The 72,089-nt window shown below is 37.7% G+C and overlaps 1 protein-coding gene across 2 annotated transcripts; it reads right to left on the bottom strand.

Moving 5' to 3' along the window:
* Positions 1 to 18,221: 18,221 nt before the first annotated feature.
* On the bottom strand, positions 18,222 to 57,638 carry LOC121511009 (polycomb group RING finger protein 5-B-like). Of its 2 annotated transcripts, none has more exons than XM_041789475.1 (9): positions 57,390 to 57,638; positions 49,793 to 50,568; positions 47,849 to 47,945; positions 47,369 to 47,424; positions 44,192 to 44,251; positions 43,450 to 43,631; positions 43,074 to 43,172; positions 40,794 to 40,883; positions 18,222 to 18,671 (listed from the first exon to the last, which is right to left on the bottom strand). In XM_041789475.1, exons 2-9 carry the CDS (start codon positions 49,905 to 49,907, stop codon positions 18,624 to 18,626), a joined length of 747 nt encoding a protein of 248 aa, XP_041645409.1. In that variant the 5' UTR covers positions 49,908 to 50,568; positions 57,390 to 57,638; the 3' UTR covers positions 18,222 to 18,623. The 2 variants fall into 2 exon arrangements, with proteins under 2 accessions (XP_041645409.1, XP_041645410.1); XM_041789476.1 differs by having other exon boundaries at positions 43,450 to 43,628.
* Between the last annotated feature and the right edge of the window lie 14,451 nt (positions 57,639 to 72,089).

The raw sequence follows: 72,089 nt of genomic DNA, 5'->3' as shown, positions 1-72,089 counted from the left end.
GCACACAACAGTATCAAAAATCACACACATGGCAGGCTCACTAACAGGCTGCATGCCCCACCTCCTGAACCACCCTGTTCAATGTGAATGACCTCTGACCTGAAGCCCAACTGAGACGATGCAATCACTCCTCTGGCATCCTCGTGTGTCGCCAGCTTCAAGTAGCTGACTGGGGACACGAACATGACATTCCCACAAATGGTCGCTATCACTGAACCATGTGCTGAGTCGAACGCCTTCAACCCTGGTTGACGCCCTACTAGTCATCACCATTATTATTTTCTCTTCTCTAATATGTCCAACAATGTCCTCATACATGGGAAGTGATGACCCATGGAAACAGCCCAAGTAGCTTGAGCCTATTCTGTTGCATAATGTACAGCAAGCGTTGCAATTTTCACACAGTTTGTCTGTTTAGCACTCCGCCTGCGTAGCACACTGAAGAGCAAATCACGGCCTTTGTAGTCAGTCTTTGGGTTTCACCGAGAATTCAGTCAATTTCAAAATAAAACACCACACACTGACTGCTTGTAGACTATATCAACATTGCATCAAAACAGGAAATAAATGACATCAGCACCAGAGGTAACTTTGAAAAACATTTGAACAACCTGAGAGACAAGGCAGGAAGGGCTTTTTACTCCATTAAAAGGAGAATCAAATTAGAAATCCCAATTCAGATCTGGCTTAAATATTGACTTAGGTGTAGAGCTTATTGCTCTCTGGTTGCGATGTCTGGTGTTCACTCGCTACCCAAGACTTAACAGAATGGGACAAAAATCAGATTGAGGCTCTGCATGCAGAATTCTGTACATCCATCCTCCAAATGTTGTGTTGTCCAACAGAAAACACCAAAATAATGCATGCAGAGCAGAACTAGGATGATATCCTTTATTCATCAAAATACGAAAGAGAGCATCTCAATTTTATACTCATCTAAAAGAAAGTGGGTCTGACACACTCCATAGCAAAGCCCTGACCTCCCGAGCAGAGGAAATGTTTGACTACTGACTTAATGGACGCAACCTCGCCATTGAGACTGGATGCCATCGACAAAGCTGGGTCCAAAAACAGGGAAGACTATGCACCCACTGCAGCCAACAGGAGGTGGAAACAGAGCTGTACTTTCTAACCACCTGCCCATTGTGGACAATGAACAGAAGCTCCCACATCTGCTGGGTGAAGGTCCACATAGTGCAAATGTTGCAGCACATTGTGTGAGCTATTGTTACCAAAGACGATCCTCAATCTCCACACCACCATAAAACTGACTATGTGCAAGAGATCAGGGGTTCGAATCCCAGTCAGGGAAATCTAGGTGGAGCCTTGGGAAAGGTCCTAAATGCTTTAAGCCATGCCTCAGGATGAGTGATTCAACTTATGATAGAGCCATACCAGCTCAGACGTCACCCAGGTCAACAAGGTCTGTGTCAGGTGTTAGGGAACCAGGGCACTCTGATGAAAAGTAGGCTACTTGAACAAGACATACATGGAGTAGTGTGGAGAACAGGGTACTACTAAAGTGTTACTACACTATCAACCCTAGTGAGAGGGGATACGTATATGCAGAGAATGTGGAAGAATGGATTCTTTGAAATCCCACATCTACCCTGACTAAGAAACGCTGATAAAAAGATGACAGATAGTTCTCTCATTCTAGCAACTGTGGTTCGACTTTCCCCTAAAGAACTATAGATGTCAACTACTTTTATAAAAGTAACTTGTCTTTACATTTCTGTTGTAAAGTAAGTAATGAACCATCATAAACCGTGAACAATGCTTCTTAGATTCATTGAAAGAAAGTATTTATGTTATGTGCAATAAAGAAAATAACTGTGCTTTGTACATGGGTCACAAAGCTTGCAGAAAGCAGCAGTGAGAAACATGTGACTACGGATGAGGTGACAGAATCTGCAGGTTGGGCTGCTACTGTATATTACTACACACATGTTCACACATGACATGTCTGTGGGGTGTAAACTCATGTTGATGACATGTCACATGAACTCACAGTCACAAAGGGTTCACCTCACACTGACTGCAGCACTGTTTGAAAGACACATGATCACAAACACACCCATTCACACTGACACACAAACTCTCACACACATCACTACAGCATATACTACAACATAAGTCTGCCTGTAATAAAGTCAGTTTAAAGATGTGAAAAATGTTTTACTTACAGGAAATTACACGTCAAAGTTGTAGAAAGCGATCCTAATAAGCACACATACACAGAGGGAACATGTGTTCAGTGAATTATATAAATAACTCACTTTATAAATAACCCATACATCACCCAGTCAGTTATAGTTGTCTCTTCTTTGTTTGACCTCCACTGTAATCCACTTAACAGATGAATATATATGACATCTGTGGTGACATCATCTGTCTGTGTGTAACATTCACATACTAGGATCCTTAATCAAGTGACTACATAAGACTGACCACAAAACACCAGAAAACCTGTCAGCAACAACAACAACATGATGTCCATTTTTACAAGAGAAAGAAAAAAGTATCAAAAGTTGAAGTATTAAGAATAGGGCTGTCAATAGATTAAAATTTTTAATCACAATTAATCTCACAAATTTCATAGTTAAGTCGTGATTAATTGGCAAATTAATCACACTTATTTATCTCTTCTGAATGTACCATACAGGACTATTTCTCAAGATTTAAACACCCTTATCAACACAAGTGGACAAAAATGCTTTCTTTATGCAAATGTTTGTTCATGTCAACAACCCAAAACAACAACAGATAATGCCGAAAAATTCTCAAGACTAAGCTCAAAGATACTGAATGCTCCAAAAATCTGCTGAGATCATAACATGGTAAACTCAAGCCCAACAAGGACAACAGATGGAGATACTGACCTTAATGTAACATTACTGAGTAATACCACGATGTAGTGTCTAACTTCAGACTTCTAGAAGTCAGAGGTGGGGGACTCGAGTCATGTGACTTGACTCGAGTCAGACTCGAGTCGCAAATTTGAGGACTTGAGACTTGCTTGACAAACACTGATAAAATACTCGACTTGCTTGTGACTTGGTCTTCATGACTTGAGACTTGACTTAAACTTGCGACAGATGACTTGAAAGGACTTGACTTTTTTAATTTAAATATTTGCATTTTTTTTAAGTTAGATTACAGTAGAAATTATGTTTTATTTTGAAACATGATCGGCATGATCGTGATTTAACAGTGCAATACACACAGCATGGACTAACAACGGTCAACACGAGCAGCAGTCAAAGAGGCAGCTAGACCAAAAATAATTCAATTTGGGTTCAAGGATTATGTTGTCAATGAGGGTATGAAGAAGAGAACAGTGGTATGCAGGGTCTGCAGCTCAAAAATCAGTGACATGACCACCACAACATCCAACTTCATCCGTCACTACAAAACCCACAAAGAAAGGTAAGCTACATGAATGTGTCTTTTAGCTTGCTGTTACAGCTGTTAGAAGGCTAACCTTTGCCAACACTAACCAGGGCTTGACATTTACGCCCGCCAACAAGCCAAATGCGGTTGGATTTCTGCCGTGGCGGGTAGCAGCGTGAACTAGCCACCATGGCAGGTTGAATTTATCAGTGTCACAACTTATGCTTCACTTTGAAAGTGCTTGTCAGTTAGCCCTTATGATTTAGACTTGTTACAAAGAGGCTGTTCGGCACATAAAAGCTCAAATTTCCCTCCAAAATAACAGAAAAGTGGCTGGTCTCTTCATCCATTCGTGCATTTTTATGCAGCGCCAAGGGCTTTGATGATACACATAAACGTGACACTCACAGACATGTTGGTTAGACTGAAGGCTTCTATCTGTTTGGGGAAAATGTTTCAGAATTTGCAGGATAAACTCAGACCTGAACTTTCTTTTTCTACTTTAAAGTGCTTCTCTGTCCATGGAGGATCAATGTGTCAGCGCCGTTTGTGTGTGTGTGTGTGTGTGTGTGTGCTCCAGCTGTGTGTCTCTGTCGCTCGTGCGAGCCAGAGTGGGCGGTGTGTCTAAATATTGTTTAATTGATACTCCATCTATATTCTTCGTTTGTTGAAGGCAATCTAAATTATAAAAACCTCCACAAAGGTGCACATACTTTAAATGTTACTGAAACTTTAAACATTTGTATATTTAAGGTTAATTATAAATTTTCCATAAATCAATAATTAATGGTTATAAAAGACGAGAGAAACTCTGAAACTTTAAATCAGTTCACTGAGGCAGAGAGAAACAGAGGGAGAAGGATAAAAGTCTGTAACTGATCACTAAGGAGTCCAAGAAAATTCAACTAAATGGCGATTTTTTTCTTCTGATATTATACATCGGTTGTTTAATGTTCTCCAAATGTGAGCTTCATGCACCAAATGTAAGTCATCTATTATTTAAAGAGATATTTTAATTATTAGACAGATGTATGAAAACATTTCCTTCATACAGTATAGAGCAGAGGACAGGAGAAGTTGGACACTTAATATTCTCTGGTGGAGATTTGTCAGAGTGAAAATTAGAGGTGTTCCTGTAATCTGCTGTAGTTTTTTCTAATGAACAGCCAGTTAACAGTATTTTAATTTTAGCATAAACTTGATACCTATTAAGAAAATAAAAATCTAAGAGTTTTGACTCTTAGATGACTGTCTCTAACAGCCTGACCCATATCTCAGGAGTGTGCTGTTTCATATGTACAGGTAGAAGCCCTTTATTAAGAAGAGAGCTGATATTGATCATATTGGTGAGGGAAAGTAGAGCACGTGTGTCATATCATATCCTTTGTACCAAATTTGGCATATAGCTCAGAGTTACCAAACACCAAAGTTGTGGCTAGTGGAAATACTGAGTGGCTAGTAAGTTTGCAGAACCACTAGCCACCGTGGCTGGTGAGCAAAAATATTTATGTCAAGCCCTGACACTAACATAGCTTAAACAAGCTAACTTATGTAGACGTCTTCTCAATAAGATGTGCAGTAAAATGTCTTTAACTAACTTACTGGCTTGTCAAATGGGTCACACATTAACTAGAAAGGATGTGTTTGCATATGTGTGTGTGATATGGATGTGTTTGTGTGTGTGTGTGTGATATAAAGTTTGTGTGGATTAGCTTTTCATAAGCAGTTTGATTCATATTTGATTCATATTTTTTGTCCAATGTGGACAGATTGACTGGCGCCTTTCTGTTTTTTTTTTAACATTGAGGCAGCACTGTCTGATGGTAATGTTTGCTAACATACCATCATGTTTGCTAACGTAGCTTATTAAACTAACATTAAGTTTAAGATGCACATAAAATTAACGTGATGGTATATGAAGTAATACTCATTTTCTGATGTGATGACCAGGTGGACAGCAGGGCACCAGACACCCAGGTGTATGGTGATTACATCCCAGGTGTTGATTTTATCATGGCAGATGTTGCTTCATTAATAATTACATAAGTCACATTATTTTCTGATGATCAAATTCATTGTAAGTTTTTTTTTCCTGAAAGTTTCTGAAAGCCGTGAAATGTAGGCCTTGTTGAGGGTCACTTAATAGTATACACATGCACAATAATAATCATCAGCTTTGTAAATGTTGAATATGTAATATAAACATATCAGGCTATTATAACATTATTACCTTACATTGTAAAGCAGCCTCAGAAAAAAGAGAAGTGAAGAAAACTGATTTTGTTAACATTATAAATTTATCCTAAAGTCAATATTTTCTGGGGTAGATCATCCGATTTTTGTATGACTTGACTTGTGACTTGCTTGACTTATAGCAGGGACTCCACTTGACTTTCTTGATTCTCACCACAGTGACTTGGGACATGCTTGAGACTTCAGGGTTATGACTTGAGACTTGCTTGTGACTTGCACATGAGTGACTTACTCCCACCTCTGCTAGAAGTTAAATCCTCTGTTGTTCTCAGCAGCTTAACACAGAATAACAGACCTAATCATCACACATGAACATAAAGAACATGGTCAGTGAAGTTTAAATCACTGAAAGATCATTTTTGATCCTTCACACTAAAGCAGAGCATTTCAGCCTCACATGAGGGAAATAAAGGCTCACAGATACATCCCTTTGCAACAAGAGGACTCACAACAGGATGATACAAAAAAGAGCCTAAATACAGTTAGAAAATTACACTACAGTGTGAGGGATTTCAGCATGGCCTGTCACTGAGTGTGAGTCAATCAGTGCAGTGCCAGGTGTGAGAGCTGATTGCCACTGATTATGGCCAGGTGTGGCAAACTGATATAAGCACCTGGGCTGCCGCACTCTGTGCTGTCTCATTATCTCACTATCAGAGATTAGGAGAGCATTTCTTCGGGTTTTCTGGGGTTCTCTAGTGTGAACAATGCACTTAAGAGTATTTTAAAGACCCTGTATAGTATAATCCCAAATTTCTGTCTTAACACTCTAGAAATGTTGGAATCTGGCTGCTGTAAACATGTGAAAACACTGAGATCTACATGTGACTGAATTTTGGACTTAGACCTTTAGAAAGTTTTTCACCTCTGTTCTGGTTTGGTTTGATGTGGGTGGGGCCAATATGTGGACTCATGATGTCACGAGCCCACAGTGGGGAATGACCCCGCCCCTCTGACACTACAATCTAAAATCACAGAGCAGTTCATCTCAGTCCACTCTGTTGTTAGCTGATGTCACTGCCTTTATTGAAAGTTAACAGTCAGTTAAATGCTGTTTTTTTTGTTTGTTGTGATGTAAATTTACCAAATCTATCAGCCACAGTGGTCTATGGATCATTTAAAGCATCATAACAGAGACAGAAAACAGACTTTGTTTCTTCTTCTAAGGTCAACTAAAGGTCAAGGGGCAGGCTAATGGCATGAGTGCTCTCCTCAGTTTAGATTGTCACATTCTTTTTATTTGATAGGATCATTTTTCTCCTGAGTGGGCGTGGCTTCCACTCATTCAACAGACACGCCCACTCCATCCATTCATAACACAGTGACGTCATACAACAAACCTGAATACAGATCTATTTTCACTTTACAGGGTCTTTAAAAAAATGTCTATTATTTATCATGTTTGTATTTTCAAATTTTAAAAAATGCCTAAATGTAAAATAAATGCTGACAGTAAGAAATTACTGTCATCAGTCCAGTAGATTTACTGGAATATTAATAAACATACATTTGAAGCTGCCTTTCAAAACTCATGAACTCACAAAGTAAAAGAAGTCTCAGTGGAGAACGTTTAAGGTGCAGTAAGAGGACTTAACATCTTTTCATTCTTGAGATCATAGAAGAGCTACAGATTATTTTTTTTTCTTCATAAATAAAGGGGTCCCACAGTCTAATAATGCTTTTTAGCTTATATTATGATACTCTACAGAGCTTCTTTACTGCTTCACTGTCAGGCTCACCTATAACACCTCTGCTCCTGTCACACACCAGCCTCTCCTGCTCTGTCCCCTCCTCCTTCCCCTTATGACAGCTGTACTAGTATATGCACCAGCAACAAATAATCTCATTATAAACATTACAGATAAGAAACATTTCATAAATGACATACAGTGAAAGGTTAGAGGTCATATCTGAGATTCAATAACCTACTTAACAAGAAGCCTAGTTATACAATCGGTGGTTCCCTTTAGCTATGTTAGCATTACCTAAAGCTAACATAGCTATGCTGGCAAAAAAAAAAAAATCAAAATCACTATATGAGCAAATGTAGCTAAGTTAGCTTTAGCAACATAAGCTCAAGCAAACGTAGCTAAAGCTAAATTAGCTACGTAGATAAATGGATACATAGCTTACATAGCTGCTTTGTGAGCTTAGCTTTAGCTTTGCTAGCTTAAGCTAAAACTAGCTATGCTGGCTACACAATTAATGTGACTACATAAGCCAAAGTTAGCTTCAGCAATGCGAGCTTAGATAATGTTGCTTAAGCTAACTTAGCTTGTAGATACGTATCTTGCATAGCTTCTTTGTGAGGTTAGCTTTAGCTACATAGCTCTGTTATTTGAGTAGTTTATGCGGCTAATGGAGCTACGTGAGTTATGCTTTTATAATGTTTTAAAGCAGCAAGCTTTAGAAACTGATATGGCATCCAAATGGCTGGCTGGAAGGCCTCAAAAGCAGCTGGGAAACAAACAGGTGAAGCCAAAGTTGATATGTCTGTTAATTTTGCAGGGTACGCTCCACTGAGTCATCCCTTTTCATTGCTGCAATGACACCATTGTGAAATTGGCTGGGGTGAAATAGAAGGCTCTAAGGGTCAGTGCTGGGTTAATTTTAACAGAACAGAAACATGGAGATTCAGGACTTGAACATTAGCCAGAATTCCTTACTTTTCAGAACAGACCCAAAGTTTAAAAAGAGAATTCAGACTCCATTCTGTTTAAAGGAGGAGAATGCTAAAAATAAAGTGGAAATATATATTTTTAATGAAAGTAATCTGTATTAAGAAATAAAAGTCCTCAACACAAGTACTCATGTTGAGGACTTTGGAAGTGTATTTATAGTTATTATACTGCTCTTTGCAGGGACCCAGTGAACACAGTGTGAACATGCGCTCATGATAACTCAGTGTCTCACATGCCGACCCTCTCAGCAGGATCCTGCCAGCTGCTGTTTGTCTAAGCAGACTCAGTGTCAGCTCCCCTCTGGCAGCAGGACGTCCCGTACCATCTGCTATTTAACTTGGCCCAACCTTTGACACGCTGATATCTGTGTCAAGTGTTGATACTGAGAGGCTGGATGGTATCAGGATGAGGTCGTGTCACAAAGCTGTAATCATGATTCATATTAAGAAGTGTCTTCAAAGATAGATGCTCAATGACCTGAGAGGATGAAAAGAGGAGCATCACCATCAGTCAACACAATCTCCTCTTTAGGAGTACAGTAACCACACCCCACCCCACCACTCCCAAACTGTACTAACCTCTGCCAAAGCAGGGGAGTTTGACAACAAGCACAGAGGCAATCAGAATACCTCCAAACAGTTCAGGCTGATGATGTACTACGTTAAAATAAATGCAACCTGGACCTCTGGTCATTTTCAGTAGAGAACACTGAAATTCTGAGTTCTGTGAGAAGTTAAGTCATACCTCTGATTTGGCATCTTTGACACACATTATACTGTCTGTTTAGTGGTTTTTCAAGATAACCTGAAACATCTGTTTGGTTCTTGTTTGTGATTCCCATGGTGCCATATTCATGGGTATGGTACACTGCTGTGAAAAAGTATTTTGGCCCTATGTGAAAAAAGTAATTGCCACCTGAACCTAATAACTTAGTACTTTTTAAAAATCATGTTGGTCAAAGGCTAAATTTGACCTTATGTTCATAACAAACTGAAAACTTTGCTGTCCTCTTGAGAACTTTTAACTCCAAAGAGTGTTTCCCTTTAATGGTCATTATACAGGGGCATCTAACAAATTAGAATATCATGTAAAAGTTATTTCCCCCCCCATGATTTGCCTAAAAAAAACTTTTTTAAATTCTTGATTTTCCTTAATCAAAGTGAAATATTTCAATTGATGGTAACAGCTTTGAAATATTAGAATATTGTGGAATAGTCAAATTTGCATATGTCATCTGAGCCTGTAATCGCTCACTCTGGTTGAGTTCACACAACCACAGTCATGAGGAAGACTGCTGACTTGACTATCATCCAGAGGGCAATCACTAACACCCTCCAAAAGGAGGGTAAGTCACAGAAGGTCATTGCTAAAAGGGCAGGCTGATCACAGAGGCTGTATCAAAGCATATTCATGGAAAGTTGACTGGAAGAAGAAAAGTCCAAGAAGGAAAGAAGACAAGGAGCACAGGCAGCAGGGCTGAGCTCAGCCTTCAGACGACTGTCAGACAAAGCAGATTCAAGAACACAAGGAGTGGACTGAGACTGGCATCAGGATATCAATAGCCACCACACATGGATGGCTAATGGGCAACAAGTGGTGGTCCAAATGTCAAGTTAATCCTAAACCACAGACAATGTTATAAGTGTCTCACTTGTGGGGATCCAAAGTGGTCCAAAGTCCTGCTTTCAGATGAAAGTAGGTTTTGCATTTCAATGGGAAATCAAGGTCTCAGAGTGTGGAGGAGGATCAGCGAATCCAAGGTTCGCCAAGCCCAGGGTTTTCAGTTTTCAGTCAGTGATGGTTTGAGGTACCATGTCATCTGCTTCTGTTGGTGCACTGTTCTTTATCAAGTCCAGAGTCAACGCTGTCAGCCATCTACTAGGAGATTTTAGAAACCTTCATGTTTCCATCTGCTGAGAAGCTTTATGGAAATACTGATTTTATTTTCCAGCAGGACTTGGCATCTGTCCAAAGTGAAGCCTAAAACAAGAGGCTGGTTTACTGACCATAGTGTTACTGTGTTTGACTGGCCAGCCAACTGGTCTGACCTGGACCTCATGGAGAATCTCTGGAGAAGTGTTAAGAGGAAGATGAGAGACACCAGGTTTAACAATACAGACGAGCTGAAGGCTGCCATCAGAGCAACCTGGACCTCATAACACCCTGGCAGTGCCACAGACTGACTGGCTCCATGCCATGTTGCATAGATGCAGTAAAATGTGCAAAAGGAGCTCTGATAAATCCTTTTCTTGCAATATTTTGAGACAGTGATTTTTTTAGCTTTGTGAACCTGCAGTAATCATCAGGGTTTTAAACAAAATTGTTCAGGAATATTTCACTTTTTATGAGATCAATCTAGAATATTTGGAAGTTTCACTTCTTGAATTAAATCACAGGAAAAAATGACCTTGTAAATGCACCTTTATGCCTTTCAATACATTACAATTTTGTATGAAGAAATGATGAAAATACTGACATAAAAGATTGAACATGCTTTTGTCTCTGTTAAATAGTGAAGTTAATAACATCAGCCTATCATCCTAACATCATTCATGATCATTTCTGACAGTCTGACACTGTTATCTGTATAAACACATTTCTCTTGCTGATGAAGCAATGTCAGCGGCTGTCTCGAAGGCCAGAAGTGAACTTTTCAATTTCACAGGCAGAAATGACATTCAGCCTCACAGCCTGCAGTGGACTCAGGCTGCCCACTAAGCAGTGCCCTTCCAGAATAATGTGATAAAAGGACATGGTTTGATGCAAGGTTAAAACTCAGATGTGGGTATGAACGAGCTGCAGGGATGAGACGTATCAGTATCTTGTGCCAGATGCAGTTTGCCTTCAATATCACTGGAGTCACAGCACAGTGTCTTTCTGTGCAGCTCTCTGGCAGGAGTCCAGAGTGAAGGGGCTCAGCGGAGGTTTCAGCCTACAGACTGATGTGTCAAAGGATGGCTTTAGACACCACAGTTCACTGACACTGAAACATTAGTTTTTCAATGCAGAGAAGATCAGAATCCACAGATTCAAAGATACAGTCCATCTTCATGTTTATAGAAGGTTTTCCTCTTGCTTCACTTAAACATTTTCAGTGCCACTGAAGAGCTAGAGCCCTACAGCCCTTTCTGTATAGCTGTTTTATTCTGTACTTGTGTAAGTGATATTCAAATCACACTGATGACCTTATTCTTTTAACTTTAATCATTACATTTGGAAAAAATTATACATGCTTTTAGTTTTTCTGACAGAATTGCCAACAAAATAGAACATTTCTGGCTTTTTGCCAGCTGCCTGTTGCATCTGTTAGTACATGTTGAACCTGAGTTAAACCTCTGCACTGGATCCAAATGTAGCATACACTGTAGGTCCATGCAACACTGACCCTGCACGGAATCTCCTTTGACTTCTCAGTGCATCTCCTCTCCTCCTACATAAGCCAGATTCATTGTAAATTCAACATTGAAGTATAAAGCAGGCATTATTAAATGTTTGGGAGATAACAGACTTCCCTTGCTTATACTTTGATAACATTTTACATATCTGAAATAAAATGCTAGGAGGGAGGGAAGGAGGATTTTCACAACCCTCGCTCTGGATGTCTTTGCATATTACCAAGGGGCATTGAAAAAATAATCTTTTGAAAACTAACAAAGTCCACACCTTTACAGAAGAGTAAGGGGTAAATGTGGCAAGTAAGCACGACCTAGGGTACTGTCTGGGTAGGTAGTAGGGTTGCCACGAGCCCCTTGTCATGCTGTCCCAAGGGCCCAAAAACTGGCGGCAGCAGGCCGGAGTATTACCAAGTGTGGAATGGCCTGGACAAAAGAGATGCCATCGAGCTTGACCTTGTTGCAGACTAACGTGTCGACATTTGTCAAGCCTCACTCTGGCTTTTGTTTTTTGTTTTTTTTTTTAATTTTCGACCTGAATATTTTACTACTTTCGGACAGAAAAGAAGCATAAGAGTTAAGAATGTTTATGTTTTCACCCTTCACACCCTTAAACACCCTTAAACAGCTCAAAACATGGCCCTTTTCTAGAGTTTCACTATGCAGAAATCACTACTTTCCCCTTAAGAAGAGTGACATAATCTGCAAAAAAACCCATACAAATAATGATTCTACTCTTAATCAACATAATGACAGCATCATCTTGCATAGAAATTAAAGAATAGTGTTCTGAGCAAGGTTAAAATAGTTTTGGATTCTTCATTAGTTTTTTATTTTTATTTCTTTTTTTAACTTTCTGTGTTCAATTTCAGTTTAGTTTTAATTCATTTTTACTGCTCCTTTGTAGTTTAGTTTAGTTTTTATTTTGCAAAAATGCTTTGTTTTAGTTTAGTTTTTATTAGTTTTAATCTTTTTTTTTTTTTTTTTTTTTTTTTTCCAGATACATGCCAGGGCTGAGTGAGCATCATACATTTTTAAAAACATATTCAAACAGGCTACTCTTCACTTATCATTTTATTTATTTAAAACTTATGTTTTAATATAACTTCAGACATAAAACTAACACTGTGTATAGTCTTAACCAACCAATTCAGGCAATTTTACACTCCCCTGGTTTGGGTTTAGATACCAGTCAGTATGGTTGTGTCAGAAACAAAATCTAAGAGTATTTGATCCATGTTTTTATTTTATTTTAGTTAGTTTTGTAAGTGAACTATACAGTTTTTGTTAGTATTCGATTTTTTGGTAAAGCTTGGTTTTTATTTAGTTTCAGTTAAAAAAATATTTTAGAATTTAATTTTTAGTTATTTAGTCAGTTTTAGTTAACTATAATAACCTTGGTTCTGAGGATACATTTATGGATTTTAGACCTAGCTGAAAATGAGAAAGATCATGGTTTTTGCATTAATTGGTTAATAACAACTGCTGTCTCTGCTCACACCAATTACTAAACTAATATGTATCTCAGATGGCTTTCTCTTTAGCTTTAACTCTGAGTTAAGCTGAGTTACAGATTTTTAAAAATCTTTTTGAAGCCAATGGAAATTCTCAAATGTACATTTTCTATGCGTCAGTTCCTCTGATTTGCTGCTCACCTTTTGCTGCTTTTGTATTTACATAATCCATGTCTAACTGGTGTGTTTCATGCTGGATGAAAAAGGAGGCCACTGAGGTCATTATGAGTAGTCACACTTTAGTACAGAAAGTATTTTTTGTTTCCATTTGATGGTGTGTGATAAATCAAACAGGAAGTGAAAGTCGTTTGTCTTCCTGCAGCTTCACTGAACCAGAGTGCAGGTTATGCTCTGGGTACATTTGCTCCGCTGGGGAAAAAAAACTTTTGTGTTCATGTTGTTACTTTCAGTATTGATAACACTCATTATCCTATTCTGCACCCACACAGATAACAAACCCCCATCAGGGAGAGATATGTGTTTACACACGCCCTGTAGAAGGTTGCCAAATTACATCTAGAGGACTGTAGGACTTGAGATAGAGAGAAGAACACATCCATAAAATGGGAAAGATTTGAATAATTAAAATGATCAGCTTTATCAGTTCAATTATTGAATAGATGAGTAAAATTGATTCATCAGGCACTTGTGAATGTTCTAGGCTGGGTTTAGGACTAGTGATGGGAAGTGTTTGTCCAAGTATTGTCTGTTAATTTAACTTAAACTTTTGGAGGTGGAATGGATGGATCAGCATGCAGAATGAACTGTTAATAACCCTTTATCAAGTTTTAAACAGCTCTTGGAACCTTTTTAATTGCTCCCATTCCTTGCTATATAAGTAAGTGACCGATCCATTAATTATCATTAAACAGTCATAATGTTGTTTTCATTTCCCTCTAGTGCCATCGAGGTTGGAAAAAATCACACCTGAGAAAAGAGTTCAATAACGGGGTTTAGGTCAAACTCTGGTGGGTCCAGAGACCTGCTACCCAGAAATCTTTGCAAATTTAGGTCAAGTTTTCAAGTCATCTTAAATATGAATGCATTCTTAACTTGCCAAGAAACCAAAACATCATCAAGGCAAAAATGATCCAGTTCCACTTGACAGAACATCCTTGAAGAAAACATCATTTCTAACACTAAATTGTTCTGAAAGTGTCCTTATCAGTGTGAAACATGTTAAAGAGAAAACATTGTCACTCCTGCTTTGAACAAATAAAACACAGAACCTAATGGTTATTCTGAACACACCCTGATATCGTCACTGCAGCCCTCCACCAATCTGAGCTTTATGGCAGAGTGGCTAGACGGAAGCCTCTCCTCAGTGCGAACACATGAAAGCCCGCTTGGAGTCTGCAAAGAAGCACCTGAAGGACTGTCAGACTGTGAGAAACAACACCATCCCAGCAGTGAGGCATGGTGGTGGCAGCATCATGTTGTGGGGGGGGGGGTTTCAGCAGCACCATGACTTGAATCCCAAGAGGCATCTCTAAGGAGACCTGGAAATGGTTGTCCACTGATAGTCCCAATCTGAGTTGACTGAACTTGAGAGGATTTGCAGAGAAGAATGGCAGAAAATCCCACAAAACTGCTCTACAATATGAAGATATTTAAAAGACTCGAGGCCATAACTGTTGCCAAAGATGCCTCCATGAAGATCTGGGTAAGGGGTCTGGATTCTTATGTCAATGTGATATTTTTGATACATTTGCAAAAATGTGGGAAATTCTGTTTTCTCTTTGTTGTCATGGGGTGCTGAGTGTAGATTAATGAGAGGAAAAATTTTTATTTATTATAGCTGTAGCAGCACACTGCAACATAACAAAAATAAAGAAAGTGAAAAGGTCTTAATACTTTCTGAATACACTGTATATGGACACGATGTGGATAGCTCTGACTCCTATTTGTGTTTACTATGGAGTTGAAAGGTCAGCGCCATCATTTTGAGTCAGAGAGAAACCCACAGGGACCTTTGGCCTACATAACTCTGACCTGAAAAAACAACTACAAGGACAAAACCAACAGTTTGAGGGACAAATATGGGTATGCTTAACTGAAATATGTGTATTTCCTTGTCAGTATGTGTATGTATGCATTCCCACAAAGCATGAGCATGTGTGTGTACTAAATGTCAGTGTGCCATCTGATACACCTGCTGCACTAACAGTGTTTATACTGTACCTACAGCCTCATGCCAGTGTGCATGTCATCATCACTGACATTCCTGCCTGTTTCTCATTCTTGCTGTTCTCTCCCTTCATTCAAAGATGTATTTCACCTGTTTTATGAAGAGACTCTCTCTGACCCTGAGAAACACAACACATAAAACATGCTGTGTGTGAGTGAGGGAGTGTGCATTTTTGGCTAAGTTATGACTAGAGACAATGGAAGTGCTTAAATCACTCAGCTCAAGGTGAAAACTATTTACAGTCTCTCTTTAAACACAATGACTGTTAGAAATAAGTGAGTGCTTGTTGTCATTGCTGATCAGCGTCTGTCACTTTTATGCTAATACCCAATCACAACACATTAAAGCAACTCAAGTCTAACAACCGTTCAACCTGAACCATCAGACACAGACTTTAACATGTCTAGATTTTTTTAAGAGACATTATTTTTAAGGATAATACTATAATCCCGAATCCAAAAAAGTTGGGACATTTCTATTAAGCATAATCCAGTGATTTGCAAATCATTTTCAACCTGCAGTACTGTGAAAAACCTTTAGGCATGTTTGGGGTAGAAACTGAGGCTGGTGTAAGGTATAGATGTAAGGCATACAGGTGGATGTGGTGAACAAGCATGGCCTGGAATACTGTCTGGGTGGGTGGTAGGTTGTCCATGAGACCCTGGTTGCACTGTGGATGTCCCAAGGGCCCAAAAAATGCTGGTGGTCTCAGGGCATATTACCATGTGTACCTGGACAGAAGAGATGCCATTGAGTTTGATTCTGGCTGCAGAGCAACACAGGTGTGTCACATGTTTTTTTGTTATTTTTTTTTCAGGGTTTTGATATTATTCATTTCTGAATACTTCTATGGCTGAAAACTCTGTACTTAACATGCAACATCATGTGGCAGCATTCTTCTTTGTCCTACATAGAGTACCATCCTTAAAACCCCTTGGATTGTTAATCCCTGTGCATTTTTAGTGAAAAGGAAAATAAGGAAAAAGTAACTGTAATATAAATCAAAGAGGGAATGATTCAAAAGCTGTTGAAAGAACAATGAATGGCATTTCTACCCAAAGTGCATTGTACCAAAATTGCAGCCTATGTGTGAAAATACATTTAAAATTTTCTCAAAATGTGGAAATCTAGTGTTGTACTTTGTATAAAATACAGGTGCATCTAAAAAAAAATGTGAATATTATGAAAAAGTGATTTCATACAAAAAGTTTAACTTCCATATTTTCTGGATCCATCATATCAAAGTGAAACATATGACTGTTTTTGTTGATTAGCAGCTTATGAAAATCAAAAATCCACTCTCTCAAAATATTAGAACAATACATCATTATTCAAAATAATTTAAAATACAGAAAAGCTGACCTCAGAAACTGTGTCAATTTATGCACACAGTACTTGGTCTGGTCTCCTTATGCATTAATTATTGCATCATTGCAACATGGCATTGTGGCAATCAGTCTGTGGCACTGCCGGGGTGTTAAGAAGCCCAGGTTGCTCTGATAGCAGCTTTCATCTCATCTGTATTGTTGAGTCTGGTGTCTCATCTTCTTGACATTTCCCCAGAGATTTTCTAGTACAGCATTTACTCAAGGGCCAGCTTTTTCTTGACAGATGCTCCTGGGGCTGAGCATTGGTATAATCTAAAATTAAATCAATGTTTTTGTCTAATCAACATATTCTTCTACACATATTATTTCCTTCCAAAATTAATCAAACTCTTAGCCTTTTATAGGGATCAGTCCCTATCACCTATACTGCAGCCAATCACAAAGGAGTAATTAATATATTTTAGCTACATATGTCTGGAGCCCTCAGGATGTATAACACTAAGTTTGATGCTAACATGCTCTGTTGTAATTGTCCAAAAACACGTGCAGGAAACAGATCTTATGTGTAGATTCTCAGAAACGGAAACTGCATTCTCAAAGAGCATTATGTGAAAAATTAATGCAAAAAAAAAAAAAAAAAGCCTAAATCAAGATAATTACCATGCCAACTTATAGAAATACTTTACTTATGTGCTTTTTGTTTGATAAGTTGCTCGGGTGAAGCTTTTATTTAAACTGCATTAGAAAAAAAGCTTCCTAATAATCCTTGAGGGGCTGGATGTGGGTGTGGGGATCCTGATGTGGCCCCTGTCCCAACAGTTCATGATCACTGCTCTTTAAGGTTCAGGTCTGGTCAGTTGGCTGGCCAATTAAGCACAGTTATACAGTGGTCAGCTAACGAGTTGCTGGTAGTTTTGGCTTCACTGTGGGCAGGTATCTCAATAAAGCTTTTCAGCAGATGAAAGCATGAAGGGCTCTAAAATCTCCTGGTAGATGGATGATAGCATTGACTCTGGACTTGATAAAGCACAGTGGACCAACAGTAGCAGATGACATGGACGTTTACAATGTTGTCTGTGTTTCAGTTAACTTTTCATAAATACTCTTTGACAGCCTCTGAGAACAGCCGGCCCTTTCAGCAGTGACCTTCTGTGGCTTACCCTTATTGTGGAGGGTGTCAGTGATTGTCTTCTGGGTGATAGTCAAGTCAGCAGTCTTCCCCATGATTACAGTTGTGTGTGCTGAACCAGAGTGAGAGAATGAAGGCTCAGAAAACCTTTGCAGATGTTTGAAGTTAATAAACTGATTAGAGTTCATTTCGGGACTGAAATAACTGACAAGAAATTGGATTTATTTTAGTATTCTAATACTTTGAGACAGGAGATTATAGTGAGCTGTAAACTGTAATTATCAAGATTAAAATAAAAAAGAGACAGCATTAATCTGGGTGAAAAAATGTAACCTCACAACAATTTAACAGTAGAAAATCAACATTTAATCTACAGAGTTAGACAGGCAAAGTAAAGATATGATCATACTTCATTTCTGATCTGAACAGGTTTTTAGGCACAGGGACATACATTTAAAAATATCATATATATTATAGCATATATTATTCTATGTAGCATAAAACCTCTTTACCATAACAACATAAGCACTTCATCATTGGCTGTACAAAAATACATTTAAATCTCTTTCTCTGCACGTTATGGGCACATGGATGGATGGATGAAAGGATGGTGTGTTTGTTTGTTTATGTTTTTTGTGTTTGTCTACAAGCAACTGTTTCTGCACTTGGCATGGATGTCTGCAGAGTGTGAGTGAAGTGAGTGTTTTTATGTGAGTGACTGCGGTTCTCCTCTTGCATCTGTGGTTCAGCCAAAGTCGATCCGTGGCCGGTACTCAAGAACCATGGGATACGTCTGAGGGAGACACATAAAAAAGAGGAAGTGTTTCAGAGAGGAGAAATCAATCTGTAGGCTATCGTACTGTAAACACAAACACAACACTGCTGCTGCTGCTGCTGCAACTCTGGGAGGAAGCCTTTGATTAAAACTGAGTCACTAAAGCTGGGAAGTCCTCTGTGCAGGTTTTAAACATGGTTTTTACACACACGCTGACACACAACCTGACACACACTCACAAAATTCAGGTACAATAGACCAAACCTAAATGAGCAAAAACCTGTCTTCTTAAGTCTAACATGTAAGAAATGAAAAAAGTTTATATGAATCAGTTATTAAATTCCCATTTAACCATTTGAATCCAAGATCAAATATGTAATTGATTTTATGAACTGACTTGTGGCAACTACAACCCAATTCTTAAAAAGTTGTGTTTATAAAAACAGAATGCAGTGATTTACAAATCTCATGAACCCATTTTTATTCACAGTAGAATATAAAATACATAACAGATGTCGACACTGAGACATAGGCTCATTTTGAGTTTGATGGCAGCCACACATCTCACAAAAAATAGGGACGGGTAACAAAAGGCTGGAAAAGTAAATGGTACTAATAAAAAACAGCTGGAGGAGCATTTTGCCTCAGGTCAGTCACATGACTGGGCACAAAAGTAGCATTTTAGAGACAGTAGCTGTGTTTCCATTAACCTTAGAAATGCGCAAATATGAACAGCACAATAAAATACTGATAATGGAAACACCTGAATTTCGAAAAGCCTCTCAAATATCGCTAAAAAGTTTTTACATTCTCATGAGGAGGGTTTTCAGATGTTTTGATACAGAAATATATCACAATAGTGCAATGGAAACACTTTTTCTGCATTTACACTTCACAGGATGTGACATACGGTGTCACATGACCAGTTCACTCTGAGACAACATGGAGCAGTACGTGTGGACAGAAGAGAAGACGAGACTTTTCTTAACATCATACTTATACCCTCATATGTGCCCTTTGCCATACATACAGACTTTGCCTCTGAACTACCATCCATTGCCTTCGTCTTTTGTTCAAGATTGTCAAGGTAACCACTGTAGATGTAATCATAACCGTACCAACACACAGCAGGTTTAGAGCGTCCACCTTCCTTGCAGAGTGGCTCGCGAGATGAGATTTTACAAGAATTACAAGGCTCATGCCCAAAACTTCCTTCAATGGAAACACATTCAAAGTGCAATTGTACCCAGTCAAAATTTAACAAATACCGCTTTATTTTGCGAAAAACTGTAATGGAAACGCAGCTAGAGTCTCTAAGAAGTAAAGCAGGGAAGAGGGTCACTAATCTCCCACAAACTGTCTAAAGATTGTGGAACTATAAAAAAGAAGTTCCTCAGTGTAAAATTGCCAAGTCTTTGAATATCCCACCATCTACAGTCTATAATACCATCAAGATACTGAGAGAATCAGGAGAAATCTCTGTGCAGCAAAGGCCAAATATCAGTATTGGATGCTTGTGATCCTCAGACCCTCAGGTGGCACTGCATGAAAAACAGGAATGATTCTGCACTGGAAATCCCATGGATTCAGGAATGCTTCCAGAAGCCATTATCTCTCAACACAGTTTGCCATGCCATCCACAAATCGCTGGCGTTGGACCAAAACCGCATATCTTAATTTTTTATTTTTTTCTCAAAAATCTGTGCTATTGTTCTACCTTTCCATCCATCAGTAGATTTTGCAAAATTTAAACCAATAAAAAGTGTCAAAAATATGCTCTTTATCACCATTCAGTGTTAAGATTACTTGAAAGATACCGCATTTTTCATTCCCTGCATCCGAAGTTATTAAACATTTTGTGGCACTTACTGATGTTGTTTCCTCTACTCTAGATCTTTGCTTGTGCTGTACTTACTCTCAGATGCATGTCGCTTTAGACAAAGCATCTGCTAATTGACACTGTTACACTGTAACATTGTCAATGTGGTGAATTTGGAGATAGGAGGCTTTGGCCTAATGCCAGTGACAGGCAAGTTTAAGCTGTATCATGCAAAGATGACGCCAGAAATAAAGACTTTTCTCTGGGCCAAAGCTTATTTTAAATAAACTGAGGCAAAATGGAAAACTGTTCCGTGGTGAGATTAATCAAAATTTGAAGTACTTTTTGCTTGTTCAAAGTTTAAGCGCCTGCATCTCTGATGGTATGCTGTTATGTTGGTGCCAATGGTGTGGGCAGCTAAAACATCTGGAAAGGAGCAATCAAAGCTGAATAGCACATACATAGAGGTTTTAGAGCTCATTCAGGGAAGGTCTTGCATATTCCAGTAAGATAATCCTAAACCACATACTGCATCAATCACAACTGCATGGCTACAGTATTAACATTCCTCTGATCCCATTGATCCTTTACTTCCTTTCCCTATCCGACATTTATCTGCAGCTAAAAATTATCCCTCAAATATGCACAAATGTGCACAAACACATATGACTGGAGGCTGAATTCATTAAGGTTTCGGAGGTCCAAAGTCATTATGAAATTACATATTGTGAGGTTGCAGTGACCTGCACCACTGTGGCTTCCATGGAGCTGCATCTTCTTTAAGGTAAAAACATCTAAGTAATTTCAGTCGTTTTTTTTTTCTTGCTAGACTGATGTAAACAGAAAGAGACATACAGCAGAACACTGACTACAGTCTGCAAGGTCACAGAGGTAAATAACTGCTGAGCCTTAGTTCTAGTTTAAATGCACTATGCTGTACAAGGTTCAGCCCCCTCCTATTAAATCTTGTTTTTAATCTCTAAATGGTCATAATGTACAGTTTTCAGGCTTGAAGCTTGTCAAACCTACTTTAAAAGGGGAGATAACTTATGCAGAGCCTCATTTATCAAGTAACATATTTACTTTTGAGGTGATAAGGAGAGAAATCACTGCAGTCTAAATATCGAGTCATCAAATTTTGAGCCAGATGTTTTTTAACCAGCTTGATAAAATGTGATATGGCCTTAATTTTTCCATCAGGGAGAAACACAAAAAGGTTGACATTTCTTTCATCTAATTCCAAACTACCAAGCCTCTGAATTCATATTCAAAGAAAATATAAAACTGTTTCCACTAAACAGGATCTACTTGGCTCTGCTCTGCAGGGACCAAGGCCAAGACCCTGATGCAGAAGAAATATAAAAGATGAGATGTGTAGCAGAAGTCTGACTGCTGCTGGCTCTGCTGAAGCAATATCAAAAAAATTCATTTTTAAAACAGTAGTTTGGAAAAGCACCCATGGTTTGAAATTTAACACCTGATATGAAATACAGAGAACTGAGTGTGGAGAAGTTAATAACTACATCAAGCCCCTCTGTGGGGTAAAATCTTTTCAAATCAAGTCCAGGTTTCTTGGGCCTGTTATACAGCATATTTCATCATCAAATCTAGAGCAGATACCCTGAACTCAAGCAGAGGCCGATGCATATAGGGCTATAGGGCTGAACTTCAGGGACCTGAAGTTCAGTGCTGCTCCAAAAAATTGTGACTACATGCCAAAAAATATGCAGATCTTGGGCCCTTTGATTGGCCTGCTGGGTATGCAGACTTGCAGAGGGTGAGAAAATCTCTGAGGATTGTCTAAGGCAAACTTAGTGTGCTTTGGGCCGAGATGAAAAACACCATCAAATCTGCTAACAAAATATCACAGAATGTATTTCCTCCTCCAAGTTTCCCAGAGGCTGAACGAGCCCAAACAATTCCCCTGTCCTCTGCCTCAGCTAATTCAGCAGACAGTCCATCTCCTCAGATGTCACCTCTCTTTTCCTCTTTGCAATATTTGCAGTAAAATTGCTGCTGCTGAATATTTATCAGCCACAACATAATATGCTCGGTTTCTGTTACAATGGTTTCCTATGCAAACATGAGAGAACGCGACAGAACTTGCTGTAATAGCAAAGAAATACCACTGCTTACCAGCTCCTTTATGGAGCATTACGGAGACACTGGACACTACAGCTTAGATTTTACATAGAAGTGGAAATCAGGCTTCAGGTCTACAGGAAAATTGATTATTTTCATCATAAATGCATACACTTCTTTCATGCACACTTCACATAAATGACTACACTTTGTTGATGTTTCTTTTTATGACAGAACTTAAAAAAAACAACAATGCCTAAACTATCTGGGGCAGCTTAGGGATGTGCCTGACACAGATGGAGCAAGCTGTGGACCAAAATCCTCAGCAGACCTTATTGGGACCACAGAGCACTCGAGCACTATATGGCACACAGAGCAGATAACTCAAGATGATCTTAAAAAGAACATTATGACATCAACTTTAGCACAGTAAAAGGAACTGGACTGCAAAAAACAAAACAGAACAGTAAAGAGGTAAATGTTTGATACAGCAAGGAATAGATGATGTTTGATGGGTCCACTGAGCTGTCTGTGAGTTCTTTAACTAAAATGACATTAAGAAGCAGAGGTTGACTTACAGTACGTACATCACCAAGACAGTCTAGCTGCAGTCTGTTCATCTGAGCAGGGCCCCTGTGAATGGGCCCTTCCCAGTTGAGATTTATTGATGACAATGCATTAATGCATTTGTGGTGGATCAGTACAATCAGTGCTAGCACCCTCGCTAACAGTTGCCTCATTTGGGAGCTGAGGACAGTGTCAAGCTATTCTTTGCTCTGATGCTGAAATTATTTGCTTGTGCCATTTTTAAACACTCTTTGTGCCTATTTTTGCCAATTTTATTCTGTTTTTTGCACATAGAACAGTTTTTTTTATTTTTAGTGTTTTTTATTTTTAAAAATCCCATTGACCCCGTTTCTACCTATGTTTGGCAATTAGACCCATACCTGCCACTTTTTTTTTTTTTCAAGATTTATTTATGGGCATTTTTGTGCCTTTATTAGATAGAGGAGGACGGTGGATAGAGTCGTAAACAGGGTCAGGAGTGGGGGAGAGACATGCGGTAAAGGGCCTCAGGTGGGATCTGCCCATGTACATGGGGAGCACCTTAAACCACCAGGCTACCTGCTCCCTTACCTGTCATTTTTTAAAATCCTTTTCACCACTTTTGTCTCCCTGTTTTAGCCACTTTCAACACATTTTGCCACTTTGAGCCTATTTTTTTTTACCCTCTTTTAAGTCATTTTTGATTTTTTCATTCCATTTGGCACTTCTAACCCATCTTTTAAAATTTTCTTTTTAATCTCATTTCACCGCATTTGCAGCCCAATTCTGCTGCTTTTTTAACCCCTTTGCACCTTATTTTCTGTCCGTTTTTGCCTATTTTCCCCATTTTTCCACACTTTCTACCACTGGTAATCCATCTGTTTAACTTTTAACCACTTTTCCCATTTTTGCCATTTTTGATCACTTTTATTTACCTCTTATTTTGTTACTGTTTTGCTATTTTAAACCAATTTTGTCCATTTCAACCCCATTTCAACACTTTTAAAGCACATTTTTGATTTTTTTTTTTTCTTTTAATTCAACTTCACTCATAAGGTCTGGCAGTTACAATCATGGAATAACCACATTGCAAACATTTCCTACTAAGCAACATTTCATAAATAAAACAGAAACATAAGACAGAGGTCTAATCCAGGATTAAATCATGAAAAAACCCAATTTAGAGCTAGAAACACAAATGGTGGCACACTTTAGCTTTGTAAGCATTAGCAAAGGCTAACATAGCAGGCTAGCTACGTAATAAATGTTGCTACATACAGTGCTTAACAAATTTATTTGACCATCCTAACCCTAACCAAAGTAAGGTTTATGCCACAGCTGCCCTAAATTAACAGCATTGGTAATTACCAAAATCATTTTTTTTTTATGTTTCTGCAATGGTTAATACACCAATATGCAGAAGATCTTTAGCCAAAATGACATTTTTAATGCTAAAATATAATTATTATTGTTATCCATGAATTTTTAAATTTACTGATTTACAAAAAAACTGAAAAAAATAGTAAAGCACATTAATATTTCTTGATTAATATGTCCAATTATAGTTATTTACTTGCATTCCAGAACAGAAAAATGAGTTTTAGTGGTTGAATGTTATGCTTTATTAATTTCTGATGTCTCAGGGAAGCCCAGTGAGCCGGCTCAAATTTGGGTGAATTCAGTTTGAAATCCCTCATTCCTGTTCAAAATGGTAAAACGTGGAGAGCTCACTGAAAATGAAAGAGTCCGCATTAAAGCACTTCATGATGCTGGATGGTCTCTGAGACAAACATGACAGGTGGTCCAATAAATTTGTTAATCACGGTATATCAATGCAGCTAAGTTAGCTTTCGCAACATAAGCTTTCTCAAATGAAGCTAAAGCTAACTTAGATCAAGGCTAGTTACTTTACAAAGCTGTTTTGCCAAGCTAGTGTAGCTACAGTAGTTATATAGCTACACTAACTATGTAGATATGAGGCTCTCGGAGAAGACTACAAGTTGTGTTTCACCATTAAGTGCAAGAAAATCTAAAGTCAAAATAATGTACCATCACACGTTTCAGCTTTCCTTGCATGTAACCATAAACATGTGAACACAGCTTTTGCAACTTAAACTTTGGTGATTTTATAAAAGTTTTTGCATTTGCTTCAAAGCACCTGTTGTTACCCTGATGAGACCACTTTCCCTCTGATGTCTGTGTCTTGCAGCCTCTTCTACCTGATCATTTAGCTCATACCTTCATTTTTCAGAAGTTACCAGTAGAAACAGGAGATCCATGATCTCTCAGGCTGCTGGCCGCTGTTGCCTTTAGGCCCATTGAATATCTCATCCATCACTGTGGCTAAACAATAGAAATGTCAACTCATGGCTTTGCACCCATGAGCTTTTAGGCACATTTGACAGAGTCTAAAGGTGTAAGCTGTCGTTTTCATGAAAAATTCAAAAAGGAAAAAGATGAGTGTTTGTGTCAGAGCAGTTGTAAAGTGAGGAGTGTGTCCTCTGGTTTGGAGTCTTGTCTCCTATTTCTGGCAGCTCCAGGCTGCTGCTGCAGCACAGTACAGCTGCTGTCATCTGCTCCTGCTCTCTGCTTTTTGCTGCATCATGTTTCAAAAAAAAGGAAAAGAACTACGCTAAATCCAACCTAACAAGACAATCAGTCTGCTTCACTGACACTCACTCAGCATCTTTCTCTCCAAAGACCTAATTATAATGCACCATCACATATTTGGTTCAGCTTACAGAGTTTTAAAGGATTTGCCCTAGCTTCTGACTGAAATGTAGGATCATGCAAGATGCTAAACGTTTATCCTCTGGCGACTAAAAATATTGCAAACAATGGACTTGGATACATGGTGATGCATACTGTAATTTCATGTCATAAACAATGCTAAGCCAATTGGGGATTTGGGTCAAAATGCAATTCTATGGGAAAGCTCTTAAATCATCACATTCAGTGGGAGTTCTCCTCCAAATTTATAACAACATTTCAGCATTAAATGGACAGTAACATCTACTTCATCATATATTTACAATATAACACGTTTAAAACTGTTAAACAAGTGACACACCAACACATCAACTATACAATACAACATACTGTACAACCCTTTGTCAAAGACATCTGTATTAGAATAAAAATCAAGTTAAAGGAAGTTATCATGTGGGCATATTAGAACACGGATTGGCTAATGCAGCTAGAGTTGATTTTAGATTTAGAAACTGCTAATCTTAATAAATGAATAAACAGTAATTAAAAGTTGGAGCTTGTATTTTTCTTTTTGGAAGTGTTGTGCACTTTTAAGTTAAAGCAACTTTTCTCAAATAGCAATTCTTCCGGTTAGATCTCTAAGGGTGCAGTCACACCTGAACAAACTCTGGCTTGCTTTGTTAGTTTGGTTGGGGGTGCTGTAAATGCTCTGGTGTAAACCAAAGAACTAATCTCTAATCCAAATGAAAACAGGGGTCTTGGTTTCCAACTGCACAACAGTTTGGAGAACGCAATTTGTACCAAACAAGAATCAGACAAACAAGTGAACCAGATGGTTGTGTATTGTTGGTTGAAATTTGCTGGATGGTTCATAAAAAATTACAGATAAACAGGGGATCATAAGTTCAGTCCTTCTTCTACATTTTACCCCTGTTCCTTGTTTTCGAGTGTCTTCATCCAGAGTTACAAGGGGCAGTGGGGAAAACTTCCTTTCTGTGAGGGAAAGACCTTTCAAGTTGCTGATATGTCATCAGTATTACATCAGTATCAGCACTACATAAACAGATGATATCAGTAGACATTTCAGCTATGATGATTTTTTTCAAATACATAGAAACATGATGCATTGAAAAACATTAGATTATAAGATTTCAATCCTTTCCATTTTCTTCAGCTACTCTGTGTGGTTGAAACATGGCAGCAGGCCAAGCATATCAACCCAGACATACCTCTCAGCAACATTTTACCAACCTCTAAAGCTGTGATCAACTGGAGGCCCAAGGGCCATTTCAGGCCCCCCACATCTTCCCATCCAGCCCCAGGACATTGTTAAATTCAGAAATACGCAGAGAAAAAATACGTTGATGAATATGAGGTGTCTTTTTTAAACTCCCTACAGCTGATCATAAAAACCCAAAACAATTGACATTAGTAAAAATTGTCTGCATTGGTTAAATGTTTGATCCATTTTACAGAAATACTGCTGGTGCTGGACCGTTCCACCCATCAGTCTCACGCTCTATTTTACCCTTACTCATGAACAAGACCCCAACAAACTTGAACTTCATCCCCACCCACAGGGAGCAATCCAGCATTTTCTGGTAGACAAACATAGCCTTGGGATTTGAGGTGCCACCAGCTTTGCACTCAGCTGCAAACTGGCCCTGTGCCTGCTGGAGGACCCCAGCTGAGGAAGCCAATAGAACCACATCATCTGCAAAAAGTAGAGTTGAAATTCTGAGGTACCCAAACCGGAAACCCTCCACTCTTTGCTTCCACCTTGAAATCTTGTCGATGAAATGAGGCTTTTCTATTTCACTGAGCAGCTTGGCTCTACTTGGTTTGACTTGGCACAGTAGCCCAGCGCTACCCAGCGCAACCAAGCAACCCAAGCTTGGTGACACAGCATCATGTCTGTCTTTGCTGTTGTCTGAAGGTATTTCAATGCTTGCTGCAGTGCTTGCTGCTTAAACGCGGCCGAATTGGTGATGGGAAAATAAACCAGCACGGCTTGGTTTGGATTGGGGCAGTCAAAAGTCATTGTGGAAAAGCCCCAAAATCTCTGGATACTTCAGTCTGAAGGGCCATGTGTCCCTGGCACTTCCCCCCTACCCCTCCATTCAACAAGAATTGGGACACTCTACCCCAAGACATGAACATCTAAAATATTAGGGTAGAGTCAAGTGGTAGGGGCAATTGGTGAACTGGAATTGAACCACGGTGTATGTAAATCGTGTCAAATAGGTTTGCAGAGAGTGGCTAATGTTAGCATTGCACCAGCAGCCTTCAGTACTGCTTGTGGATTGCCTGTTCTCATCGTTGAGGTCAATATACCAGTTTCACCTGACACAACTTATCTCCATTTTATAGATGTAAACACTGCCAAACTTTTCTGCACTATGAGATGTCCTTCTTCACTGTTTAGTCTCGGGGCAAAATTAGGTGGAACGGCAGTAACCACTGACCAGAGCAACAACTCTAACTAAGGGCGAGTGGTAGTGTTGTACTCAAGACCACACTATCCGAGACCGAGACCACCAAGACCGTGAAAATCAATTTTGAAAAAGCATGACAAGGTTGAACGGTTAAAGAGCGTTCTCTCATTAATTTTAGTTTTCTTTTTAATAAAACTGACAGATAAGAACAAGGTGTCTGCCAAATCACAACATGCAAAATCTCAAATCTTAATTTTTTTGAACTAACTTCTCGTAAAAATTTAATCCTTACATGTATTTAAAAGCCACTGAAAAGTCTGAAATTATTTGAAAAATCTGAAAATGAGATGTTTCTCTAGATTTGTCAGGTGAATGAGACCTAAAGTAAGATGTTCAGAGGTATTTCTGACTAGAAATAAGACGGACTGATGTCTGAGTTTTTGCAGGTGTCTGACACATAAGGCACTCGAAAAGATTTCCAAGAAGGCAGAACAATCAGTGAGCTAATGGCAGCTGTTTTAAGTCAAATTACAACATTATCAGGAACAGTTCAACTGAAAATAACATCACATGCCCAGCCTAGGAAAAAAACAGTAAAAAAACAGAAATCCAAGCCCACCATCATGAGCAAACAGAGGTATGGTTGCTAAAGACCACAAAACATGTCCTCAAAAGTCCCATTTCTTTTAATGGGAAATGAAGATTTAAAGAAGAGCTTGGTTGAATCTAAGAAACATAAGAGACTGCAGCATTTTGTGACCAAAACGTGCACGATGGGGTCTCATTATGATGAGGGATGGGGATCGTTATTTTTTACTGAAACTGATGCTGTTATTGATATTCCTTATTGATCAGAGTCATTATTGATACCACTAACGATACTTTTCTATACATTGGGGTAAAAACAAAATGAGGATAAAAACTTAAAATAGAAGTGGTAAAAACTGAGTTGTGTTTGAGCTAAAATGTCATTGTTCAGTCTGTAACATCTATTCTATATCCCTCAAATACAAACAATTTCCTCATATCCAAAGCTGCATTCACAGGTGTTTCCCTTCAAAATAAAATTTTCCCTTTATGGGACATTGAACATATCATACCATACAGGATACAGTCGTCCAATTTACTGAGGTTACCTGAACGCACCATATAATCCATCTTTCAGGTCATAAAGTTTGCTAATTAACTTCAATTCTGTCCATTCTGGCACTGATTTCTACACTGCGTTAATGTTTTTAACAAACAGGACTTGTTGTATCAAAGGGGAATGTTTATGTCTATGCTCATATTAAGGAAGCATTTTGAGATTGAAAAACCAAACACAAAAAAAGAGAAAACAATTTGATTTCCTTTTCTTTCCAATCAGAGACCTTTGTCTGAACAGAGTAAACATGGAGAGACAATATGGGAAATCTCTGTCAGTAAACATCTGACATTTAGACCATGAGTCTGTTGTTTTTGTTCTTTTTCTGGTCAACATTCATGCCCAGGTCTCTGTTTTAATATCACTGCCTGAATCTAAGGTGTTACTTCTACAGTTTAAAGATTGACCATATACAATTGGCAAACATATTTTTGGCATCAATCAATTCGATCTATTTTTTTTAGAGGGAACTGTAGGTTAGATGATCAATCTTCATTTCAGAACTTATTTTATTATTTTCCTGCAGCATGCTAGCTGCTGTTTGTCTCTTAACTCTGTTTACCTTTTCTCAGAAATACCATCACAGTTGTAAATCTGTCAGGCTCAAAGGCTATTAGAAGGCGCTGTATGTATACTCATTTGTAATTATGAATATCCAGCTTGTTTAATATTACTACAGTCGTGTCCTTAGGTGTAGAGTTTGACACTGGATCAGTAATACCAATCTGAGTTCCCATGAGCTACAATCTGTCCATAATACACTATATGGACAAAAGTATTTGGCCACACCTGTGACTTATTGAATTCAGGTGTTCAAACAAGACCTGTTTCCACAGGTGTGTAAAGTCAAGCACCTGGCCATGCAGTCGCCATTTCCAAACATTTGTGATACAAAATTTGCCATTCTGAAGAGCTCAGTGACTTCAGGCATGGAACTGTGATGGACCTTTGCCATAAGGTGGTTTCATGAAATTTCATCATTGTTAGAGATTCCACATTCACCTGTAAAGGGTATTATTAGAAAGTGGAAGCGTTTAGGAACAACAGCAACTCAGCCATAAAGTGGAAGACCACGCAATATCCCAGAACTGTTCAATGACTGTTATTGCACATGGTGTGTAAAAGTTTCCAAAGCTCTGCTGATTCCATAGCTGAAGAGTTCTGAACTTCCACCGGAATTAATGTAAGGATAAAAACTGTGCAGCCTGAGCTTCCAGGAATGGGTTTCCATGGCAGTGCTGCTGCATGCTTGCTGCATGCATTTTTTGGGTTTGGGCTAGACCCCTTATCTCCAGTGAAACACAACCTTAATGCTTCAGCATACCAAGACATTTTGACTCTCACTGACCGCTCATCCGAGAGGCAATGTACCTCAGAAAGGTAGTGTCATAATTTGCCCGGTACAACATATATCCAGTTTTAGTTTTTGATTTAATTTAACTTTATATGTAAACAAAGTCTGGCAGTAACATTCATGAAATAACTACATTACAAACATTACAGCCCAAGCAATATTTCATACATAAAATCAAAATTATCATGAAATTATTGCTAGCCCTGTTTTAGAAGTAATTAAATGATTGGTGGCTTGCTTTAGTTTTTTTTGCTTTAGCTAAAGCTAACTATGTAATTAATGTCCCTACATAAGCTAATGTAGCAAAGTAAGCTTTAGCAACGTGAGATTAAGCAGTGTGACCTTTAGTAAATGTAGCCATAGCTAATGTAGCTATAGCTAATGTAGCTACATAGATAATGTAGATATATAGCTTACAGCTGCTTTGTGAGCTTAACTTTTACTACCTTAGCTATGTTAGCTATGTTATCATAGCTAAGCTGGATTACAATACAGTACAATACAAGAACTTTATTTATCCCCGAAGGGAAATTCAATCATCTGGGAGTCTCATCTGTTTACTTTTTTTACTGATTAAGTAATGTGAGCTTTAGCAAACATAGCTAAAGTGGACTTAGCTACATTGAAACATAGATATGTAGCTTACATAGCTGGTTTGTGATGTTAGCTTTAGGTACATTTGCTACATAGCAATGTTAGCTACATATCTCAATTATCTACATAGCTTGGGCAGCTAACAGAGCTACGTAAGCTACATTTGCTGTGTTAGAATGTTTTTATGGAGAATGATCATTTTTTCCTGTCAGACTGTTAACAGGGATTTATTGAATATTTTGTGGTTAGGTTTATCAGGTCAGGTTCTACTTTCAACCTTTGAAATCCTAACCTGTACTTTGTCCCTCACCCTTACCCTAAACGGAAGTTTAATTCCATTTCATTTTGAAAGTCTTAGCATGTATTTCTGTTCTGAGACATACGGCATCTCAGATGAGTGGTCTAGATGAAACACTGACGAAGGAGGGTTCCCACTTGACAACCCTGGTAAGTGCAGGTTTTTTACTACCCATCAGTCTGCACGGTTGACTTGTGGGGGGAAATAGTAATGGATTAGGGATTTCTTCATTGATCCTCTTTAGGGCACAAGTATCTTGTGTTTTATTCAGAATGTGTGACTGGGAGAAAGGAATTTCTTGCAACCAGACTATCTTGTAAATTTCTCCAAATTCCTTTAGCCTTTTTTACCCTTGGACTAAAGTTTAGCGCATTGACCAAGGCCTGACCACAAATTGGACTCTTGTCGGTCTTTTTCTTATTTATGTACGGTACAAGAACACATCACTTATCACAAAATAACATAAACTTCTGAATTTATTCTTCGTACTTTTTTTTATAAAGTTGTATATTTGCTTTTGAAGATGAGAGGACAGTTTGCAGAGAAAAATTTGTCAATTTCAGCCGTTCTTTGGGGTGATATATCCCGTGGCAATATAATCATAAGAAAGCAAAAAAGGTGCAACAAATACTTCAAACAAATCATTGACTGTGGATTAAAATAAAATCAAGCAAATTGATCTAATGTTTGAACTGCTGAATTACATAATTAACTGTCAGTCAGCCATGACAGTCCCCTGAGTTTGTTAATCATCCATGCAAAACCCAGAAGAGTTTAATCTTGATATGATTTTAATGTCATGTTTTAAATCAGTCTGGTGGCGACAGTTTCCTGTCAGAGAGACTAAATGAAGCCAAGCTCTGGAGTAGACAGAAGGATGAGACTGATGACTGACTAAATGTTCTTGGTTTCCTCCCCTCTCTGTCTCCATTCCCCGACTCTCACCTTCTTATCTGTCTCACTCACGCTCTCCATCACTCCTCTCCTTTCCCTGTCCTTAACCAGACGGGGCTCAAACTGAAGTCAAAAATACATTCTTGGTGTTTATCCTACTGAGTCATCGGGCAGGACAGAAATGATTCTGACAATCTGTCTTTGCCTTTTGTATCAGGACATAAGGGTGTTGGGCAGAGCAGAAGTAGGGAAAATACTGCAAAAAATGTCCCTCATAATGGATAAAGATTATAAAAAAGACAACCACAAGAAGTGATTGAGTTCAGAGCATTCACTGTGGCCTCATCTCCTACTATACTGGAGATGAAAGAACCTATATTTTATATGAAACCATCAAATGTCTTCTAAAGGGCCAAGTTAAAAAGATGAATTGTTATGTTTCCAAATCTCACTTGTAGAGTTGTATGCCAGCTTTGAAATGGCAGACTTGGTGATTTGAATGTTGTGAGAAAAAAAATGTATCAAAAACTAAATTCAACTTCATTTTAAAATTACACTACTAACATTTACGCAAACAGACCAATAAACAGCCTGCCTAGTGAAAGGCAGCTCATGAAAATACTCCAATGCAGCTAACACAGCTAAAGCTAATGAAGCTACAGTATGTAAGCACTTTAGCATACGTTTGTCAAAGCTAACTGAACTATAGTAGCTACATCAGCTTATGCTACATCAGCTAAAGCCACCGTAGCTATGTATGCTTATCTAGTTAAAGTTAATATTGCTTAAGGTAGCACTTCGATAGTTGCTAAAGCTAATGTAAATATGTTAGCTACATTATTGATGTAGCTTATGTAGCTATGTTGGCTTACATTGCAATGCTCACTATATTGCTAGCCTAGCTCAATTAGCTTTAGAAACACTGCTTATGCTAACATCCCTTAAGCTAATGTGGCTAAAGTGGGAAACAGAAAATACTCTGTCTCTGTTACTACTCTGAAAGAGTGGCAACTTTTCTTACCATTCTATATATATATATATATATATATATATATATATATATATATATATATATATATAAAGAACTACATTTTGTTGTCTCAAATTTGAAACTTTAGAACATCTTTTTTGTTGTGAATATATGTGATCCTTCTGGGAATCTTATCAAAATTGGATCACTGAAAGAGACTCAGATTCACCAAATCTAATATATGATTTCATATATCCACCTTGTTCCTAGCCCCCATGATTCTTTGTGTGAAATATGGGTGCAACTTTCGATCCCTTCTATCTAAATAGGACTTTGCATTCAATACAAGACGTGAAACATGATTATTAGAGCAATTTGGACATTAAAGTATGTAACTTTCGACAGCTTCACCTCAAACAGGACAATATTATTATTTCTGCTCTACTAAAGAGTACAAAGTGTCAACATTACCTCAGACAACCTAGAAAAGCATATTTCACTAACTTTATTAGCTTGTATCAGTTTAGTAATAGATGATCACGTTTTGTTAACTGAGTATGGACACCACCTCCAGATAACATTTCTAGTTTGTGGGGTTGTTGAAATCCTTATTCCACCAACTAATCCCTCTTAAAATGTGGGAATTATATTAATAATATTATCCATGACTCAAGTTGTCAGCTCTTCAGTTTGGTAAATGTCAAGTTTTCAATTAATAATGAATTAATATTGAAAGAATTACATCCCAAATGCATTTAAACAGTGAACAGCATGTTTAAAACACTGTTGTTAAAGACATATATTTAACTTTATCACGTAATTAGTACCACGACCGAAGCAACAGGTACTGAGCGTTACAGAAAATATTGTTTAAACATTCAGCTCATTTAACTTAACTGAGTTAACAAAGGGTTAGGGTTAGAAACAAAGCAGTGTTTACTGCAGCAAATATTTATTTATTTCAGAACAACCACTATTGACAATAAATCACTTTAGTAAGTCCTTTTGCTAATAATATTGTTACTGTATGGGATGTTTGACCCTTATTCATAGCTACAGTAGACCCCCAGGAATAACGTGGTATCCACCTTATTTACTTACTTACAGCTTACAAAACGAACAATGTGAACATGTGATTGCAAAAAGATATCAATATTTACAAATTCACGGAGAATTCCTATCAAACAACTGTCATTCGTAGTTAGCATCTATCGTTAGCTGCTGTATTAAAATACATGTATTTATGTACTTCTGCCTTAGCACCGGAAGTTTCGCCCATATTCTGATTTACAGTAGAGGCTCCAGAATAAGGTGAATATTATATAAAATAAAACAAGCCTAGGATGTAAATTCTTTACATACTTGAATCCAAGATTAGACCTCAGACTCTATTTAATTTTTTTCCTGTTTTCTGTTTCATGTATGAAATGTTGCCTTGTCTTAATTGATTTCAGTGTGTTTTTTATATATGTAATTGCCACACTTTGATCATGAATAAAGTTGGAGATTAAAAAAAAAAAAAAAAAAAAATGGTCCACCACACGCCCCCACAATGATCTTGAAACAGTGACATGCCTTTGCCCAAACTTAGGAGACCTGCTCTCCTTGGAATAGTTTGCATACCAGGCAATTTTCTGGACTAATCTCAAGTCATCTTGAATACAAATGTAGATTTAAAATGCCAATAAATCTATAGATCAAATATTTTCAACTTTTTAAGAGGGCAGTAACTGTCTGATGTTAATTTTTTAAGTCACTTATCATAGAGAAGGAATTTAATACAAAAGGTTAAGGTTGAAGTTTAAGATTTGTTTAGTGAAAGAATTAAAAAAGAAAACTGTGTGCCTCCAACCCTGAATTAATTCCTGAAAATGCAGAAAAGGTTGATACTGTAGTGTTGGTATAAGGTGTTTGAATTTCTAAAAGTAATTTGATTTTGTTTGCAAGAATGAAATTACATGTTATGATCAGCAGGGTCCATCTGCATAATATTGTATATTTCTTTTGCGTTTATTGATCCTTGTGGAAACCAACTTTTATCAAGCTAAAAGATTCAGGGCTTTTGAGAAGTCCCATAATTCACCTCTGCCTCTTTAATGATGTATTATAATGACAAAATAACATTAAAGCAAAAATCACATCTACAATAACTTGTTTTCATGCATTGGATGAACTTGTGGATGTTTCGGCCCTCGGATTGATATTTTTTGCACATTTTGGGCCTTAGAATAAACCTATAGGGGAAACCTACAACTACATTTGAATCTTTTGATGATATACTAGCCCTCTATAAAAACTTGAATGATAAGTTCCCTTGTGTAGCATTATATACCCACTCAGTAACCAGTTTTAATTTTTTAAAAAGTTCCTCACTTCCAAGCGCTAAGCATGACTGACATCAATAAACCAGCACAGATCTTATAACTTTGCTCCGCATGCCCAGCAGCCCTCTCCTGTGGTGCATCATCAATATAAGTCTATTTAACAGCAGGCAATGGAGTCGTGCTTACAGGGATTACTTGACTGAGCAGTGTACTTAATATATTTTTTATAGTAGTGAGTCCTGTACCACAGTGTTTACATAATACTGGCCACAAAACTTTCCATATGGGATAAAGGCCCAGATGGAAAATAAAGTAATCTACAATTCTGACAATCTGTGCACGCTAACAATCTGTACCTCATTATTACATAAGACAGACATCACTTCCAAGTGAATGATTAAGGTCAAACAATGATTGCATTGTTGGACAAAAGGAAACAGCTGGCTTTTATTTTCATGCCCATAGACATTTTTGGATCAGTAATGACTAAACTAATTCCTAACTTTATGCAATTTTATTTTAAGTGCAGGTGTTTATAGGTTGTACATTTTTCTGGTTGATACGATTATATAACGACCAGGAGGAATGATAACACGTGACATTTTCCATTCTCACTCCATGAAACACAGATCACAAAAGGACATTTTAGCCCTTGAAAAACTAGATTTTTTTTCAGATTTCTACAGAAGTGCTCTTGCTTTGGGAAATTACATGAAGGTAAATTACTCTATCTAGTTTTATTACCCCTCTGAGTGGACATGAGCACAGCTGGAGCCGAGAAAGCACTCACTGTAAAGGTGTCTCATTTCATACTGACTTCCTCTCTCCTTACTTTCTCCTCCCGTCATCCTCCTCTGCTCCTCCTGACCTGGTATCTGTTCCCTCCTGCGGTGCCAGCTGTCGGCACCTCTCAGTCATTAACCACATTGGGACAGGACCTTTCATTTGCTCATTGCTCATATGCACACATGCACACTCATGCAGATAATAAATCAATTCAAACGCACTAACAGATGAGCAAGCACGACCTCAAACACACGCCAAACCCTGACACACACACACACACATGCGTACACCTGCATGAAGCCTACAACGTCTCCTGTTGCTGCAGTGTGTGAGAGCCTGTGTGTGTGTGTATGTGTACAATTTTAGACTCTAATTTAAGGACACTTTTGTGAGGATCTTTCATCAAGGATTTCTTTCTTTATTATGAGCATGAGGGCTTTATCTGTGTTTTGGTTTGACGTTAAAGTGAATGATGCGTTATTTTAAGATAAAAAGTCAATGACAAGACACAAACAAACTCAGTGTGGCACTGGGCGATGCAATGGCAAGAGTTTCCCTCATATCCAGCCAGAAAGTGTGTTTTTAAAAGTCTGGCAGCACTGACATTTTCTTGACATTGAGTTAGAGCTAAGTATTTTGAACTAAAGAATATATTAAGTTGATTTTCATGTGTCTTGTTGACACACCTGACAAAACATATATACTTGAACTCTTAATCTACATCACAAAAGCATAATCTGGCATTCGTTCAAGCTATTCATTAACATTATTATTATTGCTATTGTTATTGCAATTAAAATAAAGAATCAACGGGGGGGGGGGGTTTACTGTATATGTAGGACTGTCAGGATTAATGTATTAATGGAAGTGTATTAAAATCTAAAATTAATACATTATTATTTAAAATCATGATAAATCCCATGCTGTATTATGCTATTTAGCCAGGGATGGAACCTAACATTTACTCTGATTACTTGAATTGAGTAGGTTTTTTGGGGCATTTGTACTTTATTTAGTGCATTTTAAAATCAGTACTTTATTTTTACTTAAGTAATTTTTAATCAGAGTAATTATATTTTTTCTTGAGAACAACACTCTTCTACTTTTTCCACCTCTGTTGACTACACTGTAGCAAATAGTGAGAGAATAAATCCACATCGCATCACAAAACAGCAGGGTTAAAAAAAAAAATTCTGAGATGATCTTAACTCCCAAAATGTAATTTCAACTCTATTCTGAGGGAAATCTTCAGTGTTTTAGTTATTTCACAGTGTTGACCCATCAGTGTTAGGTTAACTGTAAAAAGTCAACTGATCTAAGCTCCGCCCACTGCGATTTCAGATCTGGGGGGTGTATGGGCTAAGTTCCATTTCATGATCTTGGACAGAATGTTTATATGTTTTAAGTTGTGCTTGGTAGTTGTCTGTTGTGCAGTGATCCATGCTGGGATTGTTTTGGTCAAATGTTTGTGGATTGTTGTTTTATTTAATGTGAGACACATTTGCATCATGAGTGAAGTCATCCACTGAGTTAGAGTACCATAAGGACACACAGTTTATATTCTTCATCAGCGTGCATCGTCTGGCTGTGAAGTCGACTCTCTGCTTTGTTCTTGCCAGAGAAGACCCACCTTCCAAGAGATTTTCAAGAGTTACTGCAGCTCTGTCATACTGTAAATATTTAAGACTTTCAAAAGAGTTAGTTTGGACCAATAAAGACACCTAGAATTGTTAAGTTTAACTATTTATGATCTCAATTAGCTATTTGAATTTTTCAATGTATTTAACTACATTATAGAGATGTAGCCTTACTTCACTCCCTCGTTCTTGCTAATAAGGAAAGCTCATATTTTACACTACAGCTACTTAGGAGCTACTCAGAATTTAAAGCAAATTTTAAATAAGATACTTTTTAGACCAGTAATTTTAATTAAGAAGAATTTAACTATAATAACTGTACTTTAGCTTGAACACAATAATTGTTTACTTGTATTCCTGGTTAGACCTAAATGTTTTAAACTAAAAAATGTTTTAAATTGTTTTCCATCAATCGATCAATCAACAATTATTTGTACTCAAAAAGGGGTTAATGATGTTGAGTCAATTACAAAAGAGATTCAAAAATACAAAGTAGTTATAAACAGAAGAGAGGTTGATACTGAGTAGTTTAAATAATCAACCTTAAAATAGAGCAAGGTCTAAATAATTACAATAGATTAAAATGCAATTAAAAATGATGTTAAAAAGTTAAAATAATTAAAAGCTTTAAATGGTAATAATCAATGTTAAGGGGTGCAACAATTACAAATAAAAGTTTAGAGGTCTAAAATCAATTTTTTAAATGCCCAAAAGGTAAAAGTTCAGTAATCTTAAGCAGTTGCTGTAACTTTTTCCACAAGTCAGAAGCAGAATAGGAAAAAGCTTTTCCTAGTTCTGATCTGACTCGTGGAAGAAGATGTGACATATGACAGTGATATTTCTAAAAGGGCTTTATAAATAAAAAGATGCCAGTGAAGATCACGTCTGATCTGGGTGAAAGCTATCCAACCTTCCCATATAAATACAATGATGTGTGTCACAAGAATCACCAGTGATAAATCAATGATAATAAAGTAAAATATTAGTGCAGATTATTAAACGGAGTCAAGTCATCTTAGGGTTGTTGAGGTCTATAGATAACGTCATGATAATCCAAGACATAAATCTGTTTATTTTTCTGCATTAAGAACCAATTTTTAAATCAGTAAATATACTCTGTAAATCATTACAAGACTGCTGTAGCAAGTTAAATGCAAGATATGTGGGGTGTCAGTAAAACACTACAATATCGTATCATCTGCATACAGATGTTCATGGCGATTTAAGATAGAATAGAACAGCACTATTCATATAAATAGTGAATAAAGCCAGACCTGGGAGGAAACCTTGTGGAACACCTTTAGTTTAAGTTAGTTTAACAGACTGTTCTCTCTGATAAATAGCACCTGAATCAAAGAGAAGCACTCTTATCTAATCAAATATTCTTTCACCTCTGCAGCAACAGACAATCATCCACAGTGTCAAAAGCTTTTGAGAGATCCACAAAAGGTGCAACACAGTGTTACCTTTTAACCAGAGCTGATGCGATATCACTGACAACTTCAGTGACAGCAGTGATACTACTGTGTGCCGCTCTTAAAACCACACTGGTATGGGCTCAGAATATTAGCTTTGTGTTTTAATGGATTATTTGGCGATTATCTAATTGATTATTCATAGATCTTGTTGATATTCCTGACAAAGCATAAAAAAACCCAAACATGAAAAATAAACTGTTTTAAAGACAAAATAGTTGAATTTCTAAATGTGACAAAAGAGGAGATTAATCAGAATTAATTGAGGAAGTTATAGGATTAAACATGCAAAGATTTAAATCATATGACTGACAGCCTTATCTACATCACTGCATTAGGCCAGACTTCAGCTAATGCATGACTTAATAAATGCACAGAAACCAAAGGTTTCAATGGGTAAATTTGCATGTGCCCTGCAGCAGATATGTTATCATACGTGGACTTTCTAAAAAATCAGATAGGAAAAATGTTAAAGTCTGTGTGCAAAATGTGCAAACTGCAATAATGTCAAAAAATGACTTAAATATGATGTGTCACTGGGGTTAAAGAGTTTACAGCAGTGTGGAAACAAGAAATCTACAGAAACATGAGAAACTGGGTGACCGTTTCAATGCAGTGACAGGTTATAGTACTGAGTAATTCACAAAAATACAGTGTTCATATTTCAGATTTTTTTAGGGGGAGCCTTGATACACAGATACAACTGATTCAGTCGTAGGAAGAAAACCTCAAAAATGTGAGAGGTTTGAACCTTCAGCCTTTAAAATTAGCAGCAAACAAGAATGAAAATGGTCTTATTCTTCTCATTTTTGAACCTGAGTCAAGACAGAATTAAAGATTTAAGAGTCTTCTGCAAAAACCCCTAAACCACTGACATGAGAAGTAACTCAACCATCACTAGGTTTTTTTCAGTTTCTCTTAGTCTTCTAAAAAACTCTTCTAAACTTTCATTCTTACTAACTTCCCCCAACCACAACCTCAGTTTCACTTAAATTTAACACAGTTCTCATCCACAAATGAATGTGCAGGCAGGCAGTCACACCGACACATGAAGGTAGGGGTTGCAGCCTTACATTCTCTCCGTGTAGCCTCCATCGGGTCATGTAGATGAACTCCAGAGTGTGATCTCTGCCCATGATCTCTCCATTACACAGCACGTCCAGCTGCACACAGCAGAAAATATGATCAGAAATAGGTTAAATGTGAACCGTTCAACAAGTCAGATTAAAAAAGGAGTACAAAAAAAAAGGAAAAGGATCATTTCAAAAATAAAACAACAAAAGGAACATCCGTCCTGGTGCAGAGACTGAAAGGAAAGGGGAAGTTTACTGTGGTAATGAGTGGGAGGCTGCACTGTGTGAGTGTGTGACAGAGTAGGCTTAGCTCAGTCTTTAGGAAATTTGGAAGCCAATGGAAGATTTTTGTTCTTTGAGAAAGTTGAATAGAAGTTGAATGGAATCTGGCTTCATTAACACAGATTGATTTAAGTGGTAAAATTACCTTTCTAGGAGTTTGAAATGACTTTTGAGACCATAACTTGTTTGATATTTGTTTTATCGGCTTGGTTTCATTGTCTTTTATTTCAAGCTAAAGGTTTCGTCGACTAAAACTAAGACTAAAAATGTTTGTCGACAGCCTTTTTCTTCCATGACAACAACGGTCCCCAGGTTTAGCAGAGTGCATAGAACACACTACCATGGTTTGGTACCGTATTTAGGCAAAAGGATAAATGCTTGGATTAAAAGTAAAGACTAAAATGTGAGGATGTTTTTATGGACTAAAACTAGACTAAAATGTTTCTGAGTTTTCATTGACTAAAACTAAACTAAAAAGGGTAGAAATTACTAAAATGTGACTAAAACTAAAAGACATTTCACCTAAAGACTAAGACTGAGACTAAAATAAAAAATTGCTGCCAAAATTAACACTGGATTGTTAAAGACCCTGTATAGTAAAATCCCAAATTTCTGTCTTAACACTCTAGAAATGTTGGAATCTGGTTGCTGTAAATATGTGAAAACACTGAGATCTACATGTGACTGAATTTTGGACTTAGACCTTTAGAAAGTTTTTCACATCTGTTCTGGTTTGTTTGATGTAGGTGGGGCCAATGTGTGGACTCATGATGTCACGAGCCCACAGTGGGGAATGACCCCGCCCCTCTGACACTACAATCTAAAATCACAGAGCAGTTCATCTCACTACAGTCTGTTGTTAGCTGATGTCTCTGCACTTACTGAAAGTTAACAGTCAGTTAAATGCTGGTTTTTTTTGTTCGTTGTGATGTAAATTTACCAAATCTATCAGCCACAGTGGTCTATGGATCATTTACAGCATCATAACAGAGACAGAAAACAGACTTTGTCTCTTCTTCTAAGGTCAACCAAAGGTCAAAAGGCAGGCTAATGGCATGAGTGCTCTCCTCAGTTTAGATTGTTGCATTCTTTTTTTTGACAGGATCATATTTCTCCTGAGTGGGTGTGGCTTCCACTCATTCAACAGATTCAACAGACACACCCACTCCATCCTGGAGCAGATTTTACTGCCTCATTTTTCATGATTTTAAAGCTTAATTTTATATACTTGGAGATGTTTTTTTTTTTTTGACTGAAATTTGGTTAAGGGGTTCATAACACAGTGACCTTTCATACAACAAACCTGAATACAGATCTATCTTCACTTTACAGGGTCTTTAACTGTTGTGAACCTGTCTGGGATCCTTGCTTAGTACATATAGGACCTACTTTATCATTGTCAATTTTGCATGGATTTCCAATTAGATCCTAATATTTCTTTTGCCCTTGAATATATTTTTACTTACCTGCCTTCAGACTTACCCTTTTTTAACTTGTTGATGCCATCTTATTGCAAAGAGGTGGAGAAGAAACTGAGATAGATCTGTGCTGTGTTATGTCTGAGCTGGTGATTTTGTTCTGTTGTTGTTTTTAAACTTGTTTTGAAAAACCAACAAAAAAAGTTGTAAAAAAAAAACTGCTGTGAAACTGTTTCACTGTTGTGAAATTTGACTAATTTAACAAATTTAACTCTAGAAGTGCCAGGGATCCCTACATACCTAAATCAGCCAGTGGGTAAAATGTAGCCATTATCAAAGAGAAATGTTTTTAACCACAGATGCTGAACAGCTCATTAACCACAGAAAGAAAACTATGACTCGCTTATGACTCGCTTATGAAAGGTTGAAGAATTTGTCTGAGATTGAACAAGAAAAGCAACACATTCTCAGAAAGTGTTTCAAAATTGTGTAGAGAAATAATTTCTTGGAAATGTAAAGGTAATACAGATGTGAGTTTAAATATGCATTAATGAAGTGTAGGAATGAATGTGTTCCTCACCTCATAAGAGCTGGGCAGCTTTAGTTTAAGACTGAGAAACTTCTTGATTGTTCCCACAGTTACTCTGCTGGAGCAGCGGATGAACCTCTTCATTAAATCCTAATTGGACAACGGACAAAATCCATTACACTCTGATTTAATGAGAGTGACAGCCTAAGAGATGAAAGTAGATTTTTAAATGTGAGGACACCAAAGCACATTTGAAACCTTACAAATGACTCAATACTGACTGTCCAACTCACTTAGAATAATTCAATAAAACAGCAGGGTTTTTTAAATTTACTTTGCAAATGTTTACTAAACTCAACCACAGAGCTTGAAGATTACAAGAAGTTCTGAATTAAAAATATATAGATAAATTCTTTAACAAACACACCGAGACAGTGCTCTCCCCAGTCTGTCCTGTGTTACGAAGGCAGTCCAGACAGATTGCTATCTGAGGATCACTCCTGTGGTAGTCTTCATCCCCACCATCGGCATCATCACCACCAGCATCTCTATCGCCATCGTCACCCCCCACATCCGGCAGGCTGAGTCTTTGACACATCAAGTTTTCTGCTGGAGAAACACACAACACAAAAACTGCTTTGCTGAGACGTTGAGGTTTCACAGCATGAATACGGGGTGTGATATCCAAGAAAACTCTAAACAGCCTTTATACTCCAATCTATCTTCATATAAATCAACCAATAAGACAAGCAGTTCAAACACCAGCAAAATTGAATGGTGATGGATGATCGCACTGAATAAATGCTGCCTTCAGAGAGCAACACAAACCTTGTTCTCGCCACAAAAGCTTTATTTGTGGTGTGTGATGTGTGAGCAGGAATTTCCCTGTCCCAGATTCAAACTAACTAGCTCAAACGTGACATTTCACATGTTGATGAGTCAAAGCTTAAAGGGAAAGAAAACTTCCTCCTCATATAATAAGGTGAAGTGAATGAAGTCACTTTTAAACATGGATGATCTAAGTCTAAATTTACCACAAATTGCAGCATTCATTTTGGAAGTAATAGCCAAGTATAAAGTATCTGGAGATTAATAAAAAGTTTCCTTATACTTTAAGATACAGATCATATTTTTGCTGTGTCATAGAGTCTGAATAACAAGCAGCTTGCCTTGGCCGTTTTCTTTGGGCTGATTCTTCCTCCAGAACTCCAGTTCCTGCTGTTCCTCCTCTGGTTCACAAAAACAACAGATACAAAGAAGACAGTGTTAGCAAGCAGCCTGGAAAAATACACTCAGGCAGAATTCATTTTCAAAGACAAGAGCATGTTACTCTGATATTGCATTAGGTACTGAAACTCCATTAAAAACTGCTTGTGTTTTAAAAAGAAATTCTTCCATTAGAATAAAATAACATAAATAAAAGAAAAGGGGGAAAAGTGCCAGAAAAAACAGCATAAAAATAGTTTTACAGTGGGCTGATGTTTTAGCCAATTGGCCATGAGGTATATGGCCACCACAATATATGTAGCTTTTTTATCCATATCATACAAGAATGCACTGTCAGTGTAGGTGAAGTAATAGAGACATTAAGGTTTAGCAGCTTGAGTTAGGCACGTTGAGTTCTTACTGCCAGGGCTGCTGTTTATCTTGTTTGGAAACTCTTCAGCTTCAAGGATTCTGGTATGATGTGGCACTGACAAATGGATCTTTCAGTTATTCCTTATTTGGCACGTCCAATAGGGAGAAAAAAGTATGGATCAGCTGGATTTTGTCTTGCTCAAGATGTTCGACATGAGCATGAAAATACATCTTTAAGATTACAACTTTTTGGTAGTGCACAAGTACGAACGCCTGTGAATAATTCTAGTTTACTGCGATGTTTTGCCTTTAATGAGAATTGAAAAAGTCTAAAATAGTGGACAAATGTTCCCTGCAATCATGCAGATACCAGCCAACAGAGGTCAATCTCTAGTATAATATTTGCTAGGTGTTTGACGAGAAGTTCCCAGCAGAAAGCGCTTATTTAAGCTGGGCTTACTGTGTGATAAAGGAACTGCTAGGTGATAGTGTCCTCCTTTGTGAGTTCTAAGGTTATTGCTCGAGGTTTGCATTGGTTACCGGAGACACGCTACATGAACACTCAGGCATTCTTGTGGACTGTTGCCAGGATGCTAAGCTTTCTTGGTGGTTGTTTTCCATTTGTGCTGAGGTGTTGCTAGGTTATTTCTAAATCAGTTTATAGACAAGGTAAATACATTTTATTGGTAAGTTAAACTCCTCACTAAGACACTTTGATTTACTTTGATTCACCCCCTTGGATGTTTTACCTTTTTGTGATTCTATAAATCAATCATGATCAGTATAATTTGGCTTTTTTGGCCCCCCCCCCAAAAAAAAAAAAAAAAAAAAACGGAAAAATTATTCAATGCCAAAGTGAAAAAAGATTTCTTCAAAATAATGTCGATTACATAAAAATGTGTAATAAAAAATAAGTGATTGTTTAAATTTTCACCCAAATTCAACAGAGGTCCAGTCAATTGGTGCTAGTAGTCTCACAATGAGTGATATGGGGATCACCTGAGTGCTGGGTATGTGTCTCAAGCAATTGGGCACCTGTATCTGGAAGGTCCAGTCGCTAGTTAAGGTTTTGGCTACCATTACACTCATGAAGCCAAATCCATCATAACAAATGGTAGGAATGTGGTACATGTGTTAATCTGCCTAGATCAGGCCATCCTCGCAAAGTGAGTAACCATGAAACAAGGAGACTAGTGAGCTAGGCTACCAAGACACTTATGACTACTCTGAAGGAGTTACAAGCTTCAGCAGCTGAGATGAGAGAGACTCTGCATACAACAACTGTTCTTCACCAGTCAAACTTGACAGGAGAGTGGCAAAGAGAAAGTCACTGTTGAAGAAGACTAAAGTTCACCAGGAGACTCCATGGTCAAGTGGAAGTAAATTTGTGTGATGAGGCCAAAATGGTGCTTTTTGGCCATCAGAATAAAAGGCGCTATTGTTTGGCAGACACCAAACACTGCACATCCCCACAAACACATCATCTTCACTGTGAAGTATGATGGTGGCAGCATCATGCTGTGGGGATGCTTCACAGCAACAAAGAAGAATGGTGTAAAACTGTAGTGTGCAGATGTGCAAGTCTGATTGAGACTAATCCACACAGACTCAGGGCTGTGATTGCAGCCAAAGGTTCATCCACAATAGTGACTTGAAGGGCGGGGATATTTATGCAGTCACATTTTTACATTGCATATTTTAATTCCATTGACATTACTTTGTAGAAATCTGTTTTCACCTTGACATTAAGGAGTTTTTTTTTGTTTGTTTTGTTTTTGTCAAAAAAGCCAAACCACATTGACCATGGTTGATTTATAAAATCAATAAAAGTGTAAAACATCCAACAGGGTGAATACTTTCTATCAGCACTTCACTCTCTTATATGCACATACAGTAAAACTGTTGAAAGTCTTGGATGAAAACACTAATTAATACAGTCTAAGTTTGCAAGATACTAGAAGTAAGAGCTTGATTAAACCCCAAACACACTGAGTTAACAACAAGGGACTTAGAGCTTAGAGGGAAGCCTGTTGCATCTCTTCATGCCAGCTTTATTTGTGCCAAGAAGCTGCTTTAAAACACACCTTAGAGACTACAACTGAAAACAAACCAGCACATACTTCTGATAGGATAAAATAACCCTTCATTTGGGCAGGTGGCTGCAATCAAAAACAAAGGATGTACAAGAAGACCTGGGAGTGCAGAAAAACAAACTGTTGTTGGAACAAAGCCCAGTTTTCCTGCCATTTTAACACCAGTCTCACTCAACACTTTGTTTTGACTGTGAAAGAAGTGATTCGTTTTTCGTTTTGATTCTTCACTTTCATTTATCTTTGTCTGCGCTGTTTCAGTGTGCTGAAAGGCACATAGAAGTGTTTTCTCTTACTGAATGTCTGATAAAGATTCAACATGTTCAATCAGACCAAAAGACAACAGCTAATTGGTACAAAAGGTGCATAAATACAAGTCTGGTTAATGCTCATCAACAGCTGAACGTTAACTGATATCAGGGCCCAAACCTCCATGCTCTCTTTGCTCCTCTTTCTCCACATCAGTCGACATTCCAGCTAAAGGAACAACTAAATATCATGCAGTGTGGGTTCCCTACTTTGTTGCTGGAGTCACTATGTGCACAGTGATTAATCTTTTGTATGTCTTGTTATAAATTATATGATTGGAGGGCTGGATTGGTTTCATGACTAGTCGCATAATTAAACATGGACCGCAAACTGAGGAGACAGATTGATGAAACCATCTGGCAAACTCACTCTCTCTGAGACCGGGCACCAGCTTGAAAATGATCTCCTCCAGGGTGTTGTCCAACCTGAGAATAAAGAGAAAAAAACTGTAAGAGGGAGATCTAAAAGTGAGAAGAAACAAAGGGAGGTGAAGAGAAAGTAATAGAATGCAACTATGGCTAGAGAAGTATTTTAAGTAGGTGACAGCTGTTAAGACAGAATCACTGATAAAATGTAAAAAAGTAAAAGATGAAATGGAAAAAAGTATGAAAGAGAAAACAGATGGTATTTCTGAAAGGAACAATAACATGTTGCAGAGAAAGAAAGAAAATGAAAATTGCCCAGTAATTATGCATGAGATGATCCAGCAAACTGGACAGAAGAATGACAGGTGGGGAAAGAGGGTTTAGAGAACAAATAATAAAGCTGAAGTGAGCTAAAAAGCAAAACAAAAGAAAGAAAGCAAGAAAGAAAGAGACAAAGCTGAGTATAGAAAAGGAAGCATCTTGCCTGAGCATCTCCAGTGGGTTGGTCTCATGGACCTGAATGCCACATTTAGGACAGTCATTACTGTCCTCAAAGTGCTGCACGATGCAGCTCTTGCAGACTGGAAGAGACAACATCAACATGTTTTATTTAGGTTAGACCAGCATCTCTAAGGGCCACACTTAAACAGATAGATGACAGCTTATGAAGAACTTCTATGAGCAGTTCACAACAGTGAGCTAGTTTGTTTGAAGTTAATTACCTGAGTAGATGAAGGCATACAGGGCTGGGGAACAGTATTTGTCTCCTTCCAGATTTTTGCATATTTGTCACACTTAAATGTTTAGATAGATAACCCGAGTAAATACAAAATGCAGTTATCAAATGATGAGTTTTTTAAGGGAAAAAAGCCATCCTGATCCGCCTAGCCTGATGTGAAAAAGTAATGTTGTTGAATAATGATGTAACTGTGATTAACCACATTTTTGGGAGTTCAGTTTCATTAACCTCATCCAAGGTGATTACTGCCAGACTTATTGAATCCAGAAATCACTTAAATACAATCTGTCTGACAAAGTGACTCAGGAATAGATCTCAAAAAGCAACACATCAGTGATCTAAAGAAATTCAAGAACAGATAAGAAACAAAGTTATTGACATCTATCAGTCCAATAGGTTACAAAGCCATTTTGACAGCTTTGGGACTACAGTGGACGATGGGGAGAGCCATTATCCACAAATGGAGAAACTTAGGACAGCGGTTGACCTTCCCAGGTGTGGCCAGCCAACCAAAATGACTTCAAGAGCATCAACGACTCATCCAGGAGGTCACAAAAGAAACCCACAACACATGAAGTGGCATCCATGGAAGAGTTCCAAGTCCAAAACCACTGCCGACCAAAAAGAACAGACAGGTTCGTCTCACGTTTAGCAAAAACATCTTGATGATCATCTTCTGTGGAGTGACGAGACAAAAATTGACCTGTTTGAAAGGTGTGCATCCTGTTACATATGGCAAAAATATTTACCAAAAAGAAAAATCATACAAATAGTCAAACATGCTGGTGGTAGTGTGATAGTCTGTGGCTGCTTTGCTTCTTCAGGACCTGAACAACTTGTCATAATTGCTCTGCTCTCTCCTAGAAAACCCTGAAAGAAAATGCCATCAGTTCCTGACCTCGAGCTAAAGCTCACTTGAGTTTTGCAGCAGATCAATGACCAGAAACACACCAGCAAGTCCACTTCTGACTGGCTTACCAAAAACAAAATGAAGGTTTTGGAGTAGCCTACTCAAAGTCTAGACTTTGCATGATCTTCATGCTCTGAAACCCTCTATTGTGGGGAAAAAAAATCCTCTACAGCAATTTGAAATATCCATAGCCACTTAGCACAAATGCTTACTAGGTTTAGGGTGCAAATACTTTCTGACATAAGGCCAGATAGGTCTGGATGGCGTTTTTTCCCTTAATAAATGAAATTGTCTTTTAAATACTGATTTTTGTATTTCCTCAGGTTATCTTTGTCTGGTTTTAAAATTTGTTTGATGATCTTAAACATTTAAAAGTGACACATATTTCACTTCTACAAGTCAGCAGCCTACTGTGGCACGATTTAACTTCTTAAGATCTCAATAAAACAGTTAAACTCAGTTATCTATGGAAAATTGTCATTGTTGCCACTAGAAAAGAAATAGATAAGTTCAGATCTTGTGAACACAATCAGACATTACTTGTGTTTGTTTTCCAAGAAAACAAGTTACAATGAAAAGCATAGTTGTACAGCATGTCCACTTGAGAGTAATGCTTGCTACCTTAGATAGCTAAAGTCACTAAACTCTTTAGACTAGAGAGTTTACACCAAACTTTCTGGATGAGATTCTGCTATCTGTCTTCACATAACAACATATCTTTAAAGCTTTGTCTCATTAATATCAGAAGAATCTGGGGTGTACATGTCTGTTTCACTCACAGGTGTGCAGGCACTCAGTGACCGTGGTCGGTTTAATCAGGTATCCTCTACACAGGTAGCAGGTGATGAAATGGTTAAAGTCTTTCACCAGGTGCCTCCTTCCTGTAGCAGCCATGTTTAGGGTTACTTTTTTTTTAATGATGCAGCAAGATACTGACCCAGAGTCAGCGTTAAAGTTTGAGGCTGAAGTCACCCTCTAGCTTCCATCAAAGACGATGAGCAACAGATGAGAGAACAGATGCAGGCTGAAATCTTCTCTTAGAGTTTGAGTAGAGGCTGAAGTGGGTGTAAAGAGTTGACACTATCAACTTTGGCTGATTAAGTCCAGGACAGACTGTGTGTGTCCATTAATTATGAGATTAGACATTCAACTGTGTAAAATCCTTCTCCATTTTTGATGCAAGTTCAATTCTGTGGTGACTTTTTCAGCAGGAGCATCTCCCAGTCAGATGTTATTCCAAGCTCAAAGAACCCTGTTAGTCCCATTGAAGAAAAAGAAACACGAGCTTCAGATCCTCCAGTCTGTGCTGTCGTGTTTCAGAAAAACATGTTTGTAAAATTCCAAGAACTCATGGAGAGTGAGACATCCCAGTCCCCTCCCTGCCACAGCCACAGAGCCATTTTAAAACCATGAGGACAGGATCAGAGGTCAGCTAATGACACGGAGGCCAAAGATGTCTGCTCAGTCACCCTCAGATCAGTCAGTCCAGACATCATTTTGGTGCTGTTGGTGTCTTCTTTCCTACTGTGGCAGAGGCCTGTCCGATGAAGTTAACCTAAGGGATAAAACACAAGAGGTGTGAATGACACTGTGCTGTGTTAAGAAATAAAAATAAAGAAAATAAAGATTTAATCATAATATGCATGAATCAATCAAAACTCCGACATACATTCATATACTCTATATGGACAAAAGTATGTAGCCACACCTGTTAATTATTGAATTCAGGTGTTTCAATCAGACTTGCTACCACAGGTGTTTTAAATCAAGATTCTAGCCATGCAGTCTGGGTTTGCAAACATTTGTGGTATAAAATGAGTCATTCTGAGGAGTTAAGGGACTTCAAGTGTTGCACCGTGATAGATGTCACCTTTGAAATACAACAGTTCAGGAAGTTTCATCAAATTATTCTAACTACTCATCAAGCAGAGCATCAAATCCTTAGCTAAATCTCTTTTTCTGAATTAACAAGGTATTTACTTTGTAAAAGAAAAAAAAAAAAACAACAGCAACTTGATGAGAAACAAAATTTTTCCAGATTTTCTTTTTAATATACTCAGCTTGTGAATTCGGAAAACCAGCTCTGTTTGTCCAAATTAATAAGCTGGTAAAGTCATTTATTCAGAAAAACTTATCAGACTTTTAGTTCAACATAAAATATTTCTTGCAATTCAAACTTTTGTGCTGATTAAAATAGACATTTTTGTTGTCTGATTCTTTTTAGTATTTATCTTATTGTTCTTAGAATTTCTTATTTTAATTAGGGATGCACTATTGCATCCATTTAACAGTGGTGTTAGCTGATACCATCCCTGTTTACTAACACTGGCAATTGTTCAAAAAATGTGGAATGAAAATGTATTAGCAACTGATGTTGATCTGTTGTGTCCAATACATTTTATCCTGGCATACTGAATCAAAGACTTTTTTTATTGGGAAGCAGCAGGGATCTTCTGAACACACTGATCTGTTTTCATGGTCATGAGAGAAAATGAGGAGTCTTACCGAGCAAAGTGAACAAATATTGGCACAGCTGAACTGTGAGGTTGCATCTCTTTAATTGGCATTGACCTAAACATGCTCATTGGTGATCAATGTTCTGTTTTAAATGTGCTTTATAAATAAACTTTTGATTGACTTTCAGGAATACACACATGTATTTAATAGGACACTGAAACATAATTAATCAACAGCTGAATAGGATCAGATGCTTATTATATGCAAATGTCATGAAAACCCAACATGGAGATCTACGGCTGTGAACTTGCTCAGAGTCACTTTAAAGGTCAGCGGGAAGACTTCGATACAACTCACCCTATAGACTTGGTAAGAGTTTGAATTTTGCTACAATGGACTTAATAACCCATACAGGACAGTCAGATGGCAGTTTACCTTTCCAACAATATTACTGGAGTATCCACAACCTGTAGCTGTGAGCGGAGTTCAGCTGTACAGCTTAGCAGATGGAGAGTGAAATTCTTTCTGTGTGGGAAATTACGTTCCAGGGGGATAATTCTGCACTGAACCAACTTCCTATACCATCATAAGCCAGCATCTCTTTAACCTGTCATTTAAATATCAACCTCTGGTGTGGAGTAACTAATGACTATTTCATCTTCACTGACTGCTTTCAAACAAACACTTCAGTACCCAGAGTTCTTCAAAACCTTTTAATTTTAGACAGGGCGGTTTGTCAAATCTTATCTCTTGTCTGTCTGTCTTTGAAGTAAAGCAAAGCAAAGGATGAAGTTGGAAATGTGTGGCTTTACTCCTGTATGCTATATTTTAGATAAAAGAAATCCAAGTAAGATTGTTGATTGTTGATTTTAATTGGTTTGTTTGGTATTTCAACTGTATTGTTAATCCATTCACTGAGATACTTGGAAATTCAGAAAATAAGCCCTTGAATATCATTGGTGGACACTCAAATACTTTCTTTTTACCTTCATCAATTAAATATATTCCATTTCATTCTTAGTTGACAAAGTGATCATACATGGTTCCCTGCCTATGTAAGGTAAATAAGAAAGGCCAGAAAGTGTATGCATAGTAAAATGTTAATAATAGAAAAGAAACACATATAGAGTCTATTGAGTATATGCCCGCACATTAAAAAGTTATCTAAATACAAAATGTTCATTTCACAAGACAGGGCAAGGTAGTCTTTATATTCCTCTTTTAGATGAAAGACATGACTGGCCTCAGAATCACAAAAATTGAACAACTAAGTGAATTTAAGCAGTGATGAGGCTCACAGTAAAAAATAAAACTGCTTCATGTAATTTACATTAAATAAAATAGTTATACTGCTGTAAACCTGACTAAAATCATATGTATTTCAGTTCTTTCATTGCTTGATAATCCCACCAGAAAACATAAAAAACATTAAAAAAAAAATCATATGTCTAAATTAATAAGGCTCACAGTAAAAATAAAAACGTACATAAACCGCATAAGTATAATTAAACTGTTATAAGATATTAAAATGGAACAAAAATCACACCTTTTCACTATTTATTCATTCAAAATATCAATAAATCAGTATTACTTACATTGGATCACCCTTTAATTTTTACAAACCTCTGGAAACATCCAGCTACACTATAGAGTACTGTTATCATTATACATTAGAATTACGTATTTTTCTGAAGAAAATACCCTTAGTAAAGTATTTTTACTCAGGTGTATGTCCTACTATGGTTTCTCAGTTTTGCACATTAAAATTGCTAGAAATCCTATGCAAACAAAATCTCTTGTGACATTTATCACCACCATTTATCTGTATAATGTGTGTTTCATCAGCTTATCATGGTTAGTTATGATTTTAGAGCTGTTTATTTGGGAGCAAAATAAATGTAACACAGCATTTTTCAAGTTCTGGAGGAAACAGGAAGTTTGAGACGCACTGGGCTGCTGCTGATTGGTTGGCTGGTGTGATGTTACTTTGCATGACGTTGACTTATCTCCCCTGACTGGCTGAGAAAAATCATTCTGGTTCTTCTGTAGTACAGAGTTGGGGGGAGGCCATAAAGGAAGTCTGCCGAAGTGGCTATATACGGTTCCTTGCCCCATGAAAGGTTAAACTGCTAAAGATAAATTTAAAATAAGCCCACTTTGATTACTCAGTGCCTGTAACTGATGCAATTTGTGGATTTTTTCTCCAAGAGTACAACTATACTTTACCATAATGACCTTTTTTATTTGGGACCCCTGTACTGAAGTTAAGAGTTACCCGGCCATCTCTCTGAACGTCATTCAGTAACATTAAGCATTTACAGCTGTATTTCTAAAAGTTCATCATTTTCTGTTTCTGTATTCTCTGAACCCGTTCTATCCAAGTCCCACTCTGTAATTAATGTAATTATCTTAACAAACCCTTGACTGGATGTGACATTAACATTTATCCAACAGGATTGATGCAGTTCTGACCTACATTTATCTGCCCCTGGATTACATTACTATGGACAGCTGCTAAACTCCCCAACTTGTCCCCATTCCACCCCCACTTTGATGCAGCTGAATGAGTTTTTTCTACATCAAATATAAATATTCAGTTTAATACTTAGTTTATTATTACTTTTTGAGACCCAATCAGAATTTCCACATGTGCTGCAGCTTTTATAAACCATTTACTTTCAAAGCTGCTGTTACAGTAAATGAGCAGTATGGTAAATGCTTCTGGATGCAGGATTAGTCACTGTTCTCAGGTCTGAATCAGCCCCTTTGTAAACACACTGTAGTTTGTCTGTTTCTTAATAATAGGCTAACATCAAAGTGTTAGCATCATCCAAATTACTATAATAACTGATGTAGACTAAACAGTTTTTCTTCAATTCATATAAAAGTTCAAATGACTCATTGAGTTTTACTTCTAGTAATAAGGGATCATAGTTACTTGTAAATACAGGAAAGGGGGAAATTGCTATGACTCTGCAGAAACATCTTAGTGAGGCAGAAAAAGCTTGCATTGACCATTAACTTCAATAAACTGAGTAACAATTTTGGGGAAGGGGAAAGTAGGGTAAGATGAACCTGTGGGTATTTTAGCCACTCCTTGTTTCTAGAAAACGATAGACTTAACTGATCATGTGACCAAGTATTTCTGAAGAGGTATCTACTGTACTCTCCCACTGAAGAGGAGGAGCACATGGAGTAAAATGAACATTTTTGTTAAGAAAACTGTTTTTGCTGTTCATGTTTAAGTTCTTATTTATTTATTTATTTATTTAATTATCTGTTTATTAGTCAGGGACAATACTTAAGCACTGCTGCATTTAATTACAGTGCAACCGATGCAATGTACAGAAGACTTCTAGCCATGGCTAATGTGCAGTCCTATGAGTGTTGTGTCTGAAAAAACACATTACAGACATTATAAAATTCACGTTAGTGCATTAGTAAGCTACAATATGAGGCCAAACTGTTAGCATAAGTCCTAAAGTGCCTGGATGATGCACTTTTGTTAAAATGGTGGCTGAGGGGTTAATTGAGCCGGGAGCCCAGGGTTAGAATAAGCCACTGGCTCAACCCCATATATTCCCCTGCAGTTGTGGTTGAGTGAGGAGAACTGCAGCGGATTTGGACTGAATTTTTATCTTTGCAGCACTGACAAGTAGGCCATCCTTTATTACTTTATACTGCATACTGAGTCATCAACACGTACAAGTTTAAGTTTGAAAACACTTTGGTCAATATCTTGGTCAGATAGAGTGGAAACAACTCCAAAAACTTCAATAAATCCCTCAGCTTTGCTAGTCACATGTTCAGGGTCCGAAGTTCCAGCGTCAACATTCTCTACCAGGACTAAAATATCTGTTATCAACTCATGGGAGAGCTCACGCAGATCCACAGTGATTGCTGCCATGTTTGGTTATTTGTTTGTTTGGTGGGAAACTCCCTAGTCTGGCAACCCTGCAGACCAAAGCAATGGTTTGTGACTGTTCAGCGTTAGTCCCGCCCACTGAGTTTGATGGGAGAGGATGACAGATGAAATTATTTCATGATGCACTGCTGGAGCAGGAATCATGAAATAATTAAATAAATAAATAGTAAAATAATAATATAAATAGTGAAATAAGTAGATGTGTTTTTACATAGAATGAATGAACATTTTAAATAATTATTCAAACATTTATTTAATTAGTTATGTATTTCATAAATTATTTATTTATTACCAATTTTAAATAACAAATGACACATTTAATTAATTATTTAATCATTTAATAACACATGCATTTAATTATATAAATAATTATATATCTATTTATATATTTGTTGATTTATTTCCAATATTAAATAATTCATGACACATTTAATTATTTAATTAATTATATATTTATATATGTCATTCTGGCACTTTCAGTCCTCCATAGCTGGGGGTGGAATGATTGTTAATTCGTAATCAAGGTAAAATGTTCAATTAATCGTGTTTTTTATTTTTGCTATAATTGCCCAGCCCTAGTGCAGATTTTATTTATCAACATTACTGTCATTTTGTCACCTGAAGTAAAAACTGGCTCATCGTACCCCTGTCTTCCCTACAGCGTCAGTTAAGTTAGCTTTTTTTGTTAAAATTGTGTGCAGGACATCCAATTTGATTCAACTGCTTTCCATATTTGTTTATAATATAACAACTCAAGTTTGAACACTGTGCTAAATAATGTTTAATGATTTCTTTAGAACTGGGACAACCTTAGACACATCCAGGCAGAGTCAAGTTAAAACCTCAATAAGTGAACACACATATTACACAAAGCTTCCTGTTTGACCTATGGTAAAACTTTCAAACATACATAAGCTGAATGCATGGCATTGTGGGTAAAATATTTTTTTACCAATTTAATTCGGCTTCTGTGTAATTTGGTTTTGCCAAGGGCAAATAGCTAAATAATGAAAATGCTAATTTAAGGTGTATGCTGATGTTAATTTTGAGTCACCAGCTGGGAAATTACGATCATTTTGAAGGACTGTGCTGACTAAAGCTGACTAAAGTAAAATCCACCTCTACTGATTTTAAATTAAAACTACTGTATTAAAACTGTATTTTTTCTCCACCTTCCATCCATCATGTTAAAATGACGTCATTTCAGGCGCGTGTAGAGAGGCTGTGTGGACGTCAGGTGTGTAAACAGTGATGACATGCAGAGCTTGATTCAGACTGCTTTACTCACTGCAGAAACTCACTACAGACAGAGGAAACAGTGTTTACTTCGCCCTAGACTCCTGCCTCTCTCAGCGTGGGTCGCTTTTTGCTAGAAAAATCTAAAGTGCGCAGTTCAGAAATCCCCCTCAGTGTCCGTCAATGAGACAAAGTCTCGCGCGCGCACAAACACACGGGAGCTCGCTATTTATTCACACGGAGCGGATCCGCTTATCTCATCGTTAAGGCGCGTCATGGTCTACGTCACCTGTGTCAAAACAACATCAGTGGACGACACGCGCACATTACATTGACATATGCTGACATACAATTCACGTTAGAACGCCCGTGTACGCCAAGCGCACGAGCGTCGCAGCTCGCTGTCTACCCATCAATCTACACACATAAACACGCGCAGACACGCGCACGCAGCACGTCGGCTATCGACAGTAAAAGTTACAGAGGTCCCTGTCAGGGCCTTTTAACGACACAAATAGGAAGCGCACCGCTCGAGGGCTATATGTCATATGCGTGAACATGTCGTAATCCCGCGTGTGAGTGTGCACGGCGACGCACTTTGCGTTTCAGGAGAGTGAGCGAGAGTGGGGGGAGGGAGGGGTAGAGAGAGAGAGGAGGTCCAGCCAGCAGCGTCAAAGTTTGGCTGTAACGTAACGCGACCGACGTCGGCTGATGAATTCGCCATCCGCGCAGAAATAATGAGAAATAATAACACGTACCTCAGCTCCGACCACACTTTCTCACTGTCCCCGGAGTTATGGGTGCCGCGGCTGGGCAGGAATGTCCACCATGACACCACAGGGTCCCTCTGCTTAGTCTGCTCGGTGTACTGGGAGAGGAGAGAACACGGAACTGGTCGGCTCGGATCTGCCCCAGTCCGTCCAACAGCCAGGCAGGCAGGCAGGCAGGCAGGCAGCAGAGAGCAGCGGTGGGCGGGGAGCCACCAGGCGAGCAAGCAAGCAGGCAGGCAGGGCTCGGAAACTGAAAGCGGTTGTGTAACTCAGTGACTATTGGCCTACAATACACACATACACACGCATACACGATGCGCCCTATCTGCTGTGTGCAGAGATGAACAAGGATGGAAGGCAGCCATAGGCTAAAGAAAAAAATGTTGATATTTTCTATAAAAATAAAATAAAACTACATTAAGTGTGAGCTTAGGCTGTGGCCTGTCTGTGTTACTCAGTGTAAATCACCCAACATTGAAAAAATATAGGACAACGTCATTTATATTTGTCACATCTCTGCCTGTTTCATATAAATCAGACTCCTGGAAAATCTATGGAAAAGTTTTTATCTGCTTCAAAAGTAAAATGAAAATATAAGTAAGTTATGATTTCTCTCTACAAGATATAGGTTATAGCATATTTTGCACTAATGTTTTCATAACAGGTAAACTTAGATGGTCATTTGGACAATTTGGTGAGTCTTATGTTAGAAAAAACTGGACAAGAAATGTCAACTTTCCTTTACTATATATATATATATATATATATATATATATATATATATATATATAGATGAAACAACATACTTATACAAAATGATTGACAGAATGACAGAAGTAGCAGAGGCGGAGCCAGGTGGTGGCTTACAGGGCTAAAGCCCCCAAAATGTGTGAATCTTTTAGGATGGTAAAGATTACACAGAAAATTAACAGTGTTAGATTTTCAGAGTTAAAGTTGACAATTGGAATATAGAGTCATGTAACTCTTTTGAAGTGCAATTCAACACCAAGAGAGACAATCCTCTAAAAGAGTTAGTGTTTAATTGAAGGAGCTGGATGTCATATTCTCTTATAGACTCTTAATACCTGGAGAGCCAAATCTGGAGTGTTGATATTTAAGGGTTAAACTTGGTGTTAATTTTAAGTCCCAGAGTGTGATTTTAACCCATGAAGTGGAACAGTCGTCAGTGTTTGAGCTATCTGACAGTGTTGGTCCATTCATGTTAGTCCAACTCTGAGAGTCAGTTGATCCAAGCGCCACCTATTGCTAATTCAAGTTAGGGGATATATGAGCAGAGTTTCCCATTAAGCCCCTGGGAAGTGTATTATGAATTTCTTTTAAAAGTTCTTAATATGTCACACAGTAACCCCTGTTGTGCAGTCGCCTAGAAGGTCAACTCAACTTTTAACCATGTGCAAAAACTATAATGGTTCAAGTCAACTTTCCAACAGACTTTTGAGTAGAAATAACCAACATCAGTTAAGAGTGTAGTAAAGTTCCATTCCCTTACCCGAAATGTTTTAAAGTGGAGTATGAACAATAATACATATAGTTATTTTGCAGCAGCTTTAATATTTTGTTAAAGATGTAATATTTTTCAGAAGGTGAATTATTGCACAGAAGCTGTAATTTTTTTTATTTCAGAGGGCCTGTTATATTTCACAGCTGGTCATTAGTTTTATAGAAGCTAATTTCACAGCAGCTTCCATACTTTGCAGTTGGTTAAATGTTTTGCAGCTGATGTAGTATTTTAAAGCAGAGGGGGTAAATATTGTTGCAGCAGGTGTAAATTTTTGCTGTAGATGTGATGTTGTTGCAGCAGGTGTTATATTTTGTAGCAGGTATTATATTTTGCAACAGGTGCAATATTTTGCAGCAGTTGTAATATTTTGAAGAAGTTGTAATATATTTTGCAGTAGGTGTAACATTTTATAGCAGGTGTAATGTTTTGCATCAGGCAATATATTTTGCAGAAGGTGTAATAATTTGCAGCAGTCATAATATTTGGAAGAAGTTGTAATATTATATTTTGCAGCAGGTGTAATATTTTGTATTAAGGGAATTGTTTTTTTTGTAGCAGGTGAAATATTTTGCACTAGACATAATATTGTCCAGAAGTTGTAATATTTTTGCAGCAGTAGTAGTATTTTGCAGCAGGTGTAATATCTTGCAGCAGGCATGATATGTTGCAGCAGGTATAATATTTTACAGCAGTCATAATATTTTGAAGAAGTTGTAATATTATATTTTGCAGCAGGTGTAAAATTTTGTAGTAAAGGGAACGTGTTTTGCGGCAGGAGTATATTTTTCAGCAGGGATAACATTTTGCAGCAGGTATAATTTTTTGAAGCAGGTATAATATTTGGCAGCAGGTGTAATATTTTGTAGCAAGGGTAATGTTTTTGTGGCAGGTGAAATATTTTGAAGCATGTGTATTATTTTGCAGCAGTTGTAATATTTTGCAGTAGGTATAACATTTTGTAGCAAGTGTAAAGTTTGTTTTTAGCAGGTAAAATATTTTGCACTAGGCATAATATTGTCCAGAAGGTGTAATATTTTTGCAGCAGTAGTAGTATTTTGCAGCAGGAATAATATGTTGCAGCACATGTATTATTTTTGCAGCAAGTGTAATATTTTGTAGCAAGGGTAATGTTTTTGTGGCAGGTGAAATATTTTAAAGTATGTGTATTATTTTGCAGCAGTTGTAATATTTTGCAGAAGGCGTAATATTTTGCAGCAGGTGTAATATTTTGCAGTAGGTTTAATATTTTGATGCAGTTGTAATGTTTTGCAGTAGGTATAATATTTTGCAGCAGGTGTAATAATTTGTAGCAGTTGTAATATTTTTATCAAAGGGTTTTTTTTTGTAGCAGGTAAAAGATCTTGCAGCAAGTGTAATATTTTTGAAGCAGGTATTATATTTTGCAGCAGGTGTAATGTCTTGCAGCAGGCATAATATGTTGTGGTAGTTGTAATTAATGCAGCATGTGTAATATTTTGCTGCAGGAATAACATGTTGCAGCAGGTGTAATATTTTTAACCAGGTGTGATATTTTGCAACAGGAATAATATGTTGCTGCAGATGTAATATTTTTGCAACAGGTGTAATATTTTTGAAGCAGGTGCTATATTTAGCAGCAGGAATAACATGTTGCAGCAGGTGTAATATTTTAAACCAGGTGTGATATTTTGCAGCAGGAATAATATTTTGCTGCAGATGTAATATTTTTGCAACAGGTGTAATATTGTTGCAGCAGGTGTAATAGTTCTGCAACAGGTGTAATATTTTGCAGAAAGAACAATATGTTGCAGCATGTTTATTATTTTTGCAGCAGGTGTAATATTTTTGCAACAGGTGTTATATTTTTGCAGCAGGTGTAATATTTAGCAACAGGTATAATATTTTGCAGGGGATGTAATATTTTCCAACAGTTGTAATATTTTGCAGCAGGTGTAATATTTTGCAACAGGTGTAATATTTTACAGCAGGTATAATATTTTGCTGCAGGTTTAATATTTTGCAGCAGGTGAAATATTTTGCAACTGTTATAATATTTTGCAGCAGGTGTAATATTTAGAAACAGGTGTTATATTTGCAGCAGGTGTTTTATTTTTGCACCAGCTGCAAAATTTTTGCAGCTGGTGTAATATTTAGCTACAGGTATAATATTTTGCAGCGGGTGTAATATTTAGCAATAAGTGTAATATTTAGAAACAGGTGAAATATTTAGCAATAGGTGTAATATTTAGAAACAGGTGTAACATTTTGCAACAGGTATAATATTTTGCAACAGTTATAGTATTTTGCAGCAGGTGTAATATTTTGCAGCAGGTGAAATATTTAGAAACAGGTGTGATATTTTGCAACAGGTGTAATATTTAGAAACAGGTGTAATATTTTTGCAGCAGGTGTAATATTTAGCAATAGGTGTAATATTTAGAAACAGGTGTAACATTTTGCAACAGGTATAATCTTTTGAGACAGGTGTATTATTTTTGCAACAGGTATGATATTTTGCAACAGGTTTAATATTTTGCAGCAGGTGTTATATTTAGAAACAGGTGTGATATTTTGCAAAAGGGGAAATATTTTGCAGCATGTGAAATATTTTGCAACAGGAATAAGATGTTGCAGCAGATGTAATGTTTTGCAACAGGTAAAATATATTGCAGCAGGAAAAAGATGTTACAGCAGGTGTAATATTTTGCAGCAGGCAAAGTATTTTGCAAGAAGTGTAATTTTTTTCAGCAGGTATAATATTTTGTAGCAAGGATAATGTTTTCACATCAGGCATAATATTTTGCAGCAGGTGTAATATTTTATAGCAGGTGTAATGTTTTTACAGCGTGTGAAATATTTTGCAGCAGGAATAAGATGTTGTAGCAGGTGTAATGTTTTGCAGCAGTTGAAATATTTTGCAACAGGTGTAAATATTTTGCAACAGTTAAAATATTTTGCAACAGGTGTAATATTTTGCAGCAGGAATAAGATGTTGCAGCAGGTGTAATATTTTGCAGCAGGTGTAATATTTTGCAGCAGGTGCAATATTTTTACAGCAGGTGAAATATTTTGCAACAGGAATAAGATGTTGCAGAAGGTGTAATATTTTGCAGCAGGTGCAATATTTTGCAGCAGGTGTAATATTTTTACAGCAGGTGAAAAATGTTGCAACAGGTGCAATATTTTTACAGCAGTTGAAATATTTTGCAACAGGAATAAGATGTTGCAGAAGGTGTAATATTTTGCAGCAGGTGTAATATTTTTACAGCAAGTGAAATATTTTGCAACAGGTGTAATTTTTTTCAGCAGGTATAATATTTTGTAGCAAGGATAATGTTTTTACATTAGGCATAATATTTTGCAGCAGGTGTAATATTTTGCAGCAGGAATAACATGTTGTAGCAGGTGTAATATTTTGCAGCAGTTGAAATATTTTGCAACAGGTGTAATATTTTGCAACAGGTAAAATATCTTGCAACAGTTGTAATATTTTGCAACAGGTGTAATATTTTGCAACAGGTAAAATATCTTGCAACAGGTGCAAAATTTTTGCAGCAGGTGTAATATTTTTGCAGCAGGTGCAAAATTTTTGCAGAAGGTGTAATATTTTTGCAGCAGGTGCAAAATTTTTGCAGCAGGTGTAATATTTTGCAACAGGAATAATATGTTGCAGTAGGTGTAACAGTTTGCAGCAGTTGCTATATTTTGCAGCAGGTGTAAAATATTGCAGCAGGTGTAATATTGTCCAGGAAGTGTAATTCTTTGCTGCAGGTGTAATTTTTGGTTGCAGTTGTAATATTTTGCAGCAGGTGTAATATTTTTTGCAGCCATTGTAATATTTTGTAGCAGGTGTAATATTTTTTGCAGCCATTGTAGTATTTTGCAGCAGGTGTAATATTGTCCAGCAGGTGTAATTCTTTGCAGCAGGTGTTATATTGTCCAGCAGTGCTATCAATGCTGTCAATGCTTTTGAACATCTGTGGAACGAGCTGAAACATGCAGTCTGGAGAAGGAACCCTTCAAACCTGAGACAGCTGGAGCAGTTTGCTCATGAGGAGTAGGCCAAAATACCTGTGGACAGGTGCACAAGTCTCAGTGAGAGTGGGTTTTTCTTATGATTCTGTTGAACCACAATTCAAAAGCAATGTCTGATTTTTACTAGTTAGTTATCAGTAAATTTTTATTCATTATTACTTTTGTCAATTTCAAATTATTTCAGTGACCATTGTTTTTTTTTTCTTCTTTTAACAGAAGGGTAACTATTTTGTCCATGTTAACATGTTTGGATGTCTGTGTAACAAATCGACTGAAGCTCTATTTATTTTACATCATGGTGTAACTTGTACATCTGGGATGAGAAGGCATTAGGGTTAGGGTTCAATGGTTTGTTAAAGGCTGTTTTTGATCCAGACTTCTGATTGGCTCCTGCCGTCTGTCCATCAGCTCATTGGTCAGTCTGTCTCTCAGTGCTGTGCCTGTACGTGTGCCTGGCTGGTGTCCATCATTCATCAATCAGAGGGTAAAGATGGCAGAGGAGGATGGAGTGTTTCTCTAATACACACACACACATGCAGAGTGCTGGGCTCGTATTAGCACAAAATGCACAGCAGAGGCCATACAATTTAAGCTAACTAACACGTAATGGCAAAATACTTTATCGATTTATCCGATTCAACAAGTACGATCTGGTCAGACATTAGACTATGGCATGAGGCTGGACATCGATTGTGAACTGAGGTTCTCACTCAATTTATGTGTCACACGACAGATTTTGAAGCCATGCTAAACATCAGCTCCAGCATTTTTGCCCATCAGATGCTTCTGATGTTTGCCATATTTGAAATTTTGGTTGGCAAACACAGTGCCCTTGCACAGTGAGAGGCATGAGCTAATTCCCCATGTTTAAGGCTTTCTTCCGTAAATCGCCTGCTCTCTAATTACAAAACACCAAATTCGACTTTCTTCTTCATTGACTTTATCTCTCTGGGAGTTCTTAATAAATCTCTACGAACAGTCGTTAATGCTCCACCCAAAGTCAACACGTACACCTTGAATATCCAGATTATGATGACTGGCCTGTTCATTGTTGGCAAATAACCAATTCACTGGTATGATGCGAGTTGTCTTTCAGCTGTGTGTCTGGTCTAACAGATATTTTTGTTATTGCACTGACCTGTGGCTACATTTACCTGAGAGCCCCTAAAAGTGGCCTTGAATTGAACACAGACATCCAGCCTGGCTCATTTTCACAGATAAACCCTGAGATTATAGTCTGGATGAAAACCAGCACAGAGACATCTGTATTTTTTAGCTTTTCCTCCAGCAGACTTGCTGGTCCTACACTGACACACTGAAGGGGCCTCTGGAGGGAAAACAGTCTTCAGTGACATCACCCAGTGGGATATGACCTCTTGTTTTGGGAAGTGGAATGCATCACCATGGAAACACAGTTCCCAGTCTCACAGTTGGACAGTCCTTAAGATGATTAATTCCTCAATAAAACATTTGCCCTGAAACAATTCAGTTAAACTTCCCTTATTTTCTCTGTAACTATTTGACCTCATCTGCAGAGGTGCAGGTAGCCTTCATTATTGCAGTATTTCCTGTTTGCCCAATGGCCTGACAGGATCAAAGGAACAAAGAGTAATAGCATGCTAAACCAGGTGTGTCAACGACTAATGTTTGCCAGTGAGAAAACAAATCTAGTATACTGGGAGTAGGACAGTTTGGAGTTTTTATTGGTTTTCAAGGTTACATTTAACTGCTGTTTTTCTCAAGTCTTCAGCAGAGAAATGTTCAGTTTGAGTGGATTCCTACAAATTACAACCCAAATTCCAAAAAAGTTGGGGCAGTGTGTTAAACATAAATAAAGCAGAATGCAATGATTTGCAACTCTCATAAAACCACATTTCATTCGCAGCAGAACATAAACAATATCAGATGCTGAATCTTAGACATTTTACCACTTCATAATAAGCTCAGTTTGAATTTGGCGGCAGCAACACATTCTTTAAAAAGTAGGGCAGGGCAAAAAAAGGCTGGAAAAGAAAGTGGTGCTCACAAAAGAGGTCTGGGGGAGCATTTTGAAACTTAATAGGTAATTGGCAACAGGGTGGTTATGTGACTTGGTATGAAAGGAGCATTTTAAAGAGGCAGGGTCTCTTGGGAGATAAGATTGGCAGAGGTTCATCACAATTTCAGAAAAAAGTTCCTCAACGTAAATTGCAAAAACTTTAACCCTTGTAATGTGTTAGAAAGCTGCCCACATCTTTAGTGTCAGTGAGTCAAATTTGACCCATGATTTAACTCAGCTTGAAAATACTTAAAAAACAATAGTTATCATCCAATATTGTTTTTCATCTCATAACTGATTAGTTTGTATTCATATCCATATAAAAACTTTTTAAAATGTTATTCTTTTGGCTAAATAGACCTTTTCTCTTACAGTACAGTTGCTAGAAAAAGTATGTGAACCCTTTGGGATTTCTTGGATTTCTGCATAAATTAGTCATCAAATGTGCTCCGATCTTCATCTAATTCACAACAATAAACAAACACAGTCTGCTTAAACTAATACTGCACAAAAAATGATATGTTTTCATGTTTTTATTGAACAAAACATGTAAACATTCACAATGCAGGGTGGAAAAAGTATGTGAACCCCTAGGCTAATGACTTCTCCAAGAGCTAATTGGAGCCAGGAGTCAGCCAACCTGGAGTCCAATCAATGTGATGAGATTGGATGTGTTGGTTAAAGCTGCCCTGCCCTATAAAAACACACACCAGTTTTGAGTTTGTCTTCTCAAGAAGCATTGCCTGATGTGAACCATACCTGGCACAAAAGAGCTCTCAGAAGACCTACGATCAAAAATTGTTGACTTGCATGAAGCTGGAAAGGGTTACAAAAGTATCTCTAAAAGCCTTGATGTTCATGTGTCCACGGTAAGACAGACTGTCTACAAATGGAGAAGGTTCAGCACTTTTGCTACTCACCCTAGGCGTGGTCATCCTGTAAAGATGACTGCAAGAGCACAGCGCAGAATGCTCAATGAGGTGAAGAAGAATCCTAGAGTATCAGCTAAAGACTTATAGAAATCTCTGGCACATGCTAACATTTGTGTTGACAAATCTACAATAAGTAAAACATTAAACAAGAATGGAGTTCATGGGAGGACACCACGGAGGAAGCCACTGCTGTCCAAAAAACACATTACTGCACATTTGAAGTTTACAAAAGAGCGCCTGGATGTTCCACAGCACTGCTGGCAAAATATTCTGTCCATAGATGAAACCAAAATTGAGTTGTTTGGAAGGAACACACAACCCTATGTGTGGAGAATAAAAGGCACAGCACACCAACATTAAAACCTCATCCCAACTGTGAAATATGGTGGAGGGGCCATCATGGTTTGGGGCTGCTTTGCTGCCTCAGGGCCTGGACGGATTGCTGTCATTGATGGAAAAATGAATTCCCAATTTTATCAATATATTTTACAGGAAAACTTAAAACCATCTGTCCACCAACTGAAGATCAGCAGAGGATGGGTTAGGCAACAGGACAACGACCCAAAGCACAGAAGTAAATCAACAACAGAATGGCTTCAACAGAAGAAAATACGCCTTCTGGAGAGGCCCAGTCAGAGACCTGACCTACACCAGATTGAAATGCTGTGGCATGACCTCAAGAGAGCGATGCACACCAGAAATCCGAATAATATTGCTGAAATGAAACAGTTTTGTAAAGAGGAATGGTCCCAAATTCCTCCTGACCATTGTGCAGGTCTGATCTGCAACTACAGGAAAGGTTTGGTTGAGGTTATTGCTGCCAAAGGAGGGTCAACCAGTCATTAGCCTAGGGGTTCACATACTTTTTCCACCCTGCACTGTGAATGTTTACATGTTTTGTTCAATAAAAACATGAAAACATATCATTTTTTGTGCAGTATTAGTTTAAGCAGACTGTGTTTGTCTATTGTTGTGAATTAGATGAAGATCAGAACACATTTGATGACCAATTTATGCAGAAATCCAAGAAATCTCAAAGGGTTCACATACTTTTTCTAGTGACTGTATATCACTCGTTTTCAATTAAAAAACTGTTTAAATTCACTTATTTTATTTCCTACAGTGAAGATAATGGGTAAGTATATCGTGTGTATCTATATGAAGGTGTGTGTGTCTGTGTGAAGGTGTATGTGTGTCTGTATGAAGGTGTATGTGTCTTTATGAAGATGTGTGTGTCTGCTTGAAATTGTGTGTCTGTGTGAAGGTGTGTGTGTCTTTATGAAGATATGTGTGTCTGTTTGAAAGTGTGGGTGTCTGTATAAAGGTGTGTGTCTATATGAAGGGGTATGTGTCTGAATGAAGGTGTGTGTGTCTGTTTGAAGGTGTGCGTGTCTATATGAAGGTGTGCCGGGTGTGTGTGTGTGTGTGTGTGTGTGTGTGTTTTGAGGCAAATTGAGCCATATTTGATCCACAGAGCAACCCACAGCTTTTAAGTGATGCATGCAACAGGCAGTATTCTCTGCTGGGTCATGTTTGACCCGTAACACCACGAATGTCACTTTATTTTTTTGAGGCCTTCAAAATTTTCTAAAATAGTGGAAATTTCTTTTGTTGTGTTAAAATAGTTGTGTCTGAGGATTAGATGAAGCCTCGTTCCAGTACAAAAAAGCAAATGGTACTTTTTACATACCTAAACTTGAAAACGGGTCAAATTTGACCCGAACACAATCTAAGGGTTAAATATTGCAGCATCAACAGTCCATCATATCAAAAGATTCTGCGAATCTAGAGAAATCTCTTTGAGGCAGTGTTATTTACATCCACTAAAACTTGACTTTTTTCCGTGACAAAGAAATAGACTAAAACTAGCAAAAGATAGATCTATGATGACTAAAACTGACCGAAACTAAGTTTAGTTTTCATCAAGATGACTTAAACTAGACTAAAATGTAATGTAGTTTTCGTCAGACATTCAACAGCTTATATATTTTTCCACTGTGGGTAAATCTGTCAAAAAAAAATGCAGCTGTAGCTATTCTGCCTCTCAGCTATAGAAAGCAGGGGCCCCAGGTTTGGAAGAGTACATTAGACACACTACCATGATTTGGTACCAGATTTAGGCAAGAAAATAAATGTTTGGACTAAAAGTAAAGACTAAAATGTGAGGACTTTTTATGGACTAAAACTAGACTAAAACTAAAAAGGATTTAAATGACTAAAATGTGACTTAAACTAAAATGCATTTCATTTAAAGACTAAAACTAAGACTAAAATTTAAAATAGTTCTGAAAATCACTGTAAGGGACTCAGAAATACTTTGAGAAATCATTGTCCGTCAAAACAGTTTGCTGTGCCATCCATGAATAGAAGTTAAAGCTGTAACATGCAAAGAAGAAGCCATATGTGAACACGATACAGAAACGCTGCTGTCTTCTCTGGGCCAAAGCTCGTTTAAAATAGAGGCAAAATGGATAACTGTTCTGTGGTTAGTTGAATACAGATGTGAAATTCTTTTTTGGAAACCATAATGGCTGTGTCCTGTGGACTAAAGAGGAGACAGACCATCCAGCTTGTTATCAGTGCACAGTTCAAAAGCCTGCATCTCTGATGGTATGGGGTTACTTCAGTGCCTATGATGTGGGCAGCTTACATGTCCTGAGAGGGACTATCAATGCTGGAAAGAATTTAGAGGTTTTAGAGCAACATAGACTCCAATCCAGACAAAGTCTTTCAGGGAAAGTCTTGCATATTTCAGCTAAACAATGCTAAACCACATGCCACATCCATCCCAACAGCATGGCTTCACAGTAGAAGAGTCCAGCCTGAACCAGCCTGACTGCAGTCCAGATCTTTCACCAATAGGAAACACTTGACTCATCGTAAATGAATAATCCAGCCAAGGAGACCCAGAACTGTTGAGCAGCTAGAAGCTTATATCAGACAAGAATGGGACAACATTCCTCTTAGGTTTCAAAAGGAATATTTGATCTTTACAAAACAAGTTTCACTGTTTCGTAGCCGTCGCTGAAGTCAGTCATTCTCAATAATTCTGGGGCTCTAATTTAAGTTATCAGTGCCATCTATAAGGATTAGTGTAGTGAGGTACATGTCAGCCCAAATTAGAGTCAAATCTAGACTAAAAGACAGAGAGAAAAGAGAGAGGGAGGAGGGAAAAGAATGAGTGGCAACTGGGATTACAGGAGAAAAAGGATGAGGCTGCTGGCAGGTCAGGAGACGAGAAGTCAAAGACTGCAGAACAAAATATCTGGATCAGGATGAACTGATGAGACAAAAGAGCAGAGGAATGACAAGGATGAAGAGGATACGAATAAAGGAGATGGAAGTTAAAGTGATGGAAGAGAAAGATTACATTACACTTTGAAGATAACGGGAAAGAAGAATGAAACCAAGGAGGAGAAAAGTGGACAGAGCTGAGAGTGAGAAGAGAAAGAGTGTTGAATATAAAGAGATAAAAAAGACACACTGCCAGGATTCAAAGATGGAGACGGATATTAACGTGGCAGAAACAGAGAAATGAAGACAGCTGCAGAGAAAGAGGCAGATCCAGAAAAAAAGGAGTAGTCAAAGAGTGACTCAGCTGTATACTTAAAGTGGCATTTTACATGGCAACAGTTTGACCGCTCAGTATTTTTATCTGTTTATTTCTATCACACAAACGTCACACTTCATCCGGTGTGTTCGGTGCATGCACGCTGGTCTACATAGATACAGGAGCTATATTTACACATATAAATTTCTAGAAGTGTTTGTTGCTGTGAGAGAGAGGGCTTGTGATGGGGGCTCTCAAGGTAAGCCATGATGTAAAAAAGACAGTGGAAATCCAAGATGGCAGATCGAGAAACCTAGACTGAAACTTTTATGAGAGTAATATCATTGACAAGCATACAGGTAAACAAAAAAAGTGTATGAATCAGAATCATTACATGTCTGAGGGAAAGTGGTTGCTCACTGGTCCAGTGATATAAATGCTATCATCCCTTCTGCTAGTGATGAAGTTTTCTGAATTTTCTTTCCTGTGTTCCCCTTTCAGCTCCTGCCATGCTGATGCTTTATGAGGGAAAAATTTCAGGGTTCATCTTTTTATGAAAAATGTGATCAATTGCACCTCCAAAGTTTAAGAAACTTAACTTTATTTGGTGCATATGTAAATAAAACGACAGAAGTATATTTTGGGCTTGGTAAAAAGCAGTGCAACGTGGATGCAAGATGCAATTCTACAAGTCTTCACATGTGAACAATGTGTCACATGTATACCAGTGGTGGACTCAGGATTTTTGAGAAGCAGAATGGCACTAGCTGCATGCAATGGGGTACCATAGTTCAAACAGTTGTCACACATTTACAATCATCGTGAGAAATCCTGGTTATGATTTAACCTATTTTTATTATGATTATACCTACTACACTAGATGAGGAATTGCAACCCATTTAACCATTAACTTTAACCCAAGGAGCTTAGCATTTTCTCCACTGTTGGACATGTGGTTTCCTCCTCCTAGACCCTCTGCCCACTTAAAGACAATCCTGGAGGGTACCTGGTCATTTCTTGTCCACTGGACGGGCAGCATGGAGGGTGCTTTATCATATATTGTCCATTTAAAGGCAGCCGAGAGACACTTTGTCAAATATCCACCTATAGGACCATAAGCCAAATTTTGTCCACATAGATGGCTCTAAAAAGAACACTTTGTCAGATTTTGTCCACTTGAAGTGCACTGAGCCAATGTTTGTTCACATGGAGAGCATCAAACAGGACAATTTGTCTAATTTTGTCCACATAAAGGGCACCAACAGGGGTCATTTTCCAAATTTTGTCCACACAAAAGGCACCAAATGTGGAAATTTGTCCAATTTTGTCCACATAGCACCAAAGCAGGCAATTTGTCAAACTTTGTCCACCTAAAGGCCACTGACGTCAATTTGTAAAATTGTATCCACTTAGAGACCACCCATGAGGGTAATTTTCCAAATTTGTCCACACAATTGGCACTGAAGATGGAAATTTGTCCAATTTTGTTCTCATAGAGAGCACCAAAGCAGGCAGTTTCTCAAATTTTGTCCACATAGAGGGCACCACTGATGTCAGTTTGTGAAATCGTATCACCTTAGAGACCACCAAATAGGCTGATTTTCCAAATTTTGTTCACTTGAAGGTCATCAAAGAGGGTGATCTGTAATATTGTATCCACTCTGAAGGCACCACTGAGGGCAGTTTGTCTCATTTTATCCACAGAAAGGCCATCAAAGAAGCAAGTTTGTCAAATTCTGTTCACATAGAGGGAACCAAATTTGAGACTTTGGTCAATTCTTGTCAACTCAAAGGGCACTAAAGAGGGCACTTTATTATCTAGTACAGTGGTACGCTGGAAGAAGAGGTGGAAAAAGTGCCTGACTATTGTACTCAAATAACATTACAGATACTGTGGCTAATGGTAGAAGTAAAAGTACTGCGCTATAGATCTACTCAAGTAAAAGGGTAAGTAATTGAAAGTTAATTTAGAGTACTGAGTATTGAATAGTCACTTGTGATCCCCAAGAGATTTTCAGGGTGAAATATCATCTTTATTTAATGTGCAATATAAAAACAGAATATGGATCTCCAACAAGGCTGATTATTATAATGTGTTATTTAACCTTAAGTGAAATGAACAGGATGAAATAAGCGATCATTCTCTCATTATTTGCTACCGTCCATCATGTTCATCATGTGTGGAAGTCAAACTTGTAACCACTTTCTTGTTGTTGGCAGAAAGCTTAGACCTCCTCATTTTGGCTTTTAGTGTTTATCTTTTATGAAGTAAAATACTTCTCCCAAAAATGCTTGTGCAAACGTAGTACTTAAAAGTACAAGTTCAACAAAAGGTAGTTAATTACTTTAACCTGAGTAAATGGTCCTGGTGACCTTCCTGTAGAGGACATCCAGGACATCCAACTGGGAGGAGACCCTGGGGCAGACCCAGAAAGCACTGGAAAGCTTCCACATCCCATCTGGCCTGTGAACACCTTGGAATCCCCCAGAAGTCATTGAAAAATATATGAAGTAGTACTGTGATCCAAGTATGATGATATGGATCACACAGTATAGTGAGTTGAGCATACAGTTACATCCTGAATTCCATAGTGAAGGCTAAATAATCAAATTAATCCAGTTGTGATTCCAT

The sequence above is a fragment of the Cheilinus undulatus genome, linkage group 6 (assembly GCF_018320785.1).
Source record: "Cheilinus undulatus linkage group 6, ASM1832078v1, whole genome shotgun sequence".
Taxonomy (NCBI): domain Eukaryota; kingdom Metazoa; phylum Chordata; class Actinopteri; order Labriformes; family Labridae; genus Cheilinus; species Cheilinus undulatus.
This window is presented reverse-complemented; position numbering and strand designations above follow the sequence as displayed.

What these genes read in the sequence shown, in the direction of transcription:
- LOC121511009 (XM_041789475.1), bottom strand. Translation starts at nt 49,907, where the DNA reads ATGGCTGCTACAGGAAGGAGGCACCTGGTGAAAGACTTTAACCATTTC. An exon ending in GGTGCCCGGTCTCAGAGAGA is followed by an intron (nt 44,252 to 47,368) that starts GTGAGTTTGCCA and finishes TTTGTGAACCAG; the next exon opens with AGGAGGAACAGCAGGAACTG. An exon ending in AGCTGCCCAGCTCTTATGAG is followed by an intron (nt 40,884 to 43,073) that starts GTGAGGAACACA and finishes TGCTGTGTGCAG; the next exon opens with CTGGACGTGCTGTGTAATGG.